At 38.7% G+C, this 72,089-nt stretch overlaps 2 protein-coding genes across 2 annotated transcripts; both read left to right on the top strand.

Annotated features, from left to right (window-relative positions):
- The first annotated feature begins 50,819 nt into the window (after window positions 1-50,819).
- LOC140861652 (uncharacterized) lies at window positions 50,820-52,295 on the top strand. Its single transcript, XM_073264676.1, has 2 exons — window positions 50,820-51,271; window positions 51,584-52,295. The coding sequence occupies exons 1-2, from the start codon at window positions 50,820-50,822 to the stop codon at window positions 52,293-52,295; spliced, it is 1,164 nt and encodes a 387-aa protein (XP_073120777.1).
- A 9-nt stretch (window positions 52,296-52,304) lies between these two features.
- Window positions 52,305-52,961, top strand: LOC140861643 (uncharacterized). Its single transcript, XM_073264668.1, has 2 exons — window positions 52,305-52,704; window positions 52,819-52,961. Exons 1-2 carry the CDS (start codon window positions 52,305-52,307, stop codon window positions 52,959-52,961), a joined length of 543 nt encoding a protein of 180 aa, XP_073120769.1.
- Window positions 52,962-72,089: the final 19,128 nt, after the last annotated feature.

Here is a 72,089-nt window from a genome sequence, read left to right as displayed (position 1 = left end):
CCTTCAATCTCGAATCGAGATTATGGACACCAACAGATTGCTCTGCTCTTGTTGTATATACCTGGAACTGATGGACGAACTGTTCTTCAATCAGGTCCACGAACGGATAATTAATCCCTCTGATAGATTGCACTAGAAAATCTATCAGAAGTTTCTACGAAGAGAATTAACGAATTTGATCCGTTAAACCAGACTGTAATTCAAAATTCACAGACTAGATTTTACCGAGCAGAGGGGAGGGGGCGGCCACTGTCAGAGAAAAATACTAGGTTTTTTTGAAAATTTGTGACCTCTTGTGTGTAATTTCTGTACTGCAATAACTTATTTATAATGTAGGCCGCTAACAGCTTAGGGCCCATTAGTCATAAGTTCAAGCCCGACAAGCAAAGCCCGCATGTTCAGAAATTAATATAAAATTCATCATGACTCCGATTGATAAACCAATTTCACCAATGTGTACAGAAACCATTTCTGCACCTTTTAAAGTCAAGATAAATTTTTCTGAATCCGAATTCAGTGATTTCCAAAAATGCCCATCCCTATGTCATTTTAGGAAATCTTACTCCTCTACTCTTAAATAAGAAGTCCAACTTCTTTGTTCATTAAATTTAACTCTTTAAATTTAAATATCTCAACGGGAATTAAAAATCCATTACTCTGTGTGACCCTCAATGGTTCAGGGATACAGCTAGCCATGGGCTCACAACTCCTTGTGACTCGGAACATCAATTTCCGACTTGCCCATCGAATCATGGTAAGAGCTCCTAGCAACATCGCTCCATGATTCCCTAGGTATCACTGATAGTGCCTGCAAGAACCAATAGATTTTGGTTAGCGTACAGTACGGTCCCTTCATCCAAATATCCCGATCGAATCAACAACCATTGGTAAATCGAGAGTCGTTCGAGATTCGATAACTATGCAATACATCTTGAAGATCAAATAGTGACATCGCATGTGCTACTAAGAAACCATTTCTTAAAACACATCATGTACTCTGGCCAGAGATTCGTCACACTAATATCTCCTCAGATCGCATAGGATATCCACACTCGCAAGTATGTGGTGAATCCTTGACAACAAAGCATCGACTCCTATATGTGTTGTAACTCTACCCAATCCCGACACCTGATGACCCCAATAGAGTCGGTAAACGAGTCAAAGCACAGTACTAGCATATAGAGTCTCAATGATGTTTCAAGTAGTAAGGACTAATGGTGTACAACCAAAACCGCGGACTTTATCCACTCGATAAGTGATAACCACTTGGAAAGTCCGGATAGGGTAGTTCGATCATTCATCGTATGAATATCCATTTGCATGCTTCGAACATCTCTATGTTCCTTACCAATGAAACGTGGTACTCTGCATCGCAAATGCTAGTCTCAAACTCGAGCGATCCTTAACCTTATTTCCGGACGGCTCAATCGACTAGGAACAGTTTAGAATATACAGTGACTATAAGATGTGTTTAATGATAGACATCCTCATGTTCTACCACATCTTACATACACTATAGTATATTCAAGGTCTTTATCAAAACAACAATAGTATATCACAATATAACAATATGAAGAAAGATAAAGTCATTGCCATTAATAAAAGTGTAAATTATATAAAACAAAAGATTGTTTATACAAAGAGTCATCAAAGCCCTTAGCCACAAGTTGGCTCACCGAGCACCCACTCTTTCAATCTCCCACTTGCCCTAAAGCCAACTAGTCATACTACGTAGACCCATTGCTTCGCGATGTTTGTCAAATAATGGTCCTGGCAAGGGCTTAGTAAGTGGATCAGGGATATTGTCTGCAGAGGCCACTCTTTCGACAGTGATGTCTCCTCTTTCCACAATCTCCCGGATGATGTGGTATTTCCTCAGTACGTGTTTGGATCTTTGATGAGACCTTGGTTCCTTTGCCTGAGCAACGGCACCCGTATTGTCACAGTATACCGGGACTGGACCAACAACTTCAGGAATGACGCCCAACTCTTGGACGAAATTCCTCATCCAAACGGCCTCTTTAGCAGCAGCTGATGCTGCAATGTATTCTGCCTCAGTGGTGGAATCCGCTGTGGTGTCCTGCTTGGAACTCTTCCAAGAGACAGCACCGCCATTGAGCATGAACACAAATCCAGAGGTTGACTTCGAGTCATCCACGTCACTTTGGAAGCTAGAGTCGGTATAGCCTTCCAATTTTAGTTCTCTTCCTCCATATACCATGAACATATTCTTAGTCCTTCGTAATGAAAGAGTGGGTGCCCAGTGAGCCAACTTGTGGCTATGGGCTTTGATGACTCTTTGTACAAACAATCTTTTGTTTAATGTAAATTTACACTTTTATTAATGGCAATGACTTTATCTTTCTTCATATTGTTATATTGTGATATACTATTGTTGTTTTGATAAAGACCTTGAATATACTATAGTATATGTAAGATGTGGTAGAACATGGGGATGTCTATCATGAAATACATCTTATAGTCACTGTATATTCTAAACTGTTCCTAGTCGATTGAGCCGTCCGAGAATAAGGATAAGGATCGCTCGAGTGTGAGACTAACATTTGCGATGCGGAGTACCACGTTTCATTGGTAGGGAACATGGAGATGTTCGAAGCATGCAAATGGATATTCATAGGATGAATAATCGACCCTATCCGGACTTTCCAAGTGGTTATCACTTATCGAGTGGATAAAGTCCGCGGTTTTGGTTGTACACCATTAGTCCTTACTACTTGAAACATCATGGAGACTCTATATGCTAGTACTGTGCTTTGACTCGTTTACCGACTCTATGGGGGTCATCAGGTGTCGGGATTGAGTACAGTTACAACACATATAGGAGTCGATGCATTGTTGTCAAGGATTCACCACATACTTGCGAGTGTGGATATCCTATGCGTTCTGAGGAGATATTAGTGTGACGAATCTCTGGCCAGAGTACTTGATGTGATTTAAGAAATGGTTTCTTAGTAGCACATGCGATGTCACTAATTTGATCTTCAAGATGTATTGCATAGTTATCGAATCTTGAGCGACTCTCGATATACCAATGGTTGTTGATTCGATCGGGATATATGGATGAAGGGACCGTACTGTACGCTAACCAAAATCTACTGGTTCTTGTAGGCACTATCAGTGATACCTAGGGAATCATGGGGCGATGTTGCTAGGCGCTTTACCATGATTCGTTGGGCAAGTCGGAAAGTGTTGTTCCGAGTCACAAGGAGTTGTGAGCCCACGGCTAGCTGTATCCCTGAACCATTGAGGGTCACACAGTGTAATGGAGTTTTAATCCCCGTTGAGATAGTTAAATTTAAAGAGTTAAATTTAATGAATAAAGAAGTTGGACTTCTTAATTAAGAGTAAGGGAGTAGGATTTCCTAAAATGACATAGGGATGGGCATTTTTGGAAACCACTGAATTCGGATTCAGGAAAATTTATTTTGACTTTAAAATGTGCAGAAATGGTTTCTGTGCACATTGGTGAAATCGGTTCATCAATCGGAGTCACGATGAATTTTATATTAATTTCTGAACGTGCGGGCTTTGCTTGTCGGGCCTCAACTTATGACTAATGGGCCCTAAGGTGTTAGTGGCCTGCATTATAAATAAGTTATTGCAGTACAAAAATTTGACACAACAGGTCATTATTTTGAGAGACAAAATTTTCGAACCCTAGCTCTCACTCTAATATTTTCGGCCGCCCCCCTTTTGCTCTGTTAGAGAAAATTCCGGTCTGTGATTTTGAATTGCAGTCAGGAATAACGAATCAGATTCGTTTAATCTCTTCGCAGAAAAACTTCTGACAGATTTTCTAGTGCAATCTGTCAGAGGGATTTAAACCTCATTCGTGGACCTGATTGAAGGAGTTCATCAGTTCCTGGGAGATACAAGAAGCGCAGAGAAATCTGTGTGGTGTCCATTAATCTCGCTTCGAGATTGAAGGTAAAATTTAATTAATTGTTATTTGAATTTTACACACACAATAATTTAATCGTTGAATGGTTGATACCCACACCATGGAATTGTTCCATGATAAAATTTTTAAACTTCCGCTGCACCGGGTATCAATCGTGATTGATCTGACCGCGAGTTTTCCAACACGTAAGTACTTAAGAATGTCCTTCACGGCTTTCCAATGCATTTGACCGGGATTAGCTTGATATCTGCTCGTGACACTCAGAGCAAATGCTACATCCGGTCTGGTAGATATCATCCCACACATGATACTACCTATGGCTGACGCATATGGTACATGTGTCATTTTCTCTATCTCTTCATCCGTCTTGGGACACATAGACTTGGATAGAGAAACTCCATGACACATGGGTAGATGTCCTCTCTTGGACCCATCCATTGAAAACCGTTTCAATATGGTGTCGATGTAGGTTGATTGAGTGAGTCCTATCATTCTCTTAGATCTATCTCTATAGATCTGTATCCCTAGAATATAGGATGCCTCACCCAAATCCTTCATCGAGAATCTACCTGATAACCATATCTTTGTTGACTGCAACATCCCTACGTCATTCCCAATGAGTAGGATGTCATCAACATAAAGTACTAAGAATGTCACAGCATCCTTAACTACTTTCTTGTACACGCATGGTTCCTCCGGGTTCTTGATGAAACCAAAATCCTTTATTGTTTCATCAAATTTCTGGTTCCAACTTCTTGATGCTTGTTTTAGACCATAAATTGATCTCTGAAGCTTGCATACCTTATGCTCGCTTCCCATGGATGTGTACCCCTCAGGCTGCTTCATATAGATTTCTTCCTTAATGTCTCCATTAAGAAAAGCAGTCTTCACATCCATTTGTCATATCTCATAGTCATACCAAGCAGCTATGGCAATAAGGATTCTTATGGACTTGAACATTGCAACTGGTGAAAAGGTTTCATCATAGTCAACTCCTTGTCTTTGAGTATAACCTTTTGCCACCAATCGTGCCTTGTAGGTCAATACCTTACCATCAGGCCCAAGCTTTCTCTTGTAGATCCATTTACACCCTATTGTAACAATTCCATCGGGAGGATCTACTAAAGACCAAACTTGGTTTGTATGCATCGAATCTATTTTCGACTGCATAGCTTCAAGCCATAAATTTGAATCCGCATCAGAAATTGCTTCCTTGAAGTTTCTTGGATCACATCCAACATCGGGTTCATCTTGATCCCCTTCAAGAAGAAGACCATATCGAATAGGAGGTCTAGAAGTCCTCTCGGATCTTTTAGGTATAGGCGTGTCCATCATTGGTTCCTGAGGTGTAGGATCATTATTTTGTATTTCGGGTTCTTCTCGAATTTCTTCGAGTTCCATCATCTCGCCTTTCTTATCCAATAAGAACTCCTTCTCCAAGAAGGTGGCATTCCTTGAAACAAACACCTTTGTTTCAGCAGGATGATAGAAATAATATCCGATTGAATTCTTTGGATACCCTACAAAATAACATAAGGTGGATCGACTATCCAACTTATCTCCCACTGTCTGCTTCACGTAAGCAGGACATCCCCAAATCCTCAAGTACGAATACTTAGGAGCTTTGCCATTCCATAACTCGTATGGTGTTTTATCCACTGCTTTGGTGTGGACGTTGTTCAACAACAACACCGTCGTTTCAAGCGCGTAGCCCCAAAACGAAGGTGGAAGCTCAGTGAAGCTCATCATGGATCGAACCATGTCCAACAAAGTTCGATTACGACGCTCCGATACACCATTCAGCTGAGGTGTCATAGGAGGAGTCCACTGAGAGAGAATCTCATTCTCTTTCAGATAGTCCAAAAACTCGGTACTTAAGTATTCTCCACCTCGATCCGATCGAAGTGCTTTAATATTTTTACCTAGCTTGTTTTCTACTTCAGCCTTAAATTCTTTGAACTTTTCAAATGCTTCAGACTTATATTTCATTAAATATAAATACCCATACCTTGAATAATCATCAGTAAAAGTAATGAAGTAGGTGTGTTCAAATTGAGTACCAATTCTAAATGGACCACAAACATCTGTATGGATCAAATCCAACAGATTTTGACTACGCTCAGGTTTCCCCTTAAAAGGAGATTTAGTCATTTTTCCTTTCAGGCAGGACTCACAAGTAGATAGAGAGTTAATATCAGACATATCAAACATACCCTCTCCCACTAGCTTGTTCATCCTCCTTGAGGAAATATGACCTAGCCTAGCATGCCAAAGGTTTGCCGGGTTTTGACTATCGATTTTCCTTTTGTTCGTTGTTACCGGTTTATCAACATAATTTATTGGAACGTCTTTTAATTTTAAGTTATATAGATCGTTTTCAAGTTGTCCATTTCAAATCAAACATTCATTCTTGTAAATATTGCAAATCTCATTCACAAAATTGCAAGAAAAACCATCTCTATCAAGCATAGAAATAGATATAATGTTTTTGACCAAATCCGGAACATATAAAACGTCTCTCAAAAATAACTTAAAATTGTTCTGCAAAATTAAATAAATGTCTCCTATAGCTTTGTCTTCGACTCTAGAACCATTCCCGAGCCTTAGCTGGGTCTCACCCATCCTTAGCTTACGACTTTTTGTCATCATTTGCAACTTATTGCAAATGTGAGATCTATATCTGGTATCCAATACCCAAGAAGTAGTATTAAGTAAAACATTTATTTCAATGTAAAACATACCCTTTGCAGTTCTCAACTGCTCGAGGAATTCCTTGCAGTTACGTTTTCAATGACCGGGTTTCTTGCAGTAATGGCAAACTTGTTTAGACTTGTCGAATTTTGCATGTAACATTTGGCCTTGAGATCATGGTCCAACCATTTCTCTAGTTCGGCCAACCTTTCGGCAGTTACATCAGCCGAGGCTGTTTTCGGAGAAGCCTTTTCTAACACTTAGAAAATCTTTTCCGAACTCATGACAATCTTAACTTATGGAACCATCATGTATAGATTGCGCCAAAATTTGTTTTGTTCGAGAATTAAAACATGTGGATCACGAATTCATTGTAATGAAATACTGAGATGAAACAGACAATAATCGATGATTTGTTTAATAATTTACTAAGACATAAAATATGGCGAATTTCATTTTATGAATCCCACTCCCACTATTTTAACGATTTCACTACCCTCTAGTGAAAACGGGAAACTGTTTTCCTTAGTGGGAACATGGAGTCCAATTGACAAACTATGGTCCCGAATAATATCAGCCAACCATAATTTTCAAAAGATAGAGCCCAATTGCTTCCAAAGCAACCTCCACGTTTTTTACCTCATGTCCAATAAGGGCCCAATAATATGACGCCGTTTATTGTGACATGTCAAGATGACCCATCAATATTAAGTTGTGATGGACGGTCTCCATGTGGATCCCCCAATAATATGAGCCGATCCCATGGGAGTTCCACCCAACTTACAACATGTGTCGATCCAATGTACAGCTTTCCGACGAACGGGCCCCCCCAATAATATGAGCCGGACCGTATCCGCGGGTAGCATCTCATACATTGATCGTTGATGGAAGGTAGGAAATTTAAACAAATTTAAATTTCCTTTATATATCTTGATATCAATTTTAAATCATATTTAAAATGAGGGATTTTAATTTTGAAAATTTGTTTCATCATTTTTAAAATTTTGTATGCTTGCCGGATTCATACAATTTTGTCTAAAACATGCATACAACAATAATATCACATATTATATAGGATGATCGATTCCATTTCTAATCGACCCGTGGTTGCCAATCACGAGTCTTAGTCCAATCCTAGGTAATATGCAGTATGCAATGCAATCCTATTACATTGAGCTTTCAATTTACATTTCTTCTGTCTTTATTGTCTGCTGGGCCCACCTCCATCTTCAAATCTTCATCTCCCACTAAATCTAATGTATTTACAATAAATAACAATGACAAGTAGGGGATACATTTTTAAGGGGTGGGAACGGGCCATAAACCAAGCCCACTTTTATTTCATATGACAATTCATATTGGGCCATAAACCAGGCCCATTAATAAATCCAACAACAATAAAAACAAATGTAAATTCCTAACATACACCTACTAAATTGGTCATAGCAATCGATCATCCTTATCCAATAACATTTAATTCAAAATTAATTTATTGGATAACATGCAATGGAAATTTAAATTTAAAAGGATAAAATCATATTTCATATATAAAATCTTATTTTACATACAAAATCATATTTTATCTTTTTATCAAATAAAATCATATTTCATCTATAAAATCCAATTTTATACATAAAATCATATTTTACTCAATATATCCATAAGATCATATCTTATCATCAATTGTACCAAAAATAATTAATTTCAAAATTCAATTTAACGGATAAAATATTTAAATTTTCCAAAAATTCAAATTTATCCAAAAATCAATTTTAAAATTTTCGGACTCGAACAATTCGATCCGACGCCTCGTGGACCAATCAAAAACAATTTTCGATCGGACCAAAAATAGAATTTTAACATATTAAAATTTTAATTTAAAAATTAAAATTAATTTTTTGCGGGCCGCCCGGGATACTCCCGGGCTGCCCGCGCCCCAAAGGGGCTCGGGCTGGGCAGCCCGGCTCCCCCTAGGGCAGCAACGATCGCTGCCCTGGGCAGCGCCGTGCGCTGCCCGGGGCAGCGACCATCGCTGCCCCCCCGGGCAGCGATCCAATCGCTGCCCGGGTTTTGCCCGAAATTTTTTTTTTATTTTTAAAATATTTATTTTGTTTCAAAAACCGAGGCTTAAAAATTTTTGTACAATCGATTAATTTAATCGCTTGATCTGAGCAACCTGGCTCTGATACCACTGTTGGAGAACGCGGCGATCAGATCAATCAGGATTGATACCCGGTGCAGCAGAAGTTTAAAAATTTTATATGGAACGATTCCATAATGGGTATCAAAACCTTACGATTAAATTGTGTGTGTAAAAATTAAATAACAATTATAAATTTTTATCTCCAATCTCGAATCGAGATTATGGACACCAACAAATGAAATAACAATTATAAATTTTTACCTCCAATTAAATAACAACCTATTCTGGCCCAATGGGACCAAAAGCCCAAAGACTGGCCCAATAACTTCCATGGGCCTCCAAGCCCATAAAAATTATTGGACTAACTTAATTAAATTTATTTAAGCCCAATAATAATTAAATTTCAACCCAAATAATTAAATGGAACCCAATTAAATTTTTGGATTTAATTAGGCTCATTTAACACTTAATTAAACTTAAAACTTAAAAATAAAAATACCCAAGCCCGACTCACTTAACCCAAACCCGGACCCAACTAACATAACCCATGACTTTCCAGACCCGACCCGGACCCAAAAACTCGACCCGGATCCACCCTAAACACTAACCCGATCCCTCCCCTTACCCGTCTTCCCCTCGGCCGTGAGCAGCAAGCCTTCAAGGCCTGCTGCCGGCCAGCTCCGGCCACCCCTGGACGGAGCGCCGCCGCCCAGACGTAGCCCACATCTGGGCGGTCCTATCCCACCATGGCTCAGCCCGAACCATGGCCCCTACCTCAAACCCAAAGCCTCCTTCCACTGAACCCTAAACTGCCGACTCCCATGACCCATCTCGATCCTAGCCTTGAACCAGGCCAACTCCAGCCCTTAGCCCGACCATGGTTCTCGTCCTAGGATCCTAACTCACCTCTTGACCGAGCCCTAGCCCCTGGACCGAGCCATGCAATTCAAAACGTGAGCCATGAGTGAAAGAATCATCAACATGCATCAAAACCTTACCTACATGCATAAATCGAAAAGTTCATGAAAAAAAATCTGGAATAAAACCATATTGCGTGAATAGTAGCTTATATGGTGTTCCAATGAAAGAATAGACATGCCTTGATAATTAAATCGACGAAGATAGATGCGTTTACGGGCTCCGGGACGACGAACGGACCAAAATCTTCAAAGATGGAGCTTGGTTGGATCGGCTATTGGTGTTTTCTGCTGAAGAAAGCGTGAACAAGGTTGAAGAAAGGGGTTGGAGGTGGCTGATGGTTTTTTAATCGGTCATAGGGATTTAGTTTAGGTTTAAATTTGAGTAGATAATAGGTTTAAAATATCTCAATAATTTAATATATAAATATTATACCTTAAATAGAAAGTTTTAAACTCCTAAAATATTTAAAAGTCTGATAACACAGCCAAAATCCCGAAATACAATATTAGGGAATTTTTAAATATTAATAAAAGTCATTATTTTGGCTAAATTTGGATAAAAATGGACTCCTAAAATTATATAAAATTAAATACTGATAATTTTGAGGAAATAAAACTCAAAATAATATTTTTGGGCTCCTAAAAGACTCATAAAATAATTTGGGTAGAAAGTTGTCATCTCGTCCGTCCACGGTCCCGTCTACGCGATAAAATAATTAAATTCCCATAAATCATAAAAATCACTAATTATGGGTTAAATGCTTAAAAATAACTTCAAACATGCACAAATAATTTCACATAATTATTTAACCCGTAATCTAAAATTCTAAATAAATAAAATCCCTAATTATGCATGCGAATTTACGTACTAAAAATACTGGGTGTTACAATTCTTCCCCCCTTAATTTGAATTTCGTCCTCGAAATTAAAGTACATACCCGAACAACTCCGGGTAGCGAGTCCTCATGTCTGCCTCGGTCTCCCAAGTGGCTTCCTCCTCCGAGTGATTCAGCCACTGGACTCTGACCATCGGTATGACCCACGTCCTAAGTCTCCGCTCCTCTCTGGCTAAGATCCGAACAGGCCTCTCCTCAAATACTAGATCCGGTGCTAATTGCAAAGGTTCGAAATCTAGTACATGCGCCGGATTCGAGACGTATCTCCGTAGCATGGATACATGGAAGACATTGTGCACTGCCGCAAGCCCTAGTGGTAAGGTCAAACGGTAGGCCAATGTGCCAACTCTCTCCAAGATCTCAAAAGGTCCAATATATCTCGGATTAAGCTTACCTCTCCGGCCAAATCGTACCACTCCCTTCATAGGTGACACTCTCAAAAACACGTGATCACCTACTGCGAAATCCAAATCTCGTCGTCGAGTATCTGCATAACTCTTCTGACGACTCTGAGCAGTCCTCATACGATCCCGAATCTGAATCACAATGTCTGCAGTCTGCTGTACAATCTTGGGACCCAATAGAATCCTCTCTCCAACCTCATCCCAATGAATAGGAGATCTGCATCTCCTCCCATACAAAGCTGCATAAGGAGCCATACCTATAGATGCCTGAAAGCTGTTGTTATAGGTAAACTCCACTAGTGTCAATCTCGTCTCCCATGAGCCCTGAAAATGACACAGGCTCTCAGTAAGTCCTCAAGAATCTGTATCACCCTCTCAGACTGACCATCTGTCTGGGGATGGAACGCTGTACTGAACAAAAGTCTAGTCCCCAATGTTGTGTGCAAACTCTTCCATAACGCAGACGTAAATCTCGGATCTCTGTCTGATACTATCGACATTGGTATGCCATGCAGTCTAACAATCTCCTTGATGTAAAGCTCTGCATATTGTGTCAACGAGTAAGTAGTCCTCACTGGCAAGAAATGTGCTGACTTGGTGAGTCTATCCACGATCACCCAAATAGCTGTGCACCCTCTGTTACTCCTCGGAAGGCCAACTACGAAATCCATCATGATGTTCTCCCATTTCCATACCGGAATGGGTAGAGGATTAAGAAGTCCTGCTGGACGCTGATGCTCTGCCTTGACCTGCTGACAAGTCAAGCACTCTGACACAACTCTCCCGATGTCTCTCTTCATCCCGGGCCACCAATACAATAGCTGTAAATCTCGGTACATCTTCGTACTTCCGGGGTGAATGGAGTACGGAAATGTGTGAGCCTCTGCTAAAATCTCAGCTCTCAACTGATCGACGTTTGGTACCCACATCCTACCACGGTACTGAACAATGTCATCCACAACTATATAAAGAAGACCACCCTTGGCCTCATCTCTCTGCCTCCAATGCTGTAACTCCTCATCAATAGGCTGTCCATCTCTGATCCGATCTCGTAGAATCGGCTGCACCGTCAACACTGACAAGCTCGGTGCATGACCACTCGAGTAAAACTCCAAATCAAACCTCTGAATCTTGCTCTGCAGTGGTAACTGCACTGTCAAACACGATGCTATTGACGACTTCCAACTCAAAGCATCGGCCACTAAATTAGCTTTACCTGGATGGTAGCTAATGTCACAGTCGTAATCCTTCACCAACTCCAACCATCTCCATTGCCTCATGTTCAACTCCTTCTAAGTGAAGAAGTACTTGAGGCTCTTATGATCAGTGAAAATCTTGCACTTCTCGCCATACAGATAGTGTCTCCAGATTTTCAAAGCGAAGACCACTGCTGCTAACTCCAAGTCATGTGTCGGGTAGTTCTGCTCATGAATCTTCAACTGCCTCGACGCATAAGCAATAACCTTACCACACTGCATAAGTACTGCGCCTAACCCTAGCTTAGACGCGTCGGTGTATACCACTAACTCCTCGTGTGGTACTGTCATCGCTAAAATCGATGCGGTAGTGAGTGCTTCCTTCAGCTGATCGAAGCTCCTCTGACAGTCTGAACTCCAAATAAACTTCGCATTCTTCTTGGTTAAGGAAGTCAAGGGTACTGCAATAGAGGAAAAACCCTTGATGAACTTCCTATAATATCCTGCCAAACCCAAGAAACTGCGAATCTCCGAAGCATTCCTCGGAATACCCCATTTCTGCACTGCCTCAACCTTCGACTGATCCACTGCAATCCCTTCTCTCGAAATAATGTGGCCAAGAAATGCCACTTGCTCAAGCCAAAACTCGCACTTGCTGAACTTGGCATACAAACGTTGCTCCCTCAAAGTCTGCAAGGCTGTCTGTAGATGCTGCCTATGCTCCTCAATGCTCCTAGAGTAGATCAAGATATCATCAATGAAGACTATGATGAACTGATCAAGATACGGCTGAAATACCCGGTTCATGAGATCCATGAAAACCGCTGGAGCATTGGTCAGCCCAAATGGCATTACTAAGAACACATAATGCCTATAACGTGTCCGGAAAGCAGTCTTGGACACATCTGCATCCCTAACTCGCAGCTGATGATAACCAGATCGCAGGTCGATCTTGGAGAACACCGAAGCTCCCTGCAACTGATCAAATAAGTCCTGTATCCTCGGCAGTGGGTACTTATTCTTCACTGTGACCCTGTTGAGCTCTCGATAATGGATGCACAGTCTCATACTTCCATCCTTCTTCTTAACAAATAACACTGGAGCTCCCCATGGAGAAAAGCTAGGACAAACAAAGCCTTTCTCTAATAACTCCTGAATCTGCTCCTTCAACTCTTTCATCTCGGTAGGAGCAAGCCGGTACGGTGCCTTTGAGATAGGCACGGTGTCTGGAACTAAGTCGATACTGAACTCCACATCTCTCACTGGTGGAATTCCTGCAACATCCTCCGGAAAGACGTCCGGAAAATCATGAACCACTTCTATCTCTGATAATGATCTGCTAGATGGTTCTGAGGCCGTGACAATACTCGCTAGAAAACCTCGGCAACCCCGTCTCAACAGCTTCCTTGCCTGAATATAAGATATCACCTGAGGAATATCACTTCTCTGAGATGCATGGAAAGTAAATGGGTCGCCTTCTGACGGTTTCACTAACACTGTCCTCCGACGAAAATCAATCAAAGCTCCATTGACTGTCAACCAGTCCATACCCAATATCAAATCAAATCCGCTCAACGGCAAAACCACTACATTTGCGCAAATGGAGTGCCCCTGCAGCTCCAACTCCAGCTCTCGGATGACACTAGAGGTAGTAATAATCTGTCCTGATGGCATAGTGACATCATAACCATTGTTGGCAATTTCAAGGGTAATGCCTATCCGTCTGATAAACTACAGGGAGATAAAAGAATGCGTAGCCCCTGAATCTAGCAACGCAAACGTGGAGTTGCCTCCAACTAGAATTCTCCCTGCACGTAGAAGAATCCCAACAATTTCATACCACCACTAAACTTTCCCCCAAAGATGAGAAACTAATAACCCTTAATTCTAATCACAAGTAAAACATGCTTCTTATTCTAACATGCAGATAGGTAACCCAAATAACAAATTATTCCACAACAAAAATCGAAAAAATATTACCCAAAATAAGAAATCATAAAATGATAGGGGTAAGATATACCGGTGATCAAGGAGGTATCTGGGTCTGCCTCCTCAGCCTGCATCACGAACACTCTCCCTGTAGTGTTCTTCTTCCTCGGGCAATTAGCCATCTGGTGCCCTGGTTCTTTACAATGAAAACAGACGCCTGCTCCTAGAAGACATGGTCCCGGATGCATCTTCTGACACTTCAGGCAAGTAGGATATCCTCCAGCATTAGGGGACCCGCCCCTAGGATGCTGTCTCTGCTGCTGTGGCTTCTGCTGATTCGGGCCCTTAGACGGCCCAGTAAACTGCTTTTTCGCAGGAGGCTGTGAATATGGTCGCTGATACCCAGACTGAAACTGCCTCTTACTCTGCTGCTCCCTCTGGATCTCTCTCCTACCCTCCTCATAACGCAAGGCTCTACCCGACTGCAGCCTCATAAGTGGGGACGTCCGCCATGAAAACGTCATGCTTGATTTTTGCCCTGAGCCCCTCAATAAACTGTCTCATCTTCTCAGGTGCACTGTCAGCAATCAATGGCACAAGGTGACAGTCCCTCTCGAACTGTCGGATGTACTCCACAACGGTCTTGTCCCCCTGTCGAAGACTCATGAACTCTCGGATCATGCGGCTGCGCACGTCCTCAGTGAAATACTTGGAGTAAAACATCCTCCGGAAGTCTGCCCAAAGCATAGTAGTAAGATTCACTCCTCGTGATGCACTCTCCCACCATAAGTCTGCATCACCCTTCAGCATGTACACTGCGCACCTCACCTTGTCCGCATCATTCAACCCCATATAGGCAAAGATACTCTCCAAAGAACGGATCCACCCCTCAGCAATGAGTGGATCTGTGGCACCTGTGAACTCCTTCGGTCCCTTCTTCTGGAACCTCTCAGCCACGTCCTTATCATGGGAAAGTCTTGGACGCGTCTCCTACTGCTCCAACAGAGCAGTAATCCCAGCCATCATGTTTGCATTGGCATGCTCCAATGCTGAAAGAGGGTTTTGCGGAGGTGGGGATCCTCCACGCCTGTTCACTGGTCTCGGAGGCATTCTGCACCACCACATATTTCTTTACGTAAATCGAAATGCATAACTAAGTACCTAGAAATTTTCTGCTAACATAAATGCTTAAGTCTTAAACATGATACGACTAAATCATACTAAAAGCAATTAAAACTTATAGACCGGTAGCGTGGATTTTTGAGCTCGCATAGCAGTGATGACCTCTCCAAGAACGCGGCTTTGATACCAATTGAAACGACCAAAACATTCTAAAATAATATATGCGGAATTTTTTTTTTTTTTGAAAATAATACTAAGTAAAGTAGATGTACATACATGCCCATGCATATATGCACAAAATAAACAGATTTAAAATAACATAAATAAAAGGCAACATTTTTACTTAAATAACCGAGTCAAACCTAAATAAAATACTGTCAAACAATCCCCTTAAAAGTTTGCATGCAATAAAAATTAATTAATAAAAATAGTACTAAAATTCACCACTGGAAAGACATAAAAGAAATAAATAGGAAACAGAGTTTAAAAATTCTTAAAATGTTCATAAAGACTCAGCCGACGGTCACGGGGGATCACTGCATGTCCGCTCATACGTCCTCACCACCGGTAGGAACTACATCTTCCTCTACGTACTCACCTGCACCATATAAGTGTAGTGAGCCTAGAGGCCCAACATGCTAACATAACAAGGGTTTAAAATAATTTAAATCACTAAAATACTAATACATAACATTTACATGAATGGACATGCTTAAAATCATGAAACATAACTTAAAATCTTGCTTAAACTTGAACTAAAATATAATCATATAATACATACATAACATTGTTGAGCATATCATTTTTCTAACATCGCATGGTCATATCCGTAGTGTAACCTTAAACTTAAAAGGTTCGACTGATCAGTCTCTTAAAACCAACGTACGCGGCGGTGACGAATCACCTCTTACTGGTAGTAAACTACCCTTAACATGTGGGGACTTGTCCCCCTTAAATTATCACACTACTTCAACTTCCAACATAAAAATTATTTTCTAGCTCAACCTTAAACATTAAATCATGCCATAAAATTATTTCATGAATGCATGTACTTAAATAAAATGTGTGTCCTACCTATATATTTAATTTAAATTTTTTTTTTACTAACATATAAATACTAAAATAACATTCATGCATAAAATAATTAAATATATAATTAGGACACATGCAATTTCTCACGCTTTGTGCTGAACTGCTGGCCCTAACACTTAAGCCTATTTTCTTAAATTCTGGCCCATTAACACTGAGACTGGCCCATTAACAAACTTAAGCCCAAAAATACATTTCTAAGCCCAATTAATTTATTCAAGTCCATTAATGCATTTCTGGCCCAATAACAACCTATTCTGGCCCAATGGGCCCAAAAGCCCAAAGATTGGCCCAATAACTTCCATGGGCCCCCAAGCCCATAAGAATTATTGGACTAACTTAATTAAATTTATTTAAGCCCAATAATAATTAAATTTCAACCCAAATAATTAAATGGAACCCAATTAAATTTTTGGATTTAATTAGGCCCATTTAACACTTAATTAAACTTAAAACTTAAAAATAAAAATACTCGAGCCCGACTCACTTAACCCGAACCCGGACCCAACTAACATAACCCATGACTTTCCAGACCCGACCTGGACCCAACAACCCGACCCGGATCCACCCTAAACACTAACCCGATCCCCCCCTTACCCGTCTTCCCCTCGGCCGTGAGCAGCAGGCCTTCAAGGCCTGCTGCCGGCCAGCTCCGGCCACCCCTGGCCGGAGCGCCACCGCCCAGACGTAGCCCACGTCTGGGCGGCCCTAACCCACCATGGCTCAGCCCAAGCCATGGCCCCTACCTCAAACCCGAAGCCTCCTTCCACTGAACCCTAAACTGCCGACTCCCATGACCCATCTCGATCCCAGCCTTGAACCAGGCCAACTCCAGCCCTTAGCCCAACCATGGTTCTCTTCCTAGGACCCTAACTCACCTCTTGACCGAGCCCTAGCCCCTGGACCGAGCCATGCAATTCAAAACGTGAGACATGAGTGAAAGAATCATCAACATGCATCAAAACCTTACCTACATGCATAAATCGAAAAGTTCATGAAAAAAAATCTGGAATAAAACCATATTGCATGAATAGTAGCTTATATGGTGTTCCAATGAAAGAATAGACATGCCTTGATAATTAAATCGACGAAGATAGATGCGTTTACGGGCTCCGGGACGACGAACGGACCAAAATCTTCAAAGATGGAGCTTGGTTGGATCGGCTATTGGTGTTTTCTGCTGAAGAAAGCGTGAACAAGGTTGAAGAAAGGGGTTGGAGGTGGCTGATGGTTTTTTAATCGGTCATAGGGATTTAGTTTAGGTTTAAATTTGAGTAGATAATAGGTTTAAAATATCTCAATAATTTAATATATAAATATTATACCTTAAATAGAAAGTTTTAAACTCCTAAAATATTTAAAAGTCTGATAACACAGCCAAAATCCCGAAATACAATATTAGGGAATTTTTAAATATTAATAAAAGTCATTATTTTGGCTAAATTTGGATAAAAATGGACTCCTAAAATTATATAAAATTAAATACTGATAATTTTGAGGAAATAAAACTCAAAATAATATTTTTGGGCTCCTAAAAGACTCATAAAATAATTTGGGTAGAAAGTTGTCATCTCGTCCGTCCACGATCCCGTCTACGCGATAAAATAATTAAATTCCCATAAATCATAAAAATCACTAATTATGGGTTAAATGCTTAAAAATAACTTCAAACATGCACAAATAATTTCACATAATTATTTAACCCGTAATCTAAAATTCTAAATAAATAAAATCCCTAATTATGCATGCGAATTTACGTACTAAAAATACTGGGTGTTACAATTCTTCCCCCCTTAATTTGAATTTCGTCCTCGAAATTAAAGTACATACCCGAACAACTCCGGGTAGCGAGTCCTCATGTCTGCCTCGGTCTCCCAAGTGGCTTCCTCCTCCGAGTGATTCAGCCACTGGACTCTGACCATCGGTATGACCCGCGTCCTAAGTCTCCGCTCCTCTCTGGCTAAGATCCGAACAGGCATCTCCTCAAATACTAGATCCGGTGCTAATTGCAAAGGTTCGAAATCTAGTACATGCGCCGGATTCGAGACGTATCTCCGTAGCATGGATACATGGAAGACATTGTGCACTGCCGCAAGCCCTAGTGGTAAGGTCAAACGGTAGGCCAATGTGCCAACTCTCTCCAAGATCTCAAAAGGTCCAATATATCTCGGATTAAGCTTATCTCTCCGGCCAAATCGTACCACTCCCTTCATAGGTGACACTCTCAAAAACACGTGATCACCTACTGCGAAATCCAAATCTCGTCGTCGAGTATCTGCATAACTCTTCTGACGACTCTGAGCAGTCCTCATACGATCCCGAATCTGAATCACAATGTCTGCAGTCTGCTGTACAATCTTGGGACCCAATAGAATCCTCTCTCCAACCTCATCCCAATGAATAGGAGATCTGCATCTCCTCCCATACAAAGCTGCATAAGGAGCCATACCTATAGATGCCTGAAAGCTGTTGTTATAGGTAAACTCCACTAGTGTCAATCTCGTCTCCCATGAGCCCTGAAAATGACACAGGCTCTCAGTAAGTCCTCAAGAATCTGTATCACCCTCTCAGACTGACCATCTGTCTGGGGATGGAACGCTGTACTGAACAAAAGTTTAGTCCCCAATGCTGTGTGCAAACTCTTCCATAACGCAGACGTAAATCTCGGATCTCTGTCTGATACTATCGACATTGGTATGCCATGCAGTCTAACAATCTCCTTGATGTAAAGCTCTGCATATTGTGTCAACGAGTAAGTAGTCCTCACTGGCAAGAAATGTGCTGACTTGGTGAGTCTATCCACGATCACCCAAATAGCTGTGCACCCTCTGTTACTCCTCGGAAGGCCAACTACGAAATCCATCGTGATGTTCTCCCATTTCCATACCGGAATGGGTAGAGGATTAAGAAGTCCTGCTGGACGCTGATGCTCTGCCTTGACTTGCTGACAAGTCAAGCACTCTGACACAACTCTCCCGATGTCTCTCTTCATCCCGGGCCACCAATACAATAGCTGTAAATCTCGGTACATCTTCGTACTTCCGGGGTGAATGGATTACGGAGATGTGTGAGCCTCTTCTAAAATCTCAGCTCTCAACTGATCGACGTTCGGTACCCACATCCTACCACGGTACTGAACAATGTCATCCACAACTGTATAAAGAAGACCACCCTTGGCCTCATCTCTCTGCCTCCAACGCTGTAACTCCTCATCAATAGGCTGTCCATCTCTGATCCGATCTCGTAGAATCGGATGCACCATCAACACTGACAAGCTCGGTGCATGACCACTCGAGTAAAACTCCAAATCAAACCTCTGAATCTCGCTCTGCAGTGGTAACTGCACTGTCAAACACGATGCTATTGACGACTTCCAACTCAAAGCATCGGCCACTACATTAGCTTTACCTGGATGGTAGCTAATGTCACAGTCGTAATCCTTCACCAACTCCAACCATCTCCGTTGCCTCATGTTCAACTCCTTCTGAGTGAAGAAGTACTTGAGTCTCTTATGATCAGTGAAAATCTTGCACTTCTCGCCATATAGATAGTGTCTCCAGATTTTCAAAGCGAAGACCACTGCTGCTAACTCCAAGTCATGTGTCGGGTAGTTCTGCTCATGAATCTTCAACTGCCTCGACGCATAAGCAATAACCTTACCACACTGCATAAGTACTGCGCCTAACCCTAGCTTAGACGCGTCGGTGTATACCACTAACTCCTCGTGTGGTACTGTCTCGCTAAAATCGGTGCGGTAGTGAGTGCTTCCTTCAGCTGATCGAAGCTCCTCTGATAGTCTGAACTCCAAATAAACTTCGCATTCTTCTTGGTTAAGGAAGTCAAGGGTACTGCAATAGAGGAAAAACCCTTGATGAACTTCCTATAATATCCTGCCGAACCCAAGAAACTGCGAATCTCCGAAGCATTCCTCGGAATACCCCATTTTTGCACTGCCTCAACCTTCAACTGATCCACTGCAATCCCTTCTCTCGAAATAATGTGGCCAAGAAATGCCACTTGCTCAAGCCAAAACTCGCACTTGCTGAACTTGGCATACAAACGCTGCTCCCTCAAAGTCTGCAAGGCTGTCTGTAGATGCTGCCTATGCTCCTCAATGCTCCTAGAGTAGATCAAGATATCATCAATGAAGACTATGATGAACTGATCAAGATACGGCTGAAATACCCGGTTCATGAAATCCATGAAAACACGCTGGAGCATTGGTCAGCCCAAATGGCATTACTAAGAACTCGTAATGCCCATAACGTGTCCGGAAAGCAGTCTTAGACACATCTGCATCCCTAACTCGCAGCTGATGATAACCAGATCGCAGGTCGATCTTGGAGAACACCGAAGCTCCCTGCAACTGATCAAATAAGTCCTCTATCCTCGGCAGTGGGGTACTTATTCTTCATTGTGACCCTGTTGAGCTCTCGATAATTGATGCACAGTCTCATACTTCCATCCTTCTTCTTCAAAAATAACACTGGAGCTCCCCATGGAGAAAAGATAGGACAAACAAAGTCTTTCTCTAATAACTCCTGAATCTGCTCCTTCAACTCTTTCATCTCGGTAGGAGCAAGTCGGTACGGTGCCTTTGAGATAGGCATGGTGTCTGGCACTAAGTCGATACTGAACTCCACATCTCTCACTGGTGGAATTCCTGCAACATCCTCCGGAAAGACGTCCGGAAAATCACGAACCACTTCTATCTCTGATAATGATCTGCTAGATGGTTCTGAGGCCGTGACAATACTCGCTAGAAAAACTTGGCGACCCCGTCTCAACAGCTTCCTTGCCTGAATATAAGATATCACCTGAGGAATATCACTGCTCTGAGATGCATGGAAAGTAAACGGGTCGCCTTCCGACGGTTTCACTGACACTGTCCTCCAACGAAAATCAATCGAAGCTCCATTGACTATCAACCAGTCCATACCCAATATCAAATCAAATCCGCTCAACGGCAAATGGAGTGCCCCTGCAGCTCCAACTCCAGCTCTCGGAAGACACTAGAAGTAGTAATAATCTGTCCTGACGGCATAGTGACATCATAACCATTGTCGGCAATCTCAAGGGTAATGCCTATTCGTCTGATAAACTACAGGGAGATAAACGAATGCGTAGCCCCTGAATCTAGCAACGCAAACGTGGAGTTGCCTTCAACTAGAATTCTCCCTGCACGTAGAAGAATCCCAACAATTTCATACCACCACTAAACTTTCCCCCAAAGATGAGAAACTAATAACCCTTAATTCTAATCACAAGTAAAACATGCTTCTTATTCTAACATGCAGATAGGTAACCCAAATAACAAATTATTCCACAACAAAAATCGAAAAAATATTACCCAAAAGAAGAAATCATAAAATGCTAGGGGTAAGATATACCGGTGATCAAGGAGGTATCTGGGTCTGCCTCCTCAGCCTGCATCACGAACACTCTCCCTGTAGTGTTCTTCTTCCTCGGGAAATTAGCCATCTGGTGCCCTGGTTCTTTACAATGAAAACAGACGCTTGCTCCTAGAAGACATGGTCCCGGATGCATCTTCTGAAACTTCAGGCAAGTAGGATATCCTCCAGCATTAGGGGCCCCGCCCCTAGGCTGTTGTCTCTGCTGCTGTGGCTTCTGCTAATTCGGGCCCTTAGACGGCCCAGTAAACTGCTTCTTCGCAGGAGGCTGCGAATATGGTCGCTGATACCCAGACTGAAACTGCCTCTTACTCTGCTGCTCCCTCTGGATCTCTCTCCTACCCTCCTCAGAACGCAAGGCTCTACTGAATGCAGCCTCATAAGTGGGGACGTCCGCCATGCAAACGTAATGCTTGATTTCTGCCCTGAGCCCCTCAATAAACTGTCTCATCTTCTCAGGTGCACTGTCAGCAATCAATGGCACAAGGTGACAGCCCCTCTCGAACTGTCGGATGTACTCCACAACGGTCTTGTCCCCCTGTCGGAGACTCATGAACTCTCGGATCATGCGGCTGCGCACGTCCTCAGTGAAATACTTGGAGTAAAACATCCTCCGGAAGTCTGCCCAAAGCATAGTAGTCAGATTCACTCCTCGTAATGCACTCTCCCACCATAAGTCTGCATCCCTTCAGCATGTACACTGCGCACCTCACCTTGTCCGCATCAGTCAACCCCATATAGGCAAAGATACTCTCCAAAGAACGGATCCACCCCTCAGCAACGAGTGGATCTGTGGCACCTGTGAACTCCTTCGGTCCCTTCTTCTGGAACCTCTCAGCCACGTCCTCATCATGGGAAAGTCTCGGACGCGTCTCCTGCTGCTCCAACAGAGCAGTAATCCCAGCCATCATGTTTGCATTGGCATGCTCCAATGCTGAAAGAGGGTTTTGCGGAGGTGGGGATCCTCCACGCCTGTTCACTGGTCTCGGAGGCATTCTGCACCACCACATATTTCTTTACGTAAATCGAAATGCATAACTAAGTACCTAGAAATTTTCTGCTAACATAAATGCTTAAGTCTTAAACATGATACGACTAAATCATACTAAAAGCAATTAAAATTTACAGACCGGTAGCGTGGATTTTTGAGCTCGCATAGCAGTGATGACCTCTCCAAGAATGCGGCTTTGATACCAATTGAAACGACCAAAACATTCTAAAATAATATATGCGGAAATTTTTTTTTTTTTTTTAAAATAATACTAAAAAAAGTAGATGTACATACATGCCCATGCATATATGCACAAAATAAATAGATTTAAAAATAACATAAATAAAATGCAACATTTTTACTTAAATAACCGAGTCAAACTTAAATAAAATACTGTCAAACAATCCCTTTAAAAGTTTGCATGCAATAAAAATTAATTAATAAAAATAGTACTAAAATTCACCACTGGAAAGACATAAAAGAAATAAATAGGAAACAGAGTTTAAAAATTCTTAAAATGTTCATAAAGACTCAGCCGACGGTCACGGGGGATCACTGCATGTCCGCTCATACGTCCTCACCACCGGTAGGAACCGGATTGTGAGTTTCATTATAGTAGATGCTCCATCGGACTACAAGCTATATTGGGAAGACCTTCCATGACCACTTTCATGGCTGTAGCATCAGCTCTGCATCAGAAAATAAAGTTCCCAGTGGGCGATGAGGTCGGGGAAGTGCAAGGGGATCAACTTATTACTCGCAAATGTTATGTGGAAGAGGTCCGAATAGAACAAAAGGTGGCCAGGACTGAGAGTGTTGACCGACCTGGATTTTCTAGTAGGGAACAAGTCAATTTAATAGAAGAAGACACCTATGTCACCATTGAAGAGGAAATGGAGAAAATCATGATCTCCCCTCCATCTGGGTCAGTAGAGATTGCTCACACCCTTGAAGTACAGCAGAGGGAGCAACTATTGGAATGTTTGGATAAAAACAAAGATGTTTTTGCATTGTCAATGTCAGACCTGGTAGGAGTATGGAGAGAAGTAGTGGAACATAAGGTAAATGTAATGAAGGGCTGTCGCCCTATTATTCAAAAGAAACGTCACTTCGGCCCTGAAAAGGACGTAGTGATCCAAGAACAAGTATAGGAGTTATTAAGGGCCGGACACATAGAGAAAATCCATTTCCCGACCTGTCTATCCAATATAGTTTTGGTTCCAAAGTCTACAGGAAAGTGGCGCATGTGCGTGGACTTCCGGGATTTAAATAAAGCATGCCTTAAGGATTTCTAACCTTTACCCAGAATAGATCAACATGTTGATTCAACAGCAGGACATGGACTACACAGTTTCTTGGATGCTTACCAAGGTTATCATCAGATCCCTTTAGCGAAGGAGGACAAGGACAAGGTTAGTTTTGTTACGTCCACTAGTAGAAATTGTGCCTTTTACTTCGTCAGTTTTTACTTTGCCAATTAGTAATTACGAAGTAAAAGGTTAGAATCAACTTCGGTAATAACACGAATGAAGTAAAAACGCACATTTTACTTCGGTACTTGAAAAACGCGGGCTTCACTAATTAATTTGGACAGTATTTTACTTCGGCATACTATTATTGATGAAGTAAAAACTAAAAAAATTAATATTTTTTATTATAATTGATGAAGTAAAAGGATTAACCGGATATTTTGACCTTCCTAACTTTTTCAACACTTGTGAAAAAACAAAACTCGATCCGATCCCCTTTCTTCTTCGTCGTGGGGAAAAAAACCTAGGTGCTCGATCCCTTTCTTCTTCAGCCGCCCACCATCAACCACCGCCGGGAACCGACTGACCGGCTAAATCGGTGTGATATAAATCTACTGGCAAGCGTACCAGGTCAAGTAATAGTAAAGTGGACAGAGAGTCCAAGTATCGATCCCACAGGAACTGCAGTCAATTCTCAAGAATTAATTATTTTACTTTATCTAGACAAAATAATAGAAGGATTTTGAATTAAATAAAATAAGAATATAAAATAAAAACTGATTAAGAAATAAGAATAAAAATAACTGAAGATAAAAATAATCAAGACAAATACAACCAAGACACACGTAGGTACCGAACAAATTTTGTAACATGTAGTCGATTCAGGACTCAGATTTAATCTTAATTCACGGGAATTCTCATAATTTGTTCAAAGGACTATTTCTAGAACAAACAAACCTATTCAAATATTGATGAACTAATCTTTCATAATTCTAATCAAATTTGAATGCATTAAATATTTGTGAAAATTCAGTTTACACCTAAACCGCACACTGAAACCGAATTCTATTTCTAGTCGGTTTTACAATATGTTAATTATCAGAGTGATCAAAATCAAAACCTCCTCTGTCGATTTGGAATTGATTAACATGCAAGCAAACAGTTGATCAGACTATTCACAAGATAAATATAAATCTGACAATCAATAAAATAAAATCAACTCTAAAAAATCCCAAACAAACATCCAAGTTTTCTACATGAATTTGTTCGGCCCAATCACGCCGTCTTGGTTGAAAATAAACTACTCAATAATTAAAAACAATAATTCAAAAATAAAAATAAAAAGAAGAAAAGAAAGAAGAAATCTTCTCTCCCAAGCCTTGTAGCCGCCTCCTCTTGCGTTGTCTGCGCTCTGGAGCTTCCGAAACCCTCAAAACTATGTTATATCTTCTATATATATGGTTCGAAACGCCTACCAGTTAATTTCCTCTCAAAATAAGGATTTTTCGGAACACATATGACCCCCGAACACGCGCGCGCGCAGCATAGGCCTCGCACGCGCGCAGAAGTTAAAAACAGAGATCTGATCACGAAACTCGCGCGCGCGCGAGCTTGATTCTCGCGCGCGCGCAGTACAAGTTTTCTGCACCGAGCGACGATTTTCAAAAATTCATATCTCAAGATCTAGCCGTCGGATTGAGCTGAAATTTGGACAGCAGCTTCAAAACATCGTGAACTTTAATCTGACGGGTGGAGATCGGATTTGGAGCTTTCTAAAATTAAATTTGATTTTTTGAACAAAGCTGGTCCGTAATTCACTCTTTAACAATATATTTTCCTACAAAATTAACCCAAGGAGTGAAATACACACACATGCACTAAAACACATAAAAACACATAAAAATAATATGAATGCACACAAAATAGACATAAAAATAACATGAAATAATGCATACAAAATGCACTTATCAACCCCCCATACTTAACTCTTGCTTGCCCTCGAGCAAGACATGCATAAACAACATGCAAACAAAAACATAAGTGAGGACGATTCATAAATGTGCAAAGCCTCCGAGAAGTTCAATCACAAAACCAAAAACACAAACATGCTCTCAACTTTTCATAATACACTTTCGGTTTAACGTGAACGTGTGTGTGTGAAATGTCATTCCAGTTTCATACAACTTAGACCGAATTCATCTCAAATCTGCTTAGCGACCTATGACAAATCAGTGCAAGTTTAACTCTTCAAGTGCTCATTCCTTCCAACGACCTCTAGACAAACCCACCTCCCTTGAGATAATGAATTACACACCTCCGGATTTTGCACCCGGTATTGCATTAGCCCCAATAATTACCCGCTGACTTAGCTATAACTGGCTAGGATACGAAAAATCATTCTATTTTTTTTTCTAATCCCCTCGTCTATAGCCCGGATGGAGCATCAATCCCATTGAATCCGCATACTTAGCCTTAAATTTAATTTTTTTTTTTTTTTTTAGGATTTTAATCCTTTCAAGGCCCGGATGGAATTGTATATAAATTTTTTCTAGGTGCGCCCAAGATCATAAGTGTAAACTAGAGCCTCGTCAAAATTCATAGAACACAATCAAGATCCACAAACCACCTATTGCCGTGCAATGGTCAAACAGACAGAAACTTCATCAAATCTTTCGCTACAATTCACTGGTCTAACATTAGTGCTTAAAAATATTCACGGTTCAACCTAAAGTTTCTCATTTCCAGTCAAGAGCAAAAAATTTTCAAAAATCCATTTTTTTCAAACTTTATCATCATAGGCTACCATGACTTATCCTACCCATGCAGGACAACACAAACAACAAAAAAAACACATTATATGCAAACAGACATGAAACGAACTTTATGCAACACAAACACAAAACATAATGAAATAAACTAGTCTACCCCCCCATACTTATCCAAAGCATTGCCCTCAATGCTTCAGACAATGAACAGAATTCAAAATGAACAAAAACACAATGAAAATAGAAATAACACTCCCCTGGTTTTTATTTCATTCTCTTCCTTCTTGACGGCATCAGCTGGGACAGTAGCATCAGTCTAGATATATCGGCAGGCATGACCAACTGGCATGGGAAAGAAAACAAAATCAAATAAAACAAAATATATAAAAAAAAAACAAAATAAAAACAAAAGCAAAAACACTAGGTTGCCTCCCAGTCAGCGCTAAAATTATAGTCTATAGCCCGACTATGCAGAAGCCACCATCAAAGAGCGGCTGCCGCCCATAGTAAGAATCATACGATTCTACGTATGGGTTTTGAATTTCTTCGCCCTCAAGCTTGGCGTGATATTTGCAGTTTAAGCTTGTCGGTCCAACAGTACTCGGCATGAAATTTTTCCTTTGGAAAGAGACTCTGATTCTAGGCTGAAGCTCAAAGAGGATGTAATACTATGGAGGTGGCGTCAATGGCAAAAAAGTATCTTCTAACGGTGTACATAAAACGACCACTGACGAGGTAAAATCTCTCTCCTTGTATGGTTCTTCCTCCTCCACTATCATGTTTGGCTCATCCTCACAAGAAGATTCCTCAAAAATGATTTCTTCATGCTCTGGCTCAGTTACTTCACTCTCTTGACAGATCTCAAAAATTGGTTCTCTAAGAAGCGCAATCTGTTCATCCAAAAGACTCATGCGGCTTTCTAAGAATTTATTTGACTCTGTCTGCTGTCGCACAAGATTTTCCAACTGAGCCACATAATCTTCGGAACGCCCTATGCACTCTTCTTGATGCTCTGGTGGCTGGTTCGCAAAATTTTTAGAGTTGATATCTGGAGGATATTGGTGACTCCAACCCTGCAGTGAAGGATCACAATGCCAATGGTAGTCAAAATCTGCCATATCATTTAACAAGTGCATCGCACTGTCTTCATCTCTTCTAAACAATTGACTGCCAGTGGCCAACGCTCCATAATCCACCCAACTTCTTGTAATCTAATCCAAACCACCATAAAAAAAATTGAGTGAGGGTGTAGCTCGAAAATTTATGGCATCGAAATCTGTTCGCCAAATCATTGAATCTCCCCCAAACAGCATAGAATGGCTCCAAGTACTGCTGGCCAAATCTTGTGAACACCTGATGATGATCCATCTCCAAGTACCTCACAAGCAAAAGAAAAGAAAAAAAATCAAAATTAAAATAAAATAAAATAAAAACGAAAAGATAGAAATAAAAAAAATGTCTAGCCTCAAGCAAATAATCTATCCTAATATCAACTAAACAGTCCCCGGCAACGGCGCCAAAAACTTGACCAGCTAAATCGGTGTGATATAAATCTACTGGCAAGCGTACCAGGTCAAGTAATAGTAAAGTGGACAGAGAGTCCAAGTATCGATCCCACAGGGACTGCAGTCAATTCTCAAGAATTAATTATTTTACTTAATCTAGACAAAATAATAGAAGGATTTTGAATTAAATAAAATAAGAATATAAAATAAAAACTGATTAAGAAATAAGAATAAAAATAACTGAAGATAAAAATAATCAAGACAAAGACAACCAAGACACACGTAGGTACGGAACAAATTTTGTAACATGTAGTCGATTCAGGACTCAGATTTAATCTTAATTCACGGGAATTCTCCTAATTTGTTCAAAGGACTATTTCTAGAACAATCAAACCTATTCAAATATTGATGAACTAATCTTTCATAATTCTAATCAAATTTGAATGCATTAAATATTTGTGAAAATTCAGTTTACACCTAAACCGCACACTGAAACCGAATTCTATTTCTAGTCGGTTTTACAATATTGTTAATTATCAGAGTGATCAAAATCAAAACCTCCTCTGTCGATTTGGAATTGATTAACATGCAAGCAAATAGTTGATCAGACTATTCACAAGATAAATATAAATCTGACAATCAATAAAATAAAATCAACTCTAAAAAATCCCAAACAAACATTCAAGTTTTCTACATGAATTTGTTCGGCCCAATCACGCCGTCTTGGTTGAAAATAAACTACTCAATAATTAAAAACAATAATTCAAAAATAAAAATAAAAAGAAGAAAAGAAAGAAGAAATCTTCTCTCCCAAGCCTTGTAGCCGCCTCCTCTTGCGTTGTCTGCGCTCTGGGGCTTTCGAAACCCTCAAAAATATGTTATATCTTCTATATATATGGTCCGGAACGCCTACCAGTTAATTTCCTCTCAAAATAAGGATTTTTCGGAACACATATGACCCCCGAACATGCGCGCGTGCGCGGCATAGGCCTCGCACGCACGCAGAAGTTAAAAACAGAGATCTGATCACGAAACTCGCGCGCGCGCGAGCTTGATTCTCGCGCGCGCGCAGTACAAGTTTTCTGCACCGAGCGACGATTTGCAAAAATTCATATCTCAAGATCTAGCCGTCGGATTGAGCTGAAATTTGGACAGCAGCTTCAAAACATCGTGAACTTTAATCTGACTGGTGAAGATTGGATTTGGAGCTCTCTAAAATTAAATTTGATTTTTTAAACAAAGCTGGTCCGCAATTCACTCTTCAACAATATATTTTCCTACAAAATTAACCCAAGGAGTGAAATACACACACATGCACTAAAACACATAAAAACACATAAAAATAATATGAATGCACTCAAAATAAACATAAAAATAACATGAAATAATGCATACAAAATGCACTTATCACCGACGCCAACGCCCTATTTCGAAAGCAAAAGGTCTGAATCTCTCTATTTTTGTTTCAATTTAGGTAAAGTGGAATGCATATGCTGCTGCATTTTGAGTTCCGTTTTCTGGTCTTCAAGTGTCAATCTTTGCCTTTTATTCCTTGTTTTATTTTTTCTTAACCTTTAAAAAAAATGAAAATTTAAATTGAGCAAGTTTTTTTCTTGATGTTTCCTCCTTTTTGGTTGGGTTATAGAGTGGCAGTGTTGTGCGTAGAATGTGATGATGGCCTCCTTTTGAACCTCTTTTTGGTGTGTAGTGTGGTTTCTCTTGCTTTTCTTTTTCCCGCTTTTTCAGCGTTACTGTTGGGTCTACTATATAGTTCGATAGCTTCGGAAATGCATTATGCATCTTTACAGGCTTTGTTAGTCAAAATCAAATTTAGAATATCAGAAAAGGTTGATGATCGATCCCTTTTCATTTAAAGATGTCCCCTTTTTCTCCTCTTTCCCTTTGTATCTTCAACTTTCTTGTGTGTCTTGTTTTATCTGAACTTGCGTTACTAGTTGGTTTTCAATGTTTTCTTGTTTTTCTTTCATTCAATTATTCTTGCCACTTCCCTCTTCCTGTCTCCCTTCTTTTGGCTCATCTCATACTCTTAGGTCTTGGCCTTGGTTTCATAGTTGAATGTGCTGTGTATGTATGATAGTAGCCGCATTTGGTTAACTTGTCTGAAATCCCTGAATGGATAACACATTTTCCAAATGTAACAAAATACTTCTCTATTGATTCATTCAACTCAAATATTAGCCATCATTAATTTCGTCTTGATTAAAATATTTTAGAGATTGAACGGCATGCATTATAAATTTGTGCCTAATTAGTATAAATGCTTGACGATCGGGTGAGTCGTGTGTGTCTCCAGGGGGCATAATTCACGTTGCTCTCATATTCGTGCGCATTTGTGTTCATGGATTCGTAAAATCTGCTGTAAGTATTACCTTGATTGTGACGGGTGATAGGTGCCTCACCTGGAAGATTATGATGAATGAAAATAATTCTCACGGCCCAACTGCTTTTGCACCATATGAGAAACGGCCATTTAGTTAAATCTTTGAAGTGCAAGGTTAATCAACATACATTATCCTATTTAGTTTTTCTAGTCAAAGGACGAACCCTGTATATCTCTGTGTTTAGGTCCGCGAGCAAATGTGTTATTTTCGTGATATGAGTGGGAAGGATGTATTGCTTGATTACCATGTTTCTTTCTTTCTAATGATTTCCATACATTGATGTTGACATATGATTGTGGGTCTGATTAGATAAAATTGAAGTGCTAATTATCCATACTTGTTTGTATGGTTATAACATCTTGTCATGATAGGAAGTAAAGTAAAGCCACCTATTCTATTCTTTTCTATTCTATTCTATTCTATTTTATGCCATTGTGGTTAGAAGCAGCTTTGGTCTTTGGTTAGAGAGTTTTTCATATAGGGGCTTGGGGACAAGTTAAGTAACGTGTAAGGGTTTGATGCAAAATAGAATGGGAAAGTGATACTGAGTAGATGACAGTCTGAATCTAGGAAACACTGAAAAAAAGTTACCTATCAATTCGTTTGGTCTTTGGAGTGTTGGATCCCAGCACTGGGACATGCCTGAATCATTCCACAATATAATGCTAGTAAATTATTTTATGTTGCTTTCTTTGCTAAACAATCTACTGTTCTTATAGTTACCACTCCATCTGTTTTTTTTTTTTTTGGTTTTCCAGCACTATAGCTTTTGTTGCTTCAACAACAATTTGACAAGTATTTATTATTTCCCATCTCCTTACACATACAAACAGTACTTATTCTGTTTTGCTGATTCAACTTGTGTCATACAGTATTTAATTTCCTCCTATTAACTTACTTGATTTAAAAAAGATGCAACTTTCCCTTGTAAAACGTAGGTTTACTCAATATGACATGTTATTCCTTTGACAAATTAATATTTCGCATATTATATTTTTTATTTATGTTCACTAGTAAAATTAATTTTTAGTTTCTACTTTGCAACCAAAAGTATTCATTCTTGATTTTGAAAACAGTTTCCTGTATTTGAGCTTGGCTCAGTCATATTTGAATTTAAAATTTTTTTCTGGAAATATTCCTAAAATTAGCATTGATTTTTGGAGTCACATTGATGTTTTGCGCTATAGAGGTGGTTGTAAGCCATCCATTTTTAAAAAAATCCCTTTGGTTTTAAAAACCAAGTAACTAGTGCTTGAAGTGGAAATCATTCATGATTCTTGTATATTAATATTTTAGTATATGTTATTATATATAAATTTCATAAATTTAATTGTTTGTTGAAGATAAGTTGTGAATTATGGATAAATCTTGGATTCGCTCGGATAGAAGATCTAAACAGTATGAGGAGGGTAATGAACAGTTCATCAGCAGTTGTTTGCAAAATATCCATGTTGACCCCAATTTAATTCATTGTCCTTGTTGCAAATGTATAAATCTGAAAAAAGGACCGGTTACGTCCATTCGAGTGATGGAAAACAGGGCTTTCAGATCAAACAAGATTGATACCCGGTGCAGCGGAAGTTTAAAAATATTTATTATATGGAACAATTCCATATTGGGTATCAAATCTTTACGATTAAATTACGTGTGTGTAAAAATTAAATAACAATTATAAAATTTTTACCTTTAATCTCGAATCGAGATTTTGGACACCAACAGATTTTTCTGCTCTTGTTGTATCTCCCTGGAACCGATGGATGAACTGTTCTTCAATCAGGTCCACGAATAGAGATTTAATCCCTCTGATAGATTGCACTAGAAAATCTATCAGAAGTTTTCTACGAAGAGATTAACGAATTTGATTCGTTAAACCAGACTGTAATTCAAAATCACAGGCTGGATTTTTCTGACCGAGAGAGGGTAAGGGGGGGCGGCCACACACGTTAGAAAATTACTTAGGTTTTCGAAAATTGTGACCTATTGTGTGTAATTTCTGTACTGCAATAACTTATTTATAATGTAGGCCACTAACAGCTTAGGGCCCATTAGTCATAAGTTCAGGCCCGACAAGCAAAGCCCGCATGTTCAGAAATTAATATAAAATTCATCGTGACTCCGATTGATAAACCGATTTTACCAATGTGCACAGAAACCATTTCTGCACCTTTTAAAGTCAAGATAAATTTTTCTGAATCCGAATTCAGTGATTTCCAAAAATGGCCATCCCTATGTCATTTTAGGAAATCTTACTCCTCTACTCTTAAATAAGAAGTCCAACTTCTTCGTTCATTAAATTTAACTCTTTAAATTTAACTATCTCAACGGGGATTAAAAAACCATTACACTGTGTGACCCTCAATGGTTCAGGGATACAGCTAGCCGTGGGCTCACAACTCCTTGTGACTCGGAACAACAATTTCCGACTTGCCCATCGAATCATGGTATGAGCGCCTAGCAACATCGCCCCATGATTCCCTAGGTATCACTGATAGTGCCTACAAGAACCAGTAGATTTTGGTTAGCGTACAGTACGGTCCCTTCATCCATATATCCCGATCGAATCAACAACCATTGGTATATCGAGAGTCGCTCGAGATTCGATAACTATGCAATGCATCTTGAAGATCAAATAGTGACATCGCATGTGCTACTAAGAAACCATTTCTTAAATCACATCATGTACTCTGGCCAGAGATTTGTCACACTAATATCTCCTCAGATCGCATAGGATATCCACACTCGCAAGTATGTGGTGAATCCTTGACAACAAAGCATCGACTCCTACATGTGTTGTAACTGTACCCAATCCCGACACCTGATGACCCCAATAGAGTCGGTAAACGAGTAAAAGCACAGTACTAGCATATAGAGTCTCAATGATGTCTCAAGTAGTAAGGACTAATGGTGTACAACCAAAACCGCGGACTATATCCACTCGATAAGTGATAACCACTTGGAAAGTCCGGATAGGGTAGTTCGATCATTCATCGTATGAATATCCATTTGCATGCTTTGAACATCTCTATGTTCCTTACCAATGAAACGTGGTACTCCGCATCGCAAATGCTAGTCTCAAACTCGAGCGATCCTTATCCTTATTATCGGACGGCTCAATCGACTAGGAACAGTTTAGAATATACACTGACTATAAGATGTGTTTCATGATAGACATCTCCATGTTCTACCACATCTTACATACACTATAGTATATTCAAGGTCTTTATCAAAACAACAATAGTATATCACAATATAACAATATGAAGAAAGATAAAGTCATTGCCATTAATAAAAGTGTAAATTATATTAAACAAAAGATTGTTTATACAAAGAGTCATCAAAGCCCTTAGCCACAAGTTGGCTCACCGGGCACCCACTCTTTCAATCTCCCACTTGCCCTATAGCCAACTAGTCATACTACGTAGACCCATTGCTTCGCGATGTTTGTCAAATAATGGTCCTGGCAAGGGCTTAGTAAGTGGATCAGCGATATTGTCTGCAGAGGCCACTCTTTCGACAGTAATGTCTCCTCTTTCCACAATCTCCCGGATGATGTGGTATTTCCTCAGTACGTGTTTGGATCTTTGATGAGACCTTGGTTCCTTTGCCTGAGCAACGGCACCCGTGTTGTCACAGTACACCGGGACTGGACCAACAACTTCAGGAATGACGCCCAACTCTTGGACGAAATTCCTCATCCAAACGGCCTCTTTAGCAGCAGCTGATGCTGCAATGTATTCAGCTTCAGTGGTGGAATCCGCTGTGGTGTCCTGCTTGGAACTCTTCCAAGAGACAGCACCGCCATTGAGCATGAACACAAATCCAGAGGTTGACTTCGAGTCATCCACGTCACTTTGGAAGCTAGAGTCGGTATAGCCTTCCAATTTTAGTTCTCTTCCTCCATATACCATGAACATATTCTTAGTCCTTCGTAAGTACTTAAGAATATCCTTCACGCTTTCCAATGCATTTGACCGGGATTAGCTTGATATCTGCTCGTGACACTCAGAGCAAATGCTACATCCGGTCTGGTAGATATCATCCCATACATGATACTACCTATTGCTGACGCATATGGTACATGTGTCATTTTCTCTATCTCTTCATCCGTCTTGGGACACATAGACTTGGATAGAGAAACTCCATGACACATGGGTAGATGTCCTCTCTTGGACCCATCCATTGAAAACCGTTTCAATATGGTGTCGATGTAGGTTGATTGAGTGAGTCCTATCATTCTCTTAGATCTATCTCTATAGATCTGTATCCCAAGAATATAGGATGCCTCACCCAAATCCTTCATCGAGAATCTACCTGATAACCATATCTTTGTTGACTGCAACATCCCTACATCATTCCCAATGAGTAGGATGTCATCAACATAAAGTACTAAGAATGTCACAGCATCCTTAACTACTTTCTTGTACACGCATGGTTCCTCCGGATTCTTGATGAAACCAAAATCTTTTATTGTTTCATCAAATTTTTGGTTCCAACTTCTTGATGCTTGTTTTAGACCATAAATTGATCTCTGAAGCTTGCATACCTTATGCTCGCTTCCCATGGATGTGAACCCCTCAGGCTGCTTCATATAGATTTCTTCCTTAATGTCTCCATTAAGAAAAGCAGTCTTCACATCCATTTGCCATATCTCATAGTCATACCATGCAGCTATGGCAATAAGGATTCTTATGGACTTGAACATTGCAACTGGTGAAAAGGTTTCATCATAGTCAACTCCTTGTCTTTGAGTATAACCTTTCGCCACCAATCGCGCCTTGTAGGTCAATACCTTACCATCAGGCCCAAGCTTTCTCTTGTAGATCCATTTACACCCTATTGAAACAATTCCATCGGGAGGATCTACTAAAGACCAAACTTGGTTTGTATGCATCGAATCTATTTCCGACTGCATAGCTTCAAGCCATAAATTTGAATCCGCATCCGAAATTGCTTCCTTGAAGTTTCTTGGATCACATCCAACATCGGGTTCACCTTGATCCCCTTCAAGAAGAAGACCATATCGAATAGGAGGTCTAGAAGTCCTTTCGGATCTTCTAGGTATAGGCGTGTCCAGCAATGGTTCCTGAGGTGTAGGATCGTTATTTTGTATTTCGGGTTCTTCTCGAATTTCTTCGAGTTCCATCATCTCGCCTTTCTTATCCAATAAGAACTCCTTCTCCAAGAAGGTGGCATTCCTTGAAACAAACACCTTTGTTTCAGCAGGATAATAGAAATAATATCCGATTGAATTCTTCGGATACCCTACAAAATAACATAAGCTGGATCGACTATCCAACTTATCTCCCACTGTCCGCTTCACGTAAGCAGGACATCCCCAAATCCTCAAGTACGAATACTTAGGAGCTTTGTCATTCCATAACTCGTATGGTGTTTTGTCCACTGCTTTAGTGTGGACGTTGTTCAACAACAATACCGCCGTTTCAAGCGCATAGCCCCAAAACGAAGGTGGAAGCTCAGTGAAGCTCATCATGGATCGAACCATGTCCAACAAAGTTCGATTACGACGCTCCGATACACCATTCAGCTGTGGTGTCATAGGAGGAGTCCACTGAGAGAGAATCCCATTCTCTTTCAGATAGTCCAAAAACTCGGTACTCAAGTATTCTCCACCTCGATCCGATCGAAGTGCTTTAATACTTTTACCTAGCTTGTTTTCTACTTCAGCATTGAATTCTTTGAACTTTTCAAATGCTTCAGACTTATATTTCATTAAATATAAATACCCATACCTTGAATAATCATCAGTAAAGGTAATGAAGTAGGTGTGGCCATATTGAGTCCCAACTCTAAATGGACCACAAACATCTGTATGGATCAAATCCAACAGATTTTGACTACGCTCAGGTTTCCCCTTAAAAGGAGATTTAGTCATTTTTCCTTTTAGGCAGGATTCACAAGTAGGTAGAGAGTTAATATCAGACATATCAAACATGCCCTCTCCCACTAGCTTGTTCATCCTCCTTGAGGAAATATGACCTAGCCTAGCGTGCCAAAGGTTTGCCGGGTTTTGGCTATCGATTTTCCTTTTGTTTGTTGTTGCCGGTTTATCAACATAATTTATTGGAACGTCTTTTAGTTTTAAGTTGTATAGATCGTTTTCAAGTTGTCCATTTCCAATTAAACATTCACTCTTGTAAATATTGCAAATCCCATTCACAAAATTGCAAGAATAACCATCTCTATCAAGCATAGAAACAGAAATAATGTTTTTAATTAAATCCGGAACAAATAAAACATCTCTTAAAAGTAACTTAAAACCGTTCTGCAAAATTAAATAAACATCTCCCACGGCTTTTGCTTCAACTCTGGAACCATTTCCGAGCCTCAGCTGGGTCTCACCCATCCTAAGCCTGCGACTTCTTGTCATCACCTGCAAATCATTGCAAATGTGAGATCCACATCCGGTATCCAATACCCAAGAAGTAGTATTAAGTGAAACATTTATTTCAATATAGAACATACCCTTTGCAGTTCGCAACTGCTCTAGATATTCCTTGCAGTTACGCTTCCAATGACCGGGCTTCTTGCAGTAATGGCAAACATCCTTGGATTTTTCCATGTTTGAAGCCTTTGTCTTGTACTTCTTCTCGAGTTCGACTTTCTTGGGTGGGGCAGAACGTTTCTTACCCTTCGTACTTGGCCCCTTCTTAGCAGAAGAAGAGGAGCCCACCAAGAAAGCCGGTTTATCCTTCTTTAATGTGGATTCATATGTCACAAGCATATTGACCATCTCTTCAAGGGAGGCCTCTATCTTGTTCATATTGAAATTTACCACAAATCCGTCAAACGAAGAAGGAAGAGACAGAAGTAGTAAGTCCACGTTGAGTTCATGCTCCAACACCAAATCAAGGGTTACCAACTTCTGTATGAGCCAAATCACTCGTACCCCATGATCACGGACCGAAGTCCCTTCACGCATGTGACACATCATTAGCTCCTTTACAGTAGCGAACCTTTCAGCCCTCGATTGAGCCCCAAAAAGTTCCTTGAGTTGAACGTGAATGTCAGCAGCATTCACGGTGTCCTCAAATCGCCTCTGGAGTTCATCAGACATCGAGGCTTGCATATAGCATTTGGTCTTGATATCATGGTCCCACCATGTATCAAGTTTGGCTAACTCCTCCGGACTTACGTCAGCTGGTGCTTCCTTCGGAGGAGATTTCTCTAACACGTAGAGCATCTTCTCCGAAGTCAAGACAATCTTCAACTTACGGAACCATTCCGTATAGTTTGCGCCAGTCAACTTATTTTGTTCGAGGATCGAGAAAAGTGGATTACGCGAATTCATTGTATGAAATACTGAAAAGAAACAGACAAATATCAGTGATTGTTTAAGCAATTTACTAAGACATAAAATAGGCGAAATTATTTTATGAATCTCACTCCCACTATTTTAACGATTTCACTACCCTCTAGTGAAAACGGAAACTGTTTTCCTTAGTGAGAACATGGAATCCAATTGACAAACTTATAGTCCCGAATAATATCAGCCAACCATAATTTTCAAAAGGTAGAGCCCAATTGCTTCCAAAGCAACCTCCACGTTTTTACCTCATGTCCAATAAGGGCCCAATAATATGACGCCGATTATTGTGACATGTCAAGATGACCCATCAATATTAAGTTGTGATGGACGGTCGCCATGTGGATCCCCCAATAATATGAGCCGATCCCATGGGAGTTCCACCCAACTTACAACATGTGTCGATCCAATGTACAGCTTTCCGACGAACGGGCCCCCCCAATAATATGAGCCGGACCGTATCCGCGGGTAGCATCTCATACATTGATCGTTGATGGAAGGTAGGAACATTTAAACAAATTTAAATTTCCTTTATTTATCTTGATATCAATTTTAAATCATATTTAAAATGAGGGATTTTTAATTATAAAAATTTGTCTCATCATTTTTAAAATTTTGTATGCTTGTCGGATTCACACAATTTTGTCTAAAACATGCATACAACTATAATATCACATATTATATAGGATGATCGATTCCATTTCTAATCGACCCGTGGTTGCCAATCACGAGTCTTAGTCCAATCCTAGGTAATATGCAGTATGAAATGCAATCCTATTACATTTGCTTCCAATTTACATTTCTTCTGTCTTTATTGTCTGCTGGGCCCACCTCCATCTTCAAATCTTGATCTCCCACTAAATCTAATGTATTTACAATAAATAACAATGACAAGTAGGGGATACATTTTTAAGGGGTGGGAACGGGCCATAAACCAAGCCCACTTTTATTACATATGACATTCATATTGGGCCATAAACCAGGCCCATTAATAAAACCAACAACAATAAAACAAATGTAAATTCCTAACATACACCTACAAAATTGGTCATGGCAATCGATCATCCTTATCCAATAACATTTAATTCAAAATTAATTTATTGGATAACATGCAATGGAAATTTAAATTTAAAAAGATAAAATCATATCTCATACATAAAATCTTATTTTACATATAAAATCATATTTTATATTTTTATCAAATAAAATCATATTTTATCTATAAAATCCAATTTTATACATAAAATCATATTTTACTCAATATATCCATAAGATCATATCTTACCATCAATTGTACCAAAAACTAATTAATTTCAAAATTCAATTAAAGGATAAAATATTAAAATTTTCCAAAAATTCAAATTTATCCAAAAATCAATTTTAAAATTTTCGGACTCGAACAATTCGATCCGACGCCTCGTGGACCAATCAAAACAATTTTTGATCGGACCAAAAATAGAATTTTAACATATTAAAATTTAATTTAAAAATTAAAAAATAATTTTTCCCGCGGGCCACCCGGGACGTTCCCGGGCCGGGCAGCCCGGCTGCCCCTAGGGCAGCGACGATCGCTGCCCTGGGCAGCGCCGAGCGCTGCCCTGCGCAGCGCCGTGCGCCGCCCTGTGCAGCGCCCAGCGCTGTGCAGGGCAGCGCCGTGCGCTGCCTGGGGCAGCGACCATCGCTGCCCCTCCCGGGCAGCGATCCAATCGCTGCCCGGGTTTTTGCCCGAAAAATATTTTTATTTTTTAAAATATTTATTTTGTTTCAAAACCGAGGCCTAAAAATTTTGTACAATCGATTTATTTAATCGCTTGATCTGAGCAACCTGGCTCTGATACCACTGATAGAAAACAGGGCTTTCAGATCAAACAAGATTGATACTCGGTGCAGCGGAAGTTTAAAAATATTTATTATATGGAACAATTCCATATTGGGTATCAAATCTTTACGATTAAATTACGTGTGTGTAAAAATTAAATAACAATTATAAAATTTTTACCTTTAATCTCGAATCGAGATTTTGGACACCAACAGATTTCTCTGCTCTTGTTGTATCTCCCTGGAACCGATGGATGAACTGTTCTTCAATCAGGTCCACGAATAGAGATTTAATCCCTCTGATAGATTGCACTAGAAAATCTATCAGAAGTTTTCTACGAAGAGATTAACGAATTTGATTCGTTAAACCAGACTGTAATTCAAAATCACAGGCTGGATTTTTCTGACCGAGAGAGGGTAAGGGGGGGCGGCCACACACGTTAGAAAATTACTTAGGTTTTCGAAAATTGTGACCTATTGTGTGTAATTTCTGTACTGCAATAACTTATTTATAATGTAGGCCACTAACATCTTAGGGCCCATTAGTCATAAGTTCAGGCCCGACAAGCAAAGCCCGCATGTTCAGAAATTAATATAAAATTCATCGTGACTCCGATTGATAAACCGATTTTACCAATGTGCACAGAAACCATTTCTGCACCTTTTAAAGTCAAGATAAATTTTTCTGAATCCGAATTCAGTGATTTCCAAAAATGGTCATCCCTATGTCATTTTAGGAAATCTTACTCCTCTACTCTTAAATAAGAAGTCCAACTTCTTCGTTCATTAAATTTAACTCTTTAAATTTAACTATCTCAACGGAGATTAAAAAACCATTACACTGTGTGACCCTCAATGGTTCAGGGATACAGCTAGCCGTGGGCTCACAACTCCTTGTGACTCGGAACAACAATTTCCGACTTGCCCATCGAATCATGGTATGAGCGCCTAGCAACATCGCCCCATGATTCCCTAGGTATCACTGATAGTGCCTACAAGAACCAGTAGATTTTGGTTAGCGTACAGTACGGTTCCTTCATCCATATATCCCGATCGAATCAACAACCATTGGTATATCGAGAGTCGCTCGAGATTCGATAACTATGCAATGCATCTTGAAGATCAAATAGTGACATCGCATGTGCTACTAAGAAACCATTTCTTAAATCACATCATGTACTCTGGCCAGAGATTCGTCACACTAATATCTCCTCAGATCGCATAGGATATCCACACTCGCAAGTATGTGGTGAATCCTTGACAACAAAGCATCGACTCCTACATGTGTTGTAACTGTACCCAATCCTGACACCTGATGACCCCAATAGAGTCGGTAAACGAGTCAAAGCACAGTACTAGCATATAGAGTCTCAATGATGTCTCAAGTAGTAAGGACTAATGGTGTACAACCAAAACCGCGGACTATATCCACTCGATAAGTGATAACCACTTGGAAAGTCCGGATAGGGTAGTTAGATCATTCATCGTATGAATATCCATTTGCATGCTTTGAACATCTCTATGTTCCTTACCAATGAAACGTGGTACTCCGCATCGCAAATGCTAGTCTCAAACTCGAGCGATCCTTATCCTTATTATCGGACGGCTCAATCGACTAGGAACAGTTTAGAATATACAGTGACTATAAGATGTGTTTCATGATAGACATCTCCATGTTCTACCACATCTTACATACACTATAGTATATTCAAGGTCTTTATCAAAACAACAATAGTATATCACAATATAACAATATGAAGAAAGATAAAGTCATTGCCATTAATAAAAGTGTAAATTATATTAAACAAAAGATTGTTTATACAAAGAGTCATCAAAGCCCTTAGCCACAAGTTGGCTCACCGGGTACCCACTCTTTCATCGAGAGCATCTTTTTTTTTCATGGTTTTAGTCAAAATTATGCCAATTGGATTTGGCATGGCGAGTCTGCCGAAAATGATAGAGTAAATTGGAGTACCAACCAGGATCCAACTTATGATTATCACAAAGACTTTGAAACACCTAATATGTGTGAGGCAGCATACGAGAACTACACAGAAAATCCAGAAGCATTTGTGAAGTTTTTGGAGGACGCAGAGAAACCATTGTACAATGGATGTAAGCGTTACACAAAGTTGAGTGCACTAGTGAAACTGTACAATACCAAAGCAAGGCATGGGATGAGTGATGCTCTATTTTCAGATATATTAACAGATTTTGGGGATATGCTACCAGATAATCACAATCTGCCATCCTCAACGTATGATGCAAAAAAGACATTGAGTTGTTTGTCGTTGAGTCATGAAAAGATCCATGCTTGTTCCAATGATTGCATCCTTTATAGAAAACAATATAAAGACTGTGTAAGCTGCCCTAAATGTGGCTTGTCGTGTTGGAAGCTAACCAAGAAGAACATTGAGAAGAAAGGTGTTCCTGCCAAGGTGATGTGGTATTTTCCCCCCATACCAAGATTCAAACGTATTTATAAATCTTTAGAGACCTCAAAAAATTTAACTTGGCATAAAGAAACCACAAGAGTTGCTGGTCAGTTACGTCATCCATCTGATTCACCATCTTGGAGGTTGGTTGATCATATGTGGCCCGACTTTGAAAGTGAGCCAAGAAATCTTCGCTTAGCACTTGCAGCTGATGGCATTAATCCTCATAGCAACCTTAGTAGTCGGTACAGCTGCTGGCCAGTCATGTTGGCCACCTATAATCTGCCTCCAAACATGTGCATGAAGAGGAAATTCATCATGTTAACTATGCTCATTTCTGGACCTAAACAGCCAGGTAACGATATAGATGTCTACCTTGATGTGCTAGTTGAAGATTTGCAACGATTGTGGGAAGGAGTTGATGGTGTCTATGATGCTTATCGAAAACAGTTTTTCACTCTTAAAGCAGTTTTATTATGGACCATATATGACTTTCCTGCCTATGGTATCCTTAGTGGATGTACTACACATGGTTATTTTGCATGTCCAGTATGCGGAGAAAATACTTATGCAAAGCATTTGGAAAATGTCATTTTTTGGTCATAGACGATTCTTACCACGGTTTCATCCCTATCGGAGGCAAACTAAGGAGTTCAATGGCGTAGAAGAACATGGAGAAACACCTACACCATTATCTGGGGTTACCTTATATGACAAGCTTTCGAACATAAAGTGTGAGTTTGGAAATAAGATCAGTGTGAAAGGTAAAAAGAGAAAGAAGGAGAAGGAGAATAATGTGGAAGGCAGTACAGAGGAAAAGGATTTAGGAGCAACAGATTTCAGAAAATGTTGGAAGAAGAAGTCAATTTTTTTCAATCTTCCTTATTGGAAACACCTACATGTTAGATATTGTCTCGATGTGATGCACATCGAGAAGAATGTTTTTGAATCCCTCATTAATACTTTGATGAATGTTAAAGGAAAAACTAAGGAAAATGTGGCAGCTAGGTTGGACATGCTTCAAATGGGAAATAGGCCTGAATTGAGACCTAAATTTGGTGAGAAAAAAACATATCTTCCTCCTAGTGCATGCTCATTCACAAAAAAAGAGAAGTTACAAGTGTGCCAGTCATTAATGGATATAAAAGTTCCAGAAGGTTACTCATCGAACATGAAGAATCTTGTGTTCATGTCTGAGCTGAAGTTGTCAGGCTTGAAATCTCATGATTGTCATGTTCTAATGCAGCATTTTCTGCCAATACTCATACGTGATGCGCTGCCAAAACATGTTAGATACGCAATCATAAGATTATGCTTCTTCTTCAAAGATATTTGTAGTAAGGTTATAGATGTAGCCAAGTTAGATAAGCTGCAATCTGACTTGGTTGTTACGCTCTGCTTATTGGAGCAGTACTTTCCCCCTTCTTTCTTTGATGTTATGGTGCACTTAACAGTGCATCTTGTTCGAGAAGTTCGATTATGTGGACCTGTTTGCTTCCGGTGGATGTATCCATTCGAAAGATGCATGAAAGTGTTTAAGAGTTATGTAGGCTGTCGAAAACATCCTGAAGGTTGCATTGTTCAGAGATATTTAGCAGAAGAAGCAATTGAGTTTTGTTCTGAATACCTCAATGGAGTTGATCCTGTTGGGATCCCTCAATCAATCCGAGACCCCAATTCAAACATTCCTGGCTTCTTAGCATGTAACACACCAATGACAGTGCGACAAAGTGATATGCTACAAGCACATTGGACTGTGCTGGAAAATACTGGAGAAGTATTTCCCTACATAATGTAAGTTATTGCATTAATACTTAGTTCTGCACTTTTTTTATCTGTCAATATCTGCTGTATTTTAAAAATTAATGGAAAAATATTTCCACAGTGAACACAAGACCTTTCTGAAATCGATATTTCCGAAAAAAGAGAAAGATGAAAGATGGATACAAGATGCCCACAATAAGAGGTTCATTGACTGGTTTCGTGCAAAGGTTGGGTGGATGAATAAATATTTTTTGAAGCATTTTGCGGTAAGTTGCATCTACTATTTTAATCACTCGTTCAAATTAAATAAATTTCAGGTGGCTACTGAAATAGACAGCTGCAATGGTGGAACGACATCGACATTGGCATGGTTGGCTCATGGACCACGCTCCCAAGTCATCAAGTATAGTAGTTATGTGGTAAATAGCAATTTATACCAGACAAAGGCGCGAGATGATGAGAGAGTTTGCCAAAACAGTGGGGTTTCTCTAGTTGCAAACACCATGCTTGTTAGTAGTGCCAAAGATAAAAATTCTTTGATGGCTGATGTGTCTTTCTATGGAGTGATTGAAGAAATATGGGAGTTGGACTATCATCAATTTCAAGTTCCACTTTTCAAGTGTGCTTGGGTTGCGAATGACAAAGGAGTAATAAACAACGATGAATGTGGCTTCACCTTGGTCAATTTGAACAAAAGAGGGCACAGGAATGATGAATTTGTCCTTGCAAGTCAAGTCAATCAAGTCTTTTATATTGATGACCCAGCAAGAAAAGGATGGTCTATTGTGCTCCCAGTGCCAAATAAGTGTTATGAGGGGGAGGATGATTGTTCGACTAATATTCCCGAGACCCGACCAATTGACAATGTTGTTACTCATGAAATTCCCGTTCATGGAAGATACTTTAGAACAGAACACGAGGGTGTCTGGGAAGCGAACAGAAAAAAATGATGTTTTGCACTTTTATATCATTTTTTGTTATGTATGAGTAAAGACACTCTATGTACTTCAAAAATTTATGTTATGAACTTTTATTAGTTTTATTATTGTTATTATTAATGTTTATGTTATGAACTCTCCTGTCCCTTCCTTATGTTTATGTATATGTTATTATGTCTTTTGTTATTATTAAATAAAGCTGTAGTTGAGGAGATGCATGGATTAAGTGTTGGTAAGACTCGTGAAGATGCAGAGCCACATGCACTTACTAATGGGGAAGAACAAGTAGATGTGCAAAAGAACAAGCGAGGTCGTACAATGATGGCTAAGCAAACTGCTGCTGCAAGATGGGGAAAAAAATCAAAGATTGACTATGATGACTTGGGGCGGCCAACATACAATGCAAATGGGAGGGCACTTCAATCATACATTGGCTCCATTGCTATATCCATGTTGCCAATCAATATAAAGTCGTGGCCTGATGTTCCAAAAAACATAAAACAGAAGGTTTGGGATGAGATATCGGTAAGTTTATCTTCCAAACATAATAAATATGAACATTAATTGGTTCATTGTTGTATTACTCTATAGATTGACTGTTTTCTTGTCTATACACATAAATTTTCTTTATGGGATTGAATCCATTCGATTCAATCATTCAACTAACATATTTTTTTTTCCAGAATGTCTTTGAAGTAGCGCCACAAAGCCAGTCAGCTGTGATGAGTTCAGCAGCTCAAAAATGGAGAGATTTCAAAAACAAATTGACTAGTAGATATGTCTGGCCCAACAGACATAATCCTGAAACGTTGATTTCTCCACCAAGTCAATATCAGCTACCAGTAGCAGATTGGAAGGCATTTGTGGATGCAAGACTAGATCCATCATGGGAGGTACTTTAAGAATTTCCATGTTTATTTTAATAATGACTAATTTCCGTACTTAACTAAAGTAAATTCTGATATAGATTACTCATGAAAAGCAAAAAGACCGGACCAAGCATTGTAAATATCACCATAGACTGTCTCGAAAAGGTTATTATGGCTTGGAGGCTGAGCTGGTAAGCTTTGAGTCATTCGATTGTCATTTTTTTCGTGTATAATACACTGTCTTATTTTTTTGAATATACGTACTTGTATATATTTATTTGTTAATCACATTTGGTGTCCATAATTCTCCTCTATGTTGTTTTTGAAAATATTTTGATAGCCCTTCAGTTAAGATTCTGAATTTTTGAATTGCAAAAGGAAAAAAATATAATTGCCAAAGATGAAGAAGTTGACAGATCAATTCTTTGGCGCAAAGCTCGGGAAGACAAAGCTGGAAAAATTACAAATACAGAGACATCAGAAATCGCTGCAAAAATTGTAAATTTTTAACTTTATCGATTTCCATTATGCTTTCATATATATATCTCTTGGATTGATTTTTTATGTTTATAAATGTAGGATGACTTGTTGGAAAAGAAGGAGAGTGGAGAGTGGAGAGTTCAAAGTTTCTGGAATGAATGATGTCCTAACCATTGCATTAGGCAGCCAGGAACATTATGGGAGGGTTCGAGGTGTCGGCGGATTTGTAACACCTCAAGTTTTCTTTAAAACTCCTAAAAAGAAAAGGGAATCAGTCCCTACAACTACGATGGAAATCTCCCAAAAACAGTTGGAAGAAACTAAACTTTTGAAGGAGGAGTTGGAGAAATTGAAGGCGCAACTTGCTGCTGTTATGCCAATCATCACCGATCGAGCTTCTGAGATGGTAGAATCAAACAAGTCATCCGAAATTCAGGGCCCAAATGCATCCAAAAATCTGAACCCAAAGCTGTCTGATGATTTTGAAGGTTTTTATGAATGTGGCCCTCCAGACATGATGGTTATTTATTACTCGATTTCACATGAATTTAAATTTGGTATAGATTATTTGAGGATCAATTTATAGATCATTGATAGTGACTTTAAGCCAAAGGACTGATAAAATAATACATATATATATATAACAGTGCGTGTGTGGGAAAAGTTACATAGCTCGCCTGTTTTATTTCCCCAAGCGCTGGCTGAAATTCAAATTTGGATGTTTAGTTGACTGGAAGGTTACATAGCCAGCCTGTTTTATTTCCCTTAGCATAAATAATTGAATTCAGTTTCAATAATAAGTACATGTCATATATCACTATATAAGGCCTGCATCATCCCTAACTCCCTCAACCATAATCTGCATGTTGGCCATGGCTTACTTGGTAGCTGTTAGTGCAACCAGATGAATCAGTCGACCACTTTGGTTGGCCAAAACCGTGGGTGTACCAAGTTTTCCGGTTCTTGAATTATATATGTATATATGATAATTTATTGTTTTTCAAGGGGAAAAAATGTCACCTTGTCGTGAAAACACGTGGAGATGTGGTGGCATATGGCACAATAGTATCAAGTGGAGGTCCAACTGTTACGATTCAAGATCTTCCACTTGGGGAAGAGAACTTCAAGGTGTTGATTGACGTTGTCCTAGATGAAGCAGAGCTTCCAATCCCAATGAATTGTGGACCAATAGTCATGAAGGATTCACTTGGAGTCATCGTTAGTTGGCCAAAAGTGTTGGTAATTTTTCCAAGGACAAAGGTATTTTAAAAGCTTTACTGTATTATATGTTTGCAATTGTCATATATGTTTCTTGGATAATATTTTTCTTTATTCTAAATTGTACGAATATTCTAAATTATAGAAAGAGAAACCTCAACCATTTGCAATTATGGATGTTGCTGGACAGCGTGAAACGTTCATGGAGATTGAAAAAAAGTTACCCATGGCTTGCAAGTATAACTACTCATATGTTGTTAGATTGATGGGCGAAGATGACAACATTCACATAGAGTTTGAGGAATCTATGTTTGGACGTTCTCAAAGCCTACGGTTGATTAGAGAAGATATCGTTCCATTTATGGAGATGAGGGAGATAGGTGCGAGACAGATTTTGGTTTACATGGGGTATGTTATGTTGCACTTAATTTTTTTGTTTGCATATTTACTATTTTGTTTGGTTTGTGTCCATTCTATGATAAATTTTTCACCCATGTATGTAATATTGAGTGCAGTTACCTCTACAAATATTTGAAGGAAGAAGACCATACAGATTGCATTTCATTTGTGGATCCTGGCCACTTACCTACATGCCCACTTGACAGTGATGGCAGTCACTTGTCACAACATATCTCAAACCAGTTGGAAGCGGTTTGTAGAGACAGCGTATGCCTTATCCCATACAACATTGGGTATGATTTTAGTTCTTTATAAATATATAATGGATACTAGTCAATTATTTTATGTTGTTTCTAAACTCGCAAGTTATTCTTTCAACATCACATTTTTTTAGGTACCATTGGATCTTGACCATCGTCAATGTAGCTGAAAATATGATATATTTGTTGGACTCTACAACAAACAGATGCCGAGACGATGCATGGAAAAATATAGTGATGAAGTAGGTAGTATATTATATATGCAGTCACTTATACATATGAAAAAAAAATAACTTGTTACTTTTTAAATGTAGTGGGGTCAAGCAGGTTTTAAACAACTGATGGTATGTGGTGTGCTTACGTATGAATGACATTAATTGATAGGGAAATATTATTTGGATTGTGATTGATGCAATTGAGTTTCAATTTTATTATAGGGAAATCTGAAACAAAGTGGTGGTGTTGAATGTGGATATTATGTGATGAGGTATATGAAGGAAATAGTTGAATGTGAAGTTCTACGGGTGGAAACGATGGTGAGTTTCAAATTTTAATTTATGCTCTGCTTTATTTCAAAAGGAACATAATTCGTGTTGAGAGAACGTGTGGATGTGTACATGTATAGTTTTGATAAAATATGTTAGTGATGGTTTCAGCACTATAGTTCAAATGACATATGGTTTTTATTACCAGATGGCAAAAGGAATCACATGTGCTTCTGTTAGTGCTTCTGTTAGTGATGGTTTTTCAGCACTATAGCTTCTGTTAGTGATGGTTTCAGCACTATAGCTTCTGAATCACATGTGCTAAAGGATCGAGCGGTAGTTTGCTGTGTCTCAAGCCCTCCCTTGCCTGGTCTCTTGAGCCTAGGCTTCAATGAACTTGCATGCTTTTACATTTTATTTTTGGCTTGGCTTGATAAATTGGGCATCATATGCTAACACAATCTGCTAAGAATCGATCTTGGCAGCAAAGAGGATCTTGAACAACAGTGTCAGCATGCATATGGATTGAAAAAATCTATTTTAAATTGTCAGCATGCTAACACAATCTGCTAAGAATTTGTTTATGTTTTGAACAAATCTATTTTAAAGTGTCAATATAATCAATTAATTTCAACAGTGTATGGATTGTATTTGGCTTGGCTTGGCTTGGTTTGATAAATTTTTTGTTGAGAACTGATCTTGGCAGCAAAGGTATTATTGAACAACATTTTTTGTGGCAAGTTTTAAAACCCATAACAATTAAGCTGATCATACATGTCAGCATGCATACCAAATAGGTTGCTTATTCTTTGTTTTGGATTTCAGTTTGCAACTAGTTGCCTTGTTGGTTTACCGTGACATTCCTATTTTTTTTTAATTTTAGTTTGTAGGATGCGTCAAGAATAAGGCGTACAGTCAAGAACAATTTGATGAAGTTAGAAGTGAATGGAGTGAATTCGTCTACTCGCATGTAGGTGGTTGAATATGTTATTTCAAATTGGGATAATACTTTGTTTTGAGGAAATACGTGTGGATGTGTACATGTTTAGGTGGTTGAATATGTCATTTGAAATTGGGATAATACTTCTTTTTGAGGAAATACGTGTGGATGTGTACACGTATAGTTTTGATAAAATATGTGTGGATATGTGCATATAATTTCGGGTTATTTCGGTGGATAGAGTACTTGTTGATTTATGTATGTGTCGTTTTGGGATGGATTTATTAATTATTAGTGTATTTTTAAGTTTCAAAAATATATTTATAGCATTATTGTATATCTAAATTTTAATTTATAAAATGTGTTCTATTGCTTCGGCAATTTTAGAATAAACGAAGTAAATCGTTATCTTCTACTTCGTATTTTAATAAAAATACCGAGGTAAAACATATTCTATTACTTCAGCAATTTCATTAATAGACGAAGTATAAGAAAGCATTTTACTACGGTAATATACGAAATTAACGAAGTATAAGAAAGCATTTTACTATGGTAATATATGAAATTAACGAAGCAAAAGATATTATATCACTTCGTCTGCTACCAAAATTGATGAAGTAAAAGATATTCTATGGCTTCAGTAATTCCTTAATAAGCGAAGTAAAATATTGAATTAACTTCGTATAAACACCGAAGTATAATCATAGTTTTTACTTCATTAAAATCATTAACTACCGAAGTATAAGTATATTTTTGACTTCGTCAATTATGAAATGAGCGAAGTAAAATATATGTTTTTACTTCGGCATCGGTCTAATTCTGCCTCCAAAAAATGACCAAAGACTTCAGTAATTTTTCGTATAAGACTTCGGCGATTCAACGAAGTAAAAACATACCCTATTACTTCACGTGACACTACTTCGGTAAATAAAGGTCCTATGACTTTGGTTATTAACCGAAGTCTTACGCCATTTTTCTACTAGTGGTCAACGGGAACTTACTGCTATGTGTTCATGCTGTTTGGGATAAAAAATGCTGGGGCTACATATCAAAGATTGATGGATAAGGTATTCAAGCAAAAAATTGGAAAGAACATTGAAGTCTATGTGGATGATATCCTGATCAAGACCCGAACTGCCGACCAGTTCATTACCGACTTGACTCAAACCTTCTAGACTCTGAAGAACTATCAACTGAAATTAAACCCCAATAAATTCACTTTCGGAGTTTGGGCTTGAAAATTCCTGGGTTATATGGTTACAAGAAGTGGAATTGAAGCTTATCCCAAAAAAGTCCGAGCCATCATCTCTATGAGTTCACCCAGGAATATACAAGAGGTACAAAGATTAACAGGAAGAATCACAACGTTAGCTCGGTTTATAAATAGATCTGCAGACAAAAGCCTCCCTTTCTTTAAAGTAATACGGAGGACAAAAAATTTTGAATGGAATGAGGAAAGTGAGAAGGCCTTTCAGGAATTAAAGGCCTATTTGAAACAGCTGCCTGTGCTAAATAAGCCCGTTCAAGGAGAAGAGGTGTTACTCTATCTGGCTGTCACTCCCCGAGCTGCCATCTCGATCTTGGTCAGGAAAGAGGGGATGAATCATCAGCCAATTTATTTTATCAGCCATGTCTTGAAGGGAGCGGAGCTCAATTACTTAACTCAAGAAAAACTTGCCTTAGATTTGGTTATCACAGAAAGGAGGTTAAAACCCTACTTCCTATCATACCCTATCACTGTACTTACCAATAGTGCTTTGGGAAAAATTGAAGATAACCCAGATGCATCGGGATGACTTGTCAGGTGGATTACAAAGTTGAGCGAATACACCATTAAATTTGAACCCCGAACAACTATAAAAGCCCAAGCCCTAGTCGACTTCTTGGTAGATATAGTTCAGTTAGACCAAGAAGAGCAATGGAGGATTTTCGTAGATGGGTCATCATGTCAAATAGGAAGTGGGGCTGGGATAGTAATTATATCTCCCTGGGGTGAATAAACTAATATCTCAATTAGGTTGGATTTTCGAGCTTCCAACAATGAAGCAGAATATAAGGCACTTTTACTTGGACTCAAGGCTGCGCGGAATCTTGGTATTTCCCGAGCTGTACTGTATTCGGATTCTCAATTAGCCATACAACATAGTAATGGGAAGTTTGAGATCAAAAATGAGAATATGTTGAAATATGCCAGATCATTAGACAAAGCCAAAGAAGGATTTACCGAGCTGAACACGGAGCTCATCCCTCGAGCTGACAATACTAAAGTCGACCACTTGGCTTGCTTAGTGAGAGCCTTGGGCGACTGTCCTGACCCCATCATCCCAGGTCGGGAACTCATCTCTCAATTGGAAACTCTTGACGATATTAAAACTGAAGTACCAGAAGGCGATTGGAGATACGATATACATAAATACTTGACCAAGAAAGAATTACCGAGCGACAATAAGAGAGCTAAGGAAGTGAAGAGGAGGGACATGCGTTTTGTCATGGTCGACCAAATTCTTTTCAAGATATCTTTTTCCCAACCTTTATTAAAGTGTTTGGGCCCTGACAAGGCAAGTTCTGTATTACGAGAAATTCATGAAGGTTGTTGCGAGAGTCACTTAGGTAGTATTGCTCTAGCTAGTAAAGCTCTCTTAGCTTGTTTCTTCTGGCATACAATGAGGAAAGATTCGTCAGATCTAGTCAATTCATGCTATAATTGTCAAAGACATGCCAACTTATAATGGAGACCTATGGAGTACATGAAGGCAGTTGTGGCTGCCTGTCCTTTAGATCAATGGGGGATGGATATTGTAGGACCATTCCCTATTAGCATGGGGAAAAGGAAGTTCTTATTGGTTGCAGTCGATTATTTTTCTAAGTGGGTGGAGGCCGAGCCCCTACCTAAAATTACGGATAGAGAAGTACCCAATTTTCTATGGAAAAATATAGTGTGCCGATTTGGGATCCCGCACAGGTTGGTGTCATACAATGGAAGACAATTCTGTGGAGCTAATGTTCGATCATTGTGTCAAGAGATGAAGATCGAACAAGTTTTCACATCTGGGGCATACCCGCAAGGGAACGGACAAGTAGAAGTTACTAACAGAACAATAGTTCAAGCTCTTGAAACACGAATGGATACAACCAAGGGTAAGTGGGTAGAATAACTCCCTTCTGTAATCTGGTCTTACCGGACTACAACCCGATCTGTGACTGAAGAAACCCCTTTTAAAATGGTTTATGGGACTGAATTTGTCCTTCCAGAAGAGATTGGACAAGAGAGTGCTGGGGTAATTGCGTATGGGGAAATCAATCAAGAGTTAAGGGCAATGGATCTCAACTTACTGGAAGAGAACAGGGCCCGAGCAGCGATAAGACTTATAGCCTATCGAAAGAGAATGACCTAAGCTTACAATAAAAAGAGTGCATCTTAAGGCTTTTCAAGAATGAGGCTTGGTTATGCGAAAGATTCAACATCAAGGAGAGAGAGGAAAGTTAGACGCCAAGTACGAAGGACCATTCAAGGTGATAGGAAAATCCCGAGTAGCTGCTTATTACTTGGAGGACGCCCAAGGGAATAAAGGAAAAACACCATGGAATTCCCAACACTTGAAAAGATACTATCCCTAGAAACTCAGTTCGGGTCTATTTTGTCATGCTGAGCACATCACTGAGCTGGTACCCAACTATTTAGTCATCTTTTTTTGTTACTTATTTCTTGTGTTAAGAGTCAACATTTTTCGTCCAGTTTAAAGAGTCAGTGCTTTAATTCCGTTTCAAGTCTCATTCCTATCGTCATGAGTAAAAATATGCTTTATTATAATTTTTGGGAAGCATTTCTTCCTAATGAAATATTACCATTTGGTTCTCAAGCAGAACATGTTCAAAAACCCACATTGGTGGTATCAAAAGTCCAGGCAGGTCTGGCATCAAAAACCCACTTCAGTGGTATCAAAAGTCCAGGCAGGTCTGACATCAAAAACCCACTTTAGTGGTATCAAAATCAAGGCAAGTCTGGTATCAAAAACCCACTTCAGTGGTATCGAAAGTCCAGGCAGGTCTGGAATCAAAGATCTATCTCAATGCTTTTGAGAGTCCAGTCAGGACCGACATTAAAAGCCTTCAGCCATGCTTCTTCAAAAATTAAATTAAAACTGGCCAGATCGGGCGAACATGTGTCACATGACTTATGCTGGTCGAGTGTTGTCCATATACTTTCAAAATATGTTGTTTTTCCCAGCAATAAAACGAACTTAATTTTCAAACAGGATACATTTTACAGCAAGTTGTGTTTGATATCCCACTCGGATCTATGCTACTATGATAAATAAGGTTTGAGGTTAGATGTTATTCTCACAGTGACATTGGATGTCCCGCGCTCAGTCCAGAATTATGTAGTCCGGGACTGAAATTCATGTTTCATTTTTTTTAATTGACCTCGGGTCGAGATTTCATCTTTTAAACAATGAGGGCTGAGTAAAATGGTTGGCTCGACATTTCATACTAAAAAAAGATCCCAACTCTAGATTAGGCATTCTTTTCATATTCTATAGAATCCAAAGCATGCTTAAATTTATGTTCAGGAATATTTATCATGTTTGAAAATCCAATTAGGTAACAGACCTGACCATAAGTTCGAATTCAAGGTGAGTTCACATTCCACACTTGGCAGAATTTATGATGGATGGAATATCCATATCGGGATCGAGTTTTTGTGTCAATACTTTGAAATTTTTTGTTCAGAAAGATAGGCGAAGCCCGGACCCTTGGAGTTCATACATAAAAAGAAAAAAATTCCTAAATACTTCAAACAATCATGAAGTGTATTTAACCCGAACTAGGTAAAAAAACCACAATTGACCACACAGGGTCTTCATGTCACGAGTTTTCCGCGTGAGCTCGGAAATACGCTTCACAAAGGCTTCCTGGTTCATGGAGTGGTCTTCACGAGCTTTAAAAGCCCAAGTAGTGATCTCTCCCCACCAAGCCAGACTCTGTAAAAAATATATAATAATGAGTTATGAAATAAAAAGGGGCTCGATGTACATGACAGGGAGTTCAGAATAACAATTTACTTGCATAAAACTTAAGGCAAAGTTATGTTTAGCTCCAGGTCTGGAACAACTTGCATAATTTTTAAATCTGCTCGGGAAATGAGGTTTTGAATCATGCCCAAACTTTCCCTTAGGTCGGGTTGAGAAAAAAATGACATCTCAGGGCTCCCGGTTTGAGGGGCAGAACCCCGGTCTTCCGCATCAGTCAGGGGTTTGAAATCCACCGCAAGGCTTTTTCCATGGGTTCGAGAGGAAGAAACGTGAATCTGGGTTGTGGGCTCGGGCATACCGTACGGCCCTGGTCTTTAACCTTCTCGAAAGTTTTTTTTTGGATGGCTCAGTAGTATCCGACTCAGGATTAGTAACACCCTCGGCAGCTTCGGATTTTTTCCTTTTTCAGATTTTTCATAGCAGCTTTGACATTAGCAGGCATTATGGCCGAGCGAATCCTGTCATCTACAGAAGATACAATAGATGAGCAAGGGTGAAAAATAGTTCATATGGTGATAGCACGGGTAAAGGGGTCCTACCTATATCCCCTGAATCTCTATCCCCTTCCCACTGAAGCCATAGTTGCAGAGCAAATCATCTTCGATCAGATTCTCGATATCAAAAGTTTGGACATACATAGTGTTGAGAAAATTTGTAAAGTCAAAGGTGGATATGGCTGGGGGTCGGAAATTGTGAAGTTCATTGCCCAGTTAGCTCGGCATAGCCAGGGCTGATCAGACTTGACAAAAAAGTATCTGTTGGTCCATACCTTGTGGGAACTAGGTTTCCCTCTCAAAAAGGGATACTCGGGTCGCATAGACATGTAAAAGCGACCCTGGGCAATCTTCTTAATCTGAAGGAATTTGAGGAAATTCCCTATGTTTAAGGGGACTCTAAAAAAGAAAAATAGGACACCCAGCGAGAGAATAGAGCTAAAAGAGTTCGGAGATAATTGGTTGGGGCATACACAAAAATATTGACATAAGTGCAAAATACAGCTCGGGACGGGAAACCTTAGACCCATTTTTACTTGATCTAAGCTAAAAATTAAGAAGTCTGAGTGGGGTTTATGCGCCCGATCCTTGCGGCCCGGGAGTATCACGTCATAGGAGTCCAGCATTCCTGATTTTTCTCTAATGGTGGAACCCATATCTCGGCCCAAGTGAGAAGCTAATACCTCATACCATTGTTTTCCCTCCGCTCTTAGTCGGGATTCGTCGGTCCTAAGCCTGTAAAGCCTTTTCATTTTGGCTTCTCGAGTCTAAGAGGAACTCGAGTCGGTATCTGACTCATGGGAGTCGGGAGGCTTGGGTATTGCAGGTCGGGGGGAGGATGCCTCTACAAATTATAATATTTCCCTATCTGATGTTTCATCAAGGGAAGACATATTAATCTTATATAAAAAAAGACACGACTTATATAAGAAAGAGATTTTATTAGGTAGAATGGGAAGGATCACTCCGGGACGGGCTTACTCAGCTCAGGTTGGGGGTGCTCTGGAAATTTTAACATAGTAACATCGTAGTTGTGAAAAGTAAAAATGAAATTTTTTTTCCGGCTATTTATAAAAGAGATGAATCAATCTGGATCGTTGATCGTTACTTTAATCGATGGCTCGAGACTGGACATGACAATGCTTCCAGGTCTCGGGAAGTGTACCGTCGAAGAAATCTGGATCGTTTAAAAGAAGCACATCACGAGGATCAACATCTGAGCCGTGCAAAGGAAACACATGGGGTTCGGTACTCGACGCGCACTCATGGTCAAAATTCATTCTTCTTTTAGACCAGTTGGGGAGGTACTATTGATATCCAAAAAAAATATTTCAACCCGATCCCGTTCGTAATTGGTCCATAAGGAGTGGCCTAATTATAAAATCACTATGGATATTATAGTCCAGCCCAATATCGTATGTGTGTTTAGGTCATAACCTGGACTGGATCTAATGGACCGGCCCGAATCGGGTGTAATGGGCCGAACTCGCCTATTCTAGTGCAAGTGGGATTCAGATACTCAAATTATATGATAAAGATAGACTTGTTCATTCGTAAATATCTAATAGATAGGGATGAATTGCAGATTTGTCCAATGAATGAAGAGTCCTATTTCAAAGCAAGTTATATCTCAATAAGGTAACATCCCTCCAACTCCTATAAATACAAGTGCTATTCATGATTTTACACATTCACTTCTTTGCTTCACGCATCACATATTTCCTCTCGCTTTGTTGCTCTTTCAATCTTTTGAGCACTAACTTAGGCATCGGAGGGGAGGGGTCACGCCGAAAACATTTTCGGCTCACGCATCACATATTTTCTCTCGCTTCATTGTTTTTTCAATCTTTTGAGCTCTGACATAGGCATCGGAGGGGTCACGCCGAAAACATCTTCGGCGCCCTCTAACCTAGTTTCTATTTGTGCAGGATATATCCGTACCCGACCCGACCTGCTCATTAAGGGAATTCGAAGATCCATTCTACCAGAACAAACCCGAAGGAAATTTCCGACATCATCACCCATGCATCAAAATCAGAATCAAATTCATCAACATATAATTCCGAGAATCATCATATTTTTCATTATTCTTTTGAAATATATAGAAAATCTATTAAAAACTAAAAAAAATAATATTAATATCTATAAATACCTACCAAATTTATTATTGTATTTTAAGAATAAATTATACACTCTTTTACAAACAAAGAAAATAAAAAAATAATAATAATCAAAATGTATGATATTTGTTTCCAAAATACCGTATGATATTTGTTTCCAAAATACCATTTATAAATTTTATTAGAATTAAACTGAACATGAAATTGTTAAACAAAAGATGTATTATTTTTAGGTAATTATATATAACGAAACTACTTGTAAATTTAATGTATATAATACATTAATATAATTTATATTATTTTTATAACAAATTAAATTATTGGTAATTAAAGTTTATCTCATTAATACAACTTTATAAGAATTTGAAATTATCATTGTTGTGTAATTTTAGATTACATTATTTATCTTGTTAATTATTTAAGAAAAACATTCATATATAAGTTTTTTTTTTTCGTTTCCAACCCAACCATGAAACACCTTTGAGAAGTTCCAAACCTATGCCAAGAACTATATTAATTCATAATAATAATAGTTAGTATATTATTATTATTATTATTATTATTATTATTATTATTATTATTATTATTATTATTATTATTATTATTATTTAATATGAAAAATACTAATTATATAATATTTATTATTATCATTGAAGTAGTTTTTAAAATTAATTTGCATAAGATTTTATAGGAGGATATATATATGAGATATTATAAAATCAGTTAGGATAATTTGGTATTTTGAAAATATTGAAAAAAAATCTTCTCAAATGATTTGGAGTAACTCAACTTTTTAAAAATATCTTAGTTTGACAGTTGATACGTTTATTTTTTTTAAAAAAAATTATCAAACAAATTTTATGAATTGATAAACTGAACCAAAGACGGCTTCTTTGGGAACAAAAATAATATATCTAGCCTTTAGGGGTGTCCAAGTTGGTGAAGTAGGTGAACTCTTGACCAAAGGTTAGGAGTTTGATTCTCCCTACCAACATCTTTTTGGACTAGCTTGTCACACAGGGCTTCCCTAGTGTGGTTTACCTGGCTAACGTAGTTTCAGGCTATTGCGTTAGTTCGGGAGTTTACCCAGTGAGCACCGAAGGTAGCGGCTGCGGATTTCCACGTCACAAAAAAAAATAATAACATATCTAAACATTTTGAGCTAGGGTTCTTGGTAAAATTTTAGAATCAATTTTAAGATAATAAACTATAAATATGTACATTTTTTTTGTTATCCAACGATTTTTTTAAAAAAAATTGAAGAAACTCTACGTGTTAATTAATTGGAGTTGTCGAGTTGATACTGACTGGTCGCCGATCGATTATTAAATGTGATTAATTGTTTAAATGTGATTAATAGCTAATCGCATAGATATTTATTTCAAAATATAAAATTCTGAGGCCAATCTTAATTCATTGACTAACAGGCTTTTGCATCCAACCACATATTGACATGCATTGAATAACAATTAATTCGTTTTAATTGTAATTTATTGAATGGAAATTGACATTCAAACCTGTCATCTATATATTTATGGAGTTTTGATTTCTTGGGCATCCACCATGACTGTGAGTATCTATGTGAGCAACGAATTATGTGACAATTGATATTCATCTATTGGATGCATAATATATGTAGTAACCCGCATCCCGTTTTACGAGATTAAATGGTAAAATATGATTAAAGAATCATAATCTTAATTAGTTAGATATTTAATTAGATCATAAATGTTCTAAACAGTCTTCGGAACCACCGATGAATTCGGACCCTCCGAACTGGGTTCAGAAGCACTGAACCAGAAGATAGGTAGTTCGGAAGCTGAGGGTGAGATCGAAACTTCTGAAGGTTAGGCCATACGCACTAATTGATGTGTCACCAGCGCTTGGACACGCAATCGCATGCATGAGATCGGAGCTTCCGATGTGGAGATCGGAGCTTTCGATCAGAGCAACTCGGAACGTGGCATGCATTCGGGGATCGGAGCTTCCGATTGTCGCATATAAATAGGTCATCCGAGGGCCTCATTTCTTGCTCACAATCACACTTCTACCTCTCCATTTCAGTCTAAATTGTGGTTTTTGGTAAGTCCCTGTTGCGTAATTTTGTGCCCGCAAGTGAACGATGTCAAGTTTTAATATATGATGAGTAGAGTATCGTTCCCACGAGGATTAAATAAAAATATTCAGTACTTATAATTAAAATAGTCTTAATTTTATTTAGAAAATTAATAACTAAAAGATTTGCAGAAGAATAAAATAAGCAATGAATTTTTAGCAGCACACACATAATTTTAAGAGATTAATCAATCAGAGGAAAAATGGTGTAGATGTTTAGATTTTACCTAGTTTCAACAACAATCACTCCTAATTAATTTATTTTCATGAATTTCAGTCAATTAATAGCCAAGAACACTTAGATTATTCTATTTCCCTCTCCCGAGCAACAAATTGATTATATCGACTATAGTTTAATTCAAATATCCTATTTAGAATCTACTTGTAGTGATCTATGCAAAACAATGTTCTTTTTAAAGCTCTGTTAAAATTATATACTCTCCCAAGTTATATAAATAATTAACAGTGTTATTTCTATTGGTCCTATTCAAAATCTTCTCTCCCGAGTGCCAGATTTCAAATAAATATTACAATTCAATTATTGATCAAGTAATTGAAAAGACATTCAATACTAGAAAAACAATTAATCTAGAGGAATTCAATTCAATAAAATCAAAATTCATAATTGTGTCTACACCAGGTTCAATCCGACCTCTAGACTCTTAAAATTTAGTTCATAATAAAATTCTGATAAAATCAAAACATATTCAAAAAAATAAACATTAAATCAGAAATAAATAAAAGATAGAAAACAAATCCGTCGTTAGTCTTCTGTGTCCAGTCGATCGATCTCCGTATTTGTTCTTCAAGTAAGCACATAAATCCTCTTCAAAAGTTCTTCACGATCAATTCTCCAAATTCTTCTCTCAGATATGCGTGGAGGCTCTTCTTTTTAGTTCTGACTTCAATTCATTTTTATATCGTGCACAAAAGCCCACTAAGAAAGCCCAATAAAAATATAAACTTTCCATGCCCAAAATAATTACAACTCTAATATTCAGCGACGGGGCGGGCGCTCAGTAAGTCCAGGCGGGCGCGCCTCAAGTTCGCAATTTATTTTCCCAATCAAGCGCGATAGCCTTTAATTTCCTTCCTTAGTGCTAAAACTTAGCGCTAACTTCTCTTCCTTCTTCTCTTTTCTATAGCGCTTCACTCTCTTTTCTTCTTTTACTTTTCTTTTATTCTTCATTTTTTTTCTCTTCTCATTTTTTCTTTACAGCTTCTTCTCTTATTCTCCATTTTTACTCTTTTCTCATCTTAAAACTTATTTTTCTTCTCTTTTCCACAAAAATTTAATAATTTCCTACAACCATAAAAACAATAAAACTCACGCATAAATCTGCTCGAAACAAACAGTTAACAATTAAAATCATAATCAAATTAAGTGTATAAAATACAGTTATCAAATTTCCCCAAACTTAAATATTTGCTAGTCCCAAGCAAAACTATTAAAGCAAAACATATAAACCAACATCACAACATAAATATAAAATCACTTAAGAAAACCAACCGGCCTCCGATAACCAACTATTAATCCATGTATAGTTAAATTTCTCAAGAGTTCTCGTGCGTGTATGAATTATCAATCTTGTCTATCGACCTAGCTTTCGATCCACTAATGTAATATGTTTGTTTCATAGAATCATCAACTCCGCTCTCTAGATTAAAAACACTTTCCACCAAGTTCAACTTCTACTAACTAAGATTAATAGGACTTTTCAAATTATTTCATATTTTATTTTTTCATAAAATAATGGGATTTTGTACCCAGTTTTTATTTAGCCCCATTTTATCCGCAGACTTAGCTATAACTAAAGATAGGGTTCAAATTTCAATCCCCTCGTCTATAGCCCGGATGGAACATCAACCCCATTATCGTTTTCCGCAAACTTAGCCATGGATCAGTGAATAAAATTTCAAACACTTTCCAAGCCCGGATGGAGTTGTATAAATTTTTCAAAAATTAATTTTTTTTTCACTTTTGCAACCTTATTTAATCCGCATACTTAGCCAAGAGAAGGGAATTAGGATTTCAATTCCTCATCAATGACCCGGATGGATTTGTTACTAATTTTTCATATTTTAATGCCTAAATCATTTCTAAGCTTGTGGAAGTCTACCTCGGTTTCTAGCATAAATCACCAAAGTTAAGAATCAAATCATCCAATTCACTCACAAAATTACAAAGTTTCTCTAGTCATTAGGGTCTAGACAATCATGGTATAGTGAATATTTTTGTTTTGAGAACTCAAGAAAAATTTCACCAACAATAGATTTAAAGTTCTATTTTCACCTCGTTCATCATCATAGGCCAAACACCACTCAGCAATATCAACATAAAACACTCACAGTCTAACATCAACAAAACATGCAAAAATATTATTCACCCACAAACTTAGTACAATCATTGTCCTCAATGATTAAATGCAAGAAAAAGAATAAGGACTCGTACCTTCAACACCGAGTTCAGGACCCGACATCATCATAATCATCTCCATGGAAAGATCAAATCTGTGAAGCTCTATACAACCATCAGAGGCCGACCATCGGAGGAAATTGAGAAAGCACAACATGAACACCCATTTTAATCTTAGAAGAAAACATGCATGCGAGTCAGAAGCGCGATAGCACAATGTGGAGCACCCATGATAGCTCAACGGCGCATGAAAGGCACACTTTGTTAGCGCGTTAGTTCATAATTCAAGCATTGTTTGGGAGCCTCTATGCGCATTAGCGCACTGTTATGCGCTGCTGGGACTGCTTGATGCACGATAGCGCACATATGTGTGATGATGGAATGCTAATGGTGAGCTCAATGGCGCTTGTGTGTGCACTGATAGGATGCGCGTTTGCGCAAGAGGGAGTGCCAATGGGGAGTTTGTATAATGCGCGATAGCGCTTGAAGTTGGCGCAGTTGGTAGGCGCGATTGTTCAAGGTTTTGTGTTATTCGTAAGAGCGATAGTGCATGTATTGCACGGTTCAGTAGCGTGATCGCGCATGGTGCTGCGCACTTGAGGATTAATGGATCGCAGAGGGTGCGCGGGCGCTCGAGAGAAATGGCGCGGGCGCGCCTTTGTCTCGAATTGGAGATTTTTAAGCCTGAAAATTTTTGAAAATTGACAAGAATTAGGCTTCGAAAGTTGATAATGTACTAAAAAAATTAATTAACAAAAATTAAATAAAATGAAAACAAAAGTAAGTAAAATAAAGGAAAAAGCTTGGGTTGCCTCCCAAGTAGCGCTTGGTTTATAGTCTTCAGCCCAACATTCATAGGTCTTATGCGGTTTTTCCCTTCTCTTTCACACGCCAAATATATTCCACGAACCGCGTTTTAAATTTCGCTTTCTTATTCGTGGTTTTCTTGTTTGTTGATGAAATTGGCGCTTTCTCCTTTGATGATTCAACCGCAATATCTCCCTTTTGACAACCCTCTAGCTTCACGACCTGCTTAATCATGCATAGTTCTTCAATGGGTGGATTAGGTGCATTCATAAACATGTTAAAAATCACCCGTTCGCCTTCCACACCCATAAAAAATTCACCCTTCTTCACTTCAACTTTTACATCCGCAGTGGCCAAGAATGGTCTTCCAAAAATTAGTGGAGCACCATAATCCGCTTCCATGTCCAAGATCACAAAATCAGCCGGAGAATTTTTCCATCTTAACTAACACATCTTCAACAATACCCCGTGGATATGTGATGCTTCTATCAGCCAACTTTAATGTGATCATGGTCGATTTCATCTCCCCTAACTCCAAGGCCCTGTAAATAGACAATGTCATTAAATTAATAATGGCCTCTAAATCACATAATGCAGTAGTAAAATGAGATCCACCAATAGAACAAGGAATAGTAAAACTCCCTGGATCTTTAAGAATTTTTTTTTGAAGCACCGCACTGCACTCTTCAGTTAATTTCACCACCTCGTTCTCTAGCAGCCTCCTTTTCTTGGACATCATCTCCTTGATGAATCGGCAAAGGGGATGTTGATATGAATTTTCTTGAAAATCTCCAAGAATTTGGAGAATTGCTCATCCAATACCTTCTTCTTTAACCTTTGGGGATATGGAAGTTGTTGGGGATCGAATACGTGTGTAGGGGAGGGGGTGTGAATACACACTTATGATAATTTTTAACTCTAATGCATTGTGATTGAGCAAATGTTAGTTTACTCAACCGATTTTCTATTAGCTTGCTAGAAGTATAAGAGATACTTATGATAGTGCAGAAACAGCTCTTAATATGCTAGATGATAGTAATGGAATATCGTAATGCAGTAACGTAAATAAACACATATATGTTTCTGGATGTTCAGAGCTCAATCTCCTACGTCACCCCTTCTTCCACCTCGGAAGGATTCACTAAAAGACTTTGGTTATTACAACGTCTGCAATACACCCGATCCAAATTAGGACTTATCCAATGCCCAAGATGGAACTCCTAGATTCACAGTGTTAAGATTTAATGTTCTTATCAAACTCTTTCTTCAGTTGATGATGATAATCATCTAAGTTTATTGAGGACTTAGTCTCACAAATCCTAGTAGCAGATGATGTTATTCAAACAACAGCTGGATTTGAGTGACCCTTGAAAAGATCTCATTGTAGATCGGATATGCTTTTAGCTAAGGGTTGAATGAGCGGTCGAGTATTCAAGATAGATTCAAGAGCTCAAGTATGCAAAATCTTTGTAATCGTGTCCTACTTCTTTGTAGAAAGTCTTTGATATTTATATCAATTTTCTCCAACATCTTTCTCTTCTGTTCAACGGTAGGAAAGCGTCTGATGTCAGATATTAATAATATCTTCTGAATATCTTGTACTAGAAGCACCTTTAATTGTCTATTCAATGTGTCGCTCACATTAAATGTTATTTATGGCTTTCTCACTTTATCAGACGGCTACTTAAATGCTTCAACCTTTGCATTTAAGTTGTCTTGTCAACTTTTCGAGAACTGAGAATCTGTGACTTCTAAATGTAGCGTGTAGCTAACCACCTTTTAAGTTCAGTAGATATCTTAGCCGGTAGATATGTCTCGCTCGGTTGACAAGTAATGGTTGACATGCTTTGATCAGCTGATACTACTTATTCCAGTTGATATCTCTTGGTCAGCTGATGTCTTGATGTCGGTAGATTACCTATGCATACAAGTAAATGGCGGACGTTCTTAAACAACAATGTATTTTTTGTTATCGCCAAAAGTCATGATTCAACAGAATTGAAGGCTTGTACGTCGGTTTCGGCTCAGGTTCAATCTCCTTCTCCTCGACTTTTTCCTTAAATTTGTTCTCTTCAACTGCAGCTTTTTCAGGCGTCTTGCTCTCAGGTTTGCTTTCTTCATTATCCACTTGCTTCCCACTCCTCAACATGATAACATTACACTGCTCCTTCGGATCCTTAGTATTACTTGGGAATTGACCACAGTTGTTGTCTTTCAGTGCGTTCGCCAACTGCCCAATGCTAGTCTCCATGGATTGAAGCACAACACCCATATTGGTCACATGAGTCTCCAAGCTGTCAAGGCGAGACTCAGTTCTCTCCATCCTCTTGCTCGATTCCTGCACAAAATCAGTGACAACATCCCCCAAAGATGGCTTACCCTCACCCTTATTTTTAATGAACTCCAAAGGATTCAACACATTTTTATTGTTAGCGTACGAAAATTTTTCATGATTTCTCAAATTTGGGTGATAAGTATTGGGCAAGGGATTACCTCTGTAGCCTCCATAACCTCTTTGATTTATGTACTGCACTTGTTTAGGATGGTGAGATTCTTCCATAGCACTCAGCACACCTGCTGGTTCTGCAACACTCACTTTATTCAAAGCGACCACTTTTGTAGTAAGTGCAGATAATTGGGCTATAATAGATGTGAGAGGATCCACTGCATACACTCCAACTGTCTTCTTGACTCCCATACGTTCAGATGGCCATTAAAAATTATTGATCGTCATTTTTTCCAACATATCATAGGCCTGTACAGGGTTTTTAGCAAAGATGGTACCTCCAAAAGCAGAGTCCACATACATCCTTGTGGGCGCATTCAGCCCATTATAGAAAAACTCAATTTGATCCCAATCTGCAAAATTATGATTAGGACAACGTCTAAGTAAATCTTTGTTCCTTTCCCATGACTCATATAACTGTTTTGAATCATGCTTATGAAAGGTGTTGATCTCTATCTTCAGCTGGGTGGACTTGGCAGGTGGAAAATATTTCTCTAAAAATTTAACAGCCATATCCTCCCAAGTAGTGATGCTTCCTAGCGGCAACAACTGCAAAAAGCTTCGTGCTTGATCCCTGAGAGAAAAGGAAACAAACACAGCCTAATTATATCTTCAGAAACACTATTCATCTTTACCATATCAGTGATTTCTAAGAAGGTTCTCAGGTGAAGATGAGGATCAGCAGTTGCACTCCCACGAAACTGGTTCTGCTGAACCATGTTGATCAACGCCAACTTCAGCTCAAAGTTATTGGCATTGATAGCCTCTCAAGCGATTCCAGAATAGTGAGCCTGAATCGTCGGCCGAAAGTGATATCTGATTGGAACCAAGGAAGCTTGATTCACATTCTCTTCAGCCATTCTATCAACTTCTTCTCTTCTCGCTCTTCTCAAAGAACATGCAGTTCGCTCGATCTCTGGATCAAAAAGTAGAGAATTCACACATTGAGATCTTTGCATGAACTGCAATTAAAAATAAGAAAAAATCAATTAGTACTTTAAAATAAAATAAATAAAAGCTCTAAATTAAAAATTAGACTAATTGGTAACAAGACTAAACAAAATAAAAATTTACTCCCCGGCAACGGCGCCAAAAACTTGTTGCGTAATTTTGTGTCCGCAAGTGCACGATATCAAGTTTTAATATATGATGAGTAGATTATCGTTCCCACGAGGAGTAAAATGAAAATATTTAGTACTTGTAATTAAAATAGTCCTAATTTTATTTAGAAAATTAATAATCAAAATATTTGCAAAAGAATAAAATAAGCAATGAATTTTTAGCAGCACGCACACAATTTTCAAAGATTAATCAATCAGAGAAAAATGGTCTAGAGGTTTAGATTTTACCTGGTTTCAACAACACTCACTCCTAATTAATTTATTTTCATGAATTCCAGTCAATTAATAGCCAAGACCACTTAGATTATTCTATTTCCCTCTCCCGAGAAACAAATAGATTATATCGACTACAGTTCAATTCCAATATCCCTATTAAAAATCTACTTGTAGTGATCTATGCAAAACAATGTTCTTTTTAAAGCTCTATTAAAATTATATACTCTTCCGAGTTATATAAATAATTAACAGTGTTATTTCTATTGGTCCTATTGAAAATCTACTCTCCCGAGTGCCAGATTCCAAATAAATATTACAATTCAATTATTGATCAAGTAATTGATAAGACATTCAATACTAGAAAAACAATTAATGTAGAGGAATTCAATTCAATAAAATCAAAAATTCATAATTGTGTCTACACGAGGTTCCATCCAACCTCTAGACTCTAAAAATTTAGTTCATAATAAAATTTTGATAAAGCCAAAGCATATTCAGAAAAAAAAAATTAAATCATAAATAAATAAAAAGATAGAAAACAAATCCGTCGTCGGTATTCTGTGTCCAGTCAATCGATCTCCATATTTGTTCTTCAAGTAAGCACATAAAGCCTCTCCAAAAGTTCTTCATGATCAATTCTCCAAACTCTTCTCTTTAATATGCGTCGCGGCTCTCTTTTTTAGTTCTGAATTCAATTCCTTTTTATATCGTGCACAAAAGCCCAATAAAAATATAAACTTTCCATGCCCGAAATAAGTAAAACTCTAATATTCAGCGACGGGGCGGGCGCTCAGTAAGTCCAGGAGGGCGCGCCTTAAGTTCGCAATTTATTTTTCCAATCAAGCGCGATAGCCTTTAATTTCCCTCCTTAGCTCTAAAACTTAGCGCTAACTTTTCTTCCTTCTTTTTTCTTTTCTACAGCGCTTCACTCTCTTTCCTTCTTTTACTTTTCTTTTTTCCTTTTCTTTTATTCTTCAATTTTCTTTTCTCTTCTCATTTTTTCTTTACACCTTCTTCTATTATTCTCCATTTTTACTCTTTTCTCATCTTAAAACTTATTTTTATTCTTTTTTTCACAACAATTCAATAATTTTCTACAACTACAAAAACAACAAAACTCACGCATAAATCTGCTTGAAACAAACTATTAATAATTAAAATCATAATCAAATTAAGTGTATAAAATACACTTATCAGTCCCATCGAGGTTCGGGCAGTAGCGAGGAACTTTCGGAGGAGCAGTGTAGTAGTTCTCAGGATTTGAGGCCTTCGACAGCAAAGGGCTTATGACAGACGCGGGTATAGTCCAAGATCTCTAATAGTAATAGGGATTATTTATTAGTTTAGTTAATGATTTTAGATTAACTTTAGTGATATGATAATTATTGTCTTGTAGGCTTGCACCATAGACTAGTATTGTTAGGACTACCCGAGTAAGGTATGTAAGTACTGGCTGAGATTGTTAGCGATTATGCATGCTTATATGTAATTACATTTTATGTGTCATGATCCATGCTTTATTGTTTTATATATGTTGCATGTGCATATTCATGTTAAGCTGACTCTTCATTGAGATAGCAATTTGTTGGGTTTTGGAACACAAGCAATCCTGATTTTGATGATAACAAAACTTGTTATTGTGTTTATTACTATAGTAGCCCGATTTCATTTTACAAGATTAAAAGACTTAAATGCGATTAAGTAATTGATTAAAGGACTAAATTGCAATTTGAGCTCTGGCAGGATCGGAGCGTCCGATCCAAGAACGGAGCGTCCGGACCCAACCAGTGAGTGTCAAGTTGGAGCTGACACATGGCATAGATCAGAGCGTCCGATCTAGGATCGGACCGTCCGATGTGTCGGCGGGGCAGGTGTCAACAAGATCAAGCCACGTGGCCAGACATGCAGGATTGGATCATCTGATCGTGGGATCAGAGCGTCCGTTCTAGGCCTATATATAGGGGTCCGAATTCCTCATTATGAAATGCAAAATTTCCTCTCCTCTCCCGTAATGGCTCTATTTTAAGGGCTTCAGGATTCTCTTTAAGAGTTGGAGTTGGAATTAGTATTTTATAGCGGACAGTGTCCGCAGAAGTAGCCAGGCGGCAGAGCTCTGGCGAGGCATCCATGGGTCGTAGTTAGGCTATGCCCAGACTTTGGGGCATGTGTCATCAGAAGGCTGGCGATGGACGAAGTTATGGTTTTGGTTCCATATATTAAATAGGGAGTAGGTTATAGTTTAATTACGAATTTTAGAGCCTAGTAGGTGATGTTTGGCATGCTAGTTAATGCATGGTTATTTATGGTATAGTGCCGCATGGTAGGCTTGGATCTAGAGGGGGAGCTTCTAGGATCTGCCTTAGAAAGGTACGGAAGTATTATTCGAGATATCTAGATTGAGTATGCATGTATTATGTGTTTGCATGGATTATGTGATTGCATGTTTTATATGTCTTTATATACAGCATATCATGACTGTATGTTGCATACATGAGCATATTGAGCCTTTACCTTAGAGGTATCCTGTAGTAGGGCGCTCACCCTACGAGTTTGTGGATGGTTGGATACATAAGTCTTGTGTCAGGTCACTGTGATGGTTGGACATATGTACTAGTATCAGGTCACTATTATCCACTGGGTACATGAGCCACCTCATGAGGCAACGACGCAGCGTGCTATATACCCTGGGCCAGTTTATTGAGCTTGTTTCTTGACCTGAGTGTCTTGGTACCCAGTTCATTTGCATTCATACGCATATAATAGTTTATACTCATACTCTCGTACTGAGCATGTTAGGCTCACTTCCGGTTGTTTTTTGTTATCTGGATACCCCCATTCAATGGGGCATATGCATGTTGTTACTCCTGAAGTCAGGGAGATTAGGTGGTGACCAAGGCTGGATGGCAGGGTCGACCACTAGGCTTTACATTCTGGTATTTGTTTATTTTAAGTTCCGCATTTACTCTGATAAAATTATTTAATGTTTAATTGCATGCTTAAGTCTCTGATTAGTAGGTGATCACGGTACTGGTCACTACATTTATGGTATTAGAGCATGCAATGAGATTTTTTGGGACATAGTATTGATTTTGGCTTATCCTTTGTAGGATTGCGAGTTGGATTCAATGACTATAGAAGTATTAGGAATTGAAATAGCAGGATGTCTAGGCTTTTCCAAGATCGTCATTGCAACCATTGGCATCAGAATTTCGTATTATGTGGATCCCAGCAGGATGGAGCTGGAAGAAAAGATCCAGTTTTGTAATCCAGACGCTTCTCAAGGTTAAATGGAATGTGTGACACATAGTCATCCATTCTGCGTCGACCAAGGAAGCCACCCCGGAAAACTCTTCACTAGTAGTTGGAGAGATTGATAGAAAAATCTTGTCTCATTTTCCAGATAAGGAACCAAACAATATTGGAAAGATCTGGTAGATTAACAAGAATTTATCTTTTAGATCTTGCGATGAAGAAGATCTGCTGACATAAGTGGCAGATATAAAACATCAAGTTCAAGATTAGTCGACAGAATGAAAGATTTCCGCAGAATTTAAATACTGTATTAAGTTTTGTTGTAAACAGTATTTTAGATGTATTAAAGTTTTCAGTTACTTGATGTACTGAGTTTTTGTTGTATTGTACATCTTTCAAGTGTAATATTTTGATTAAGTTATGTATTACATGAGATTGTAATAAAGATTGTATTATAACCTGGATTGGTGGTTCACGTATTGTAATCTTTTTGATTATCTTGATTATATTGAATAAAGGATCAGTCTGTTGTTTAAACATGTGTATAATTAGGATTTAATTATGCATGTTTTCAGTTTATTAGTACTAGATATTTTCCTAAGATGACCTAGTTAATTGATTGACTGTGGATAGTGCCATGGATGATGCAATTCATCAGGGGCATGAGTGTTTGTTCTAGGCGGGATTCCTTAGAACAGTTGACTATTTTGACCTTTTTAGGTTGTTACCTTGTGTTGATGAATTTTCATAAGGATGCCAGGTCAAGTAATACCAAGAGTTGTGGACTGTGAACGGTACTAAACATGAGGAGGTGCTACCTTAGTCTGTATTGCTCTGGAAGTTTTCATACTTCTGAGGTTGTTTGGAGGCTTTTGTGCTCCAGGGACTTTATAGGGAAGGCTACTCAGTCTGGAGATTTGGCAATAGTCACAAAGAGGTATGAATTTGGATTGGAGAGATACCAGGTATGGTATCAGGGTTTAGATATCGTCTGTTATCCGTTAGAAATACAGATGTTCTGCTTTCAGGATTAGTCTTGAAAGGGATTTTCATTGACAAGTAATCGTTCTGGGCAGATAAGTTTCAGTCTTTGATTTGGAATTTTGAGGATTTAATCCAAGAGTTTAGTTGAATTGATATTCAACTGGTTTGTTTGTTAGATGATTGTAGACTCGGGATTTGAGTTGTGCTTCTATACAGTTAAGCAAGTTTTCCTTGACCAATGATTTTTGTTCGGATAGGAATGTTGTTCAGGAATGATTTATTGAAGACTCAGGGATGAGCTATGCCTGGATGATGGTGACTGTCGGATTTTGAGATGGTTTAGTAAGTGCGACCTTATGCCGGTGTACTCTGGAAGGATTCTTCTTATCCAGTTTGGCATTTTAGTAAGACTTACCTCAGTCTCAATATATGTACAGTCACAGTAATGAGTATAACTATCAGGAGGATATTTAGATTTTATTTGAGTCATCTAAAGCTTATTCTTGATACTGGTTAGTGTCAATGGATGTGATAAGTTATCATCTAACTTCGTCAGAAACGCAGGTTTTGATTGTCGTGGATAGAATAGTCTTGGAAAGGATTCCTTGGCAAGTAAATATTCTAGACAGATATTTTTCGAACGTGTTACTGGGGGAGAACCAAGATGTTTGACCAGTATTTTCTGATTCTATCAGAGATATAGGTAGTAATCAGGGTCTTGATTACTTGATGAATGGAAATTCTAAGTGATGGATTTACTTAGATACGTTTCCCTGTAAGAACTAGAATTTGATTGTTGGATTGTCAAGTAAAGGCAAGTTTACATCAGGACACCGAGATGATTTATACCAGGAGACGTGAATTGTGATCAGGACTAGACTTGGTGGAGTATATTTCCATAGTTATTCTGGAAGGCTTTTGTACTTCAGAGTGTTATGGAAATTTACCCAGTCTAGAGGTCATTGCAACAGTTATGTTAAATTATAATTTGTTATCAGTTTGATAACCTTGAAAGGATAATTGATTTTATTGGTGGATAAGAACTGTGATGGGTGTTGCGTAATTTTGTGCCTACAAGAGCACGGTTGTCAAGTTTTAATATATGATAAGTAGAGTATCGTTCCCACGAGGATTGAAAATTTATATTCACACCAAGTCCTGTAATTAAAATAATCTAAACTTTTTATAGAAAATCAAAGTTTAAAATTCAATAACTAAATAAAATAAAATAAAAAATCCAGAATTTCAAGGATGGCTTTGGGTACACGATCTGAGACGGGTTCTAGATACAAGATATCACTCAATTTTCATTCATAAAAATAATATCAATTGATTATATCATCTATTCCAATTTATAGGCCAAGAATCCTTAATTTTTATTTACTGCCTCTCCCGAGCAACAAGTATTTGTTATTATTCTAATGTTAATTTCGATATCCCTATCAGAAATCAAACAACA

The sequence above is a fragment of the Henckelia pumila genome, chromosome 1 (genome assembly GCF_033568475.1).
Source record: "Henckelia pumila isolate YLH828 chromosome 1, ASM3356847v2, whole genome shotgun sequence".
Taxonomy (NCBI): domain Eukaryota; kingdom Viridiplantae; phylum Streptophyta; class Magnoliopsida; order Lamiales; family Gesneriaceae; genus Henckelia; species Henckelia pumila.
The sequence above is the reverse complement of the archived record's forward strand: the minus strand, read 5'-3'. Positions and strand labels throughout refer to the sequence as shown.

Bases quoted from the DNA above. Each gene is read 5' to 3' on its own strand.
- LOC140861652 (XM_073264676.1), top strand. From the start codon at position 50,820: ATGGTTACAAGAAGTGGAATTGAAGCTTATCCCAAAAAAGTCCGAGCC. The intron at 51,272-51,583 runs GTTAAAACCCTA...TATCTCAATTAG, and splicing joins TTGGTTATCACAGAAAGGAG to GTTGGATTTTCGAGCTTCCA.
- LOC140861643 (XM_073264668.1), top strand. From the start codon at position 52,305: ATGGAGTACATGAAGGCAGTTGTGGCTGCCTGTCCTTTAGATCAATGG. The intron at 52,705-52,818 runs GTAAGTGGGTAG...TTGTCCTTCCAG, and splicing joins ACGAATGGATACAACCAAGG to AAGAGATTGGACAAGAGAGT.